The sequence below is a fragment of the Callithrix jacchus genome, chromosome 21 (assembly GCF_049354715.1).
Source record: "Callithrix jacchus isolate 240 chromosome 21, calJac240_pri, whole genome shotgun sequence".
Classification (NCBI taxonomy): domain Eukaryota; kingdom Metazoa; phylum Chordata; class Mammalia; order Primates; family Cebidae; genus Callithrix; species Callithrix jacchus.
The window spans coordinates 22,364,121-22,436,209 of NC_133522.1; the positions used below are offsets into that span (position 1 = coordinate 22,364,121).

General features: G+C 37.3%; 1 long non-coding RNA gene across 2 annotated transcripts; it reads left to right on the forward strand.

The window, feature by feature from the left end:
* Positions 1-4,813: 4,813 nt before the first annotated feature.
* Positions 4,814-32,093, forward strand: LOC144580645 (uncharacterized). 2 transcript variants are annotated; one of them, XR_013530579.1, is made up of 5 exons: positions 4,814-4,882; positions 18,999-19,091; positions 19,835-19,974; positions 24,916-25,193; positions 31,661-32,093. It is a non-coding gene; the product is annotated as an uncharacterized LOC144580645 (long non-coding RNA). The 2 variants fall into 2 exon arrangements; XR_013530580.1 differs by lacking the exon at positions 24,916-25,193.
* Positions 32,094-72,089: the final 39,996 nt, after the last annotated feature.

Below are 72,089 nucleotides of genomic sequence, written 5' to 3' on the forward strand. Positions count from 1 at the left end.
AAGGGCTGATATCCAGAATTTACAAAGAACTCAAACAGATTTACAGGAAAAAAACAAACAAGCCCATTCAAAAGTGGGCAAAGGATATGAACAGACACTTTACAAAAGAAGAAATATATGAGGCCAACAATCATATGAAAAAATGCTCATCGTCACTGGTCATCAGAGAGGTGCAAATCAAAACCACATTGAGATACCATCTCACGCCAGTTAGAATGGCGATCATTAAAAAATCTGCAGACAACAGATGCTGGAGAGGATGTGGAGAAAAAGGAACACTTTTACACTGTTGGTGGGAGTGTAAATTAGTCCAACCATTGTGGAAGACGGTGTGGCAATTCCTCAAGGCCTTAGAAATAGAAATCCCATTTGACCCAGCAATCCCATTACTGGGTATATATCCAAAGGACTATAAATCGTTCTACTACAAGGACACATGCACAAGAATGTTCATTGCAGCACTGTTTACAATAGCAAAGACCTGGAATCAACCCAAATGCCCATCGATGATAGACTGGACTGGGAAAATGTGGCACATATACACTATGGAATATTATGCAGCAATCAGAAATGATGAGTTCGTGTCATTTGTAGGGACATGGATGAATCTGGAGAACATCATTCTCAGCAAACTGACACAAGAACAGAAAATGAAACACCGCATATTCTCACTCATAGGCGGGTGATGAAAAATGAGAACACATGGACACAGAGAGGGGAGTACTAAACACTGGGGTCTATAGGGGGAAAAGGGGAGGGCCAGTGGGAGGGGGAGGTGGAGAGGGATTTCCAGGGGAGAAATACCAAATGTGGGTGAAGGGGAGAAAGCAAACAAAACTCACTGCCCTGTGTGTACCTATGCAACTGTATTGCATGCTCTGCACATGTACCCCAAAACCTAAAATGCAATAAAAAGAAAAAAAAAAAGAAGTAAAAGACCTGTACACTGAAAATTATAAAACATTGTTAATTTACATTAATAATAATTTTAAAAAGACATCCTGTGTCACAGGCTTGAAGACCCAATATTGTTAAGGTGATCACAATTCCAAAATTTTTCTGAAGATTCAATATAATCTCATCAATATTTCAACTGCTTCTTCTTCTTTTTTTTTTTTTCAAAAACAGACAAGATTATCCTAAAATTTATATGGAAATTCAAGGGACCCTGAATAGTCAAAACAATTTCAAAAACAAAAAAGAAAGTTGGGAGAATCACACATCTCACTTTTAAATCTTACTGCAAGGCTACAGTCATTAAGACAGTGAGGTAGTGGCATAATGGCACACATACAGACCCATGGGATAGAATTGAGAGTTCAAAAATAAATCCATATGTTCATAGTCAACTGATTTCCCACAAAGTACCAAGGCCATGAAATGGAAAAAAATAATATTTTCAAAACAGTGTGCTGGAACAAATAAATAGCCACCTGCAGAAGAAAGAAATTGGACCCCTGCTTCATACCATACACAAGAATTAACTCAAAATGGATCAAAGAGCTAAATATATAGTGCTCCTTAAGACTGTAAGGAGGAACCATAGGTGTAAATCTGCAAAATTGTGGACTAGAGAATAGTTTCTTAGATGTGGTCACCAAAGCATAATAATAAACAGTGCATAAATTTGACTGTAACAAAAAACTTTTGTGCTTTAAATGACACTATCAAGAAAATAAGAAGACGGCCCACAGATTGGGAGAAAATACTTGTAAATCGTATAACTGTTAAGAGGTCTAATATATAGAATACATAAAGAACACTTACAACTCAACAAGTTGTAAAAAGACAAGTAACCCAATCAAAAAATAAAGAATTAAAAGAGACATTTTTAAGAAAAGGTATAAAAATATTCATCATTAATTATTAGGGAGACACAAATCAAACATGTAGTAAGAACCACTTGCCAATTATGAAGATGACAATAATAATAATTTTGTAAAGGATGAGAGCAAGTGTTAGTGAGGATGTGGAGAAAGTAGAATGCTAATACATTGCTGGAAGGAATATAAAATATTGCAGTTACTATGGAAGACAGCTTTGTTTATCAAACATAGAATTACCATATACTCCAGCAATTCCACTCCTAATTATATACCCAGAAGAAGTACAAACATATATCTACATCAAATCTGGAACACAAGAGTTCATTGCAGGATTATTCACAACACCCAAAAGGTACAAATGGCCCAATGTTCATCAACTAATGAATAAACAAAATGTATTATGCTCATACAATGGAATATTATTTAACCAAAAAAGAAATGAAGTACTGTTACAGGCTGCAACACAGATGAACCTTGAAAACATTATGCTAAGTGAAATGAGCCAGACATAAAAGGTCACTTATTGTATGATACTATTTATATAGAATGTCCAGAACAGACAAGTCCATACAAATGTAAAATAGATTCATGTGTGCAGAACATTGTTGGCGGAGGTGATTGGGCCTAATGGCTATTATGCATTCGTTTATTTTTGAGGTGATGAAAACGTTCTGAAATTAAATAACAATGACAGTTGTACAACGTAGTGAATATATTGAAAACTCTCTGAATCATATACTATAAAATGGTAGATTTTGCCAGAAATAAATCCATATGTTTATGGCCAATTAATTTTTTTTTCTTTTTATTGCATTTTAGGTTTTGGGGTACATGTGCAGAACATGCAAGATAGTTGCACAGGTACACACATGGCAGTGTGTTTTGCTGCCTTCCTCCCCTTCACCCACATTTGGCATTTCTCCCCATGCTATCCCTCCCCAGCTCCCCCTCCCTGCTATCCCTCCCCTATTCCCCCCAATAGACCCCAGTGTGTAGTGCTCCCTTCCCTGTGTCCATGTGTTCTCATTGTTCATTACCTGCCTATGAGTGAGAATATACGGTATTTTATTTCCTGTTCTTGTGTCAGTTTGTTGAGAATGATCTCCAGATTCATCCATGTACCTCCAAAGGACATGAAATCATCATTTTTGATTGCTGCATAATATTCCATGTGTATATGTGCCACATTTTTTCAGTCAAGTCTATCATCGATGGGCATTTGGGTTGGTTCCAGGTCTTTGCTATTGTAAACAGTGCTGCAATGAACATTCGTGTACATGTGTCCTTACAGTAGAATGATTTATAGTCCTTTGGATAAATACCCAGTAATGGGATTGCTGGGTCAAATGGAATTTCTATTTCTAAGTCCTTGAAGATTCGCCACACTGTCTTCCACAATGGTTGAACTAATTTATGCTCCCACCAACAGTGTAAAAGTGTTCCTATTTCTCCACATCCTCTCCAGATTTTTTAATGATCGCCATTCTAACTGGCGTGAGATGGTATCTCAATGTGGTTTTGATTTGCATCTCTCTAATGGCCAGTGATGATGAGTATTTTTTCATATGTTTGTTGATGGCCAATTAATTTTTGACACAGGTGCCAAGAATACCCAATGGGGAAAGAACAGTTTCTTCAATAAGTAGTGTTGAGAAAATTGGACATCCACATGCAGAAGAATGAAATTAGACCAATATTACACACTACATACAAAAATCAACTCAAAATAGATTAAATAGTTGTAACATAAGACCTGAAACTGAGAACTACCAGAAGATAATATAGAGGAAATGTTCTAAGATGTTGGTTTCGGCAATTTTTTTTGTAAATGACACCAAAGGACAGGCAACAAAAAGCAAAAATAAACAGGTGGCACTAAATCAAACTAAAATGCTTCTATGCAGCAAAAGAAAGGACCAACAGAGTCAATCTATGGAATGGGAGAAGACTACTTGCAAACTACACAGCTGATAAGGATTAATATCCAAAATATATAAGAAATTCAAACAACTCAGCAGCAAGAAAACAAATAACTCTATTTCAAGTGGGCAAAGGACTTGAATAGACATTTCAATAGAAGACATACAGATAGTCAACAGTATATTTAAAAAATAGCATCACTAATCATCAGGGAAATGCAAATTAAAACAACAGAGAGGCTGGGCGAGGTGGCTCACGCCTGTATTCCCAGCACTTTGGGAGGCAGAGGCAGGTGGATCACGAGGTCAAGAGATCATGACCATCCTGGCCAACATGGTGGAACCCTGTCTCTACTAAAAGTACAAAAATTAGCTGGGCGTGGTGGCGTGAACCTGTAGTCCCAGCTACTCATCAGGCTGAGGCAGGAGAATTGCTTAAACCTGGGAGTCGGAGGTTGCAGTGAGCCGAGATTGCGCCACTGCACTCCAGTCTGGTGCCTGGCGATGGAGTGAGACTCTGTCTCAAAAAAAAAAAAAAAAAAGAGAGATATCACATCACATCTGTTAAAATCACTATCCTATTATGAGAAAAAAGAAAAATAACAAGTGTTGGCAAGGATGTGGAGAAAGGGAAACAGTTGCACATTATTGGTGGGAATAAAAATTAATACAGCCATCATGAAAACAATGGAGATCTCTCAAAAAGTTAAAAATAGAACTACTGTATGATCAAGCAGTTCCACTAGTGCATGTATATCCAAAGGAGAGGAAATCAGTATGTTAGACAAGTGCACACCCATGTTCATTGCAACGTTATTCAGAATAGCTGAGATATGGAATCAACCTACTTGAACAAAGGAATGGATAAAGAACATGTAGTACATATGGAACAGCATTCAGCCTTTAAAAAGAAGCAAATCCTGTAGTTTGAAACATGAGTGAATCTGGAGAACATTATGTTAAGTGAAATAAACCAGGCTCAGAAAGAAAAGTACCTTGTGATGTCACTTACATGTGGAATCTAAAAAAGATGAACTCACAGAAGCAGCGAATAGAATGATGGTTACCAGAGGTTGGAAAGAAGGCAGTTGGGAAGGTGTTGGTCAAAGGATATAACATTTCAATTAGATAGAAACAGTAAGTTCAAGATATCTCTTGTATAACATGCTAACAATAGTTAGTAACAATGTTTTATTTTCTTGAAAATTGCTGAAAGAGTAGATTGTAAGTGCTTTTATCATAAAAAATAAATATGTAAGATAATGCTTATGTTAATCAGCTTGATCTAACCATTATATACTGTATAAATATTTAAAAACATGTTGTACAAGATGTATATACATTTTCTCTTTCTCAGTTAAACATTATTTTTTAAATGGTGTGTTTCATGTTACACAAATTATAGCTGAGTTAAAAAAAACTTTAAAAATCATTTATTTTGAGTTATACACTAATACCAGTAATCTTTTCTACCACTCTGTATATTAATATTTTAAGCTAATTGGGAGCTAGAGCACCTTTTTAAGAATGGTCCTTCCTCAAAATATGCTATTTAAAACTGATTCCCATGGACTGTCATTCTTCACTTTCAGAGAATATCTTTCATAGTCTGAACTATGTGAATACAGACTCAAGTTCTTTTAACATGCAAAAGAAACATTTTAAGCTACTAATTAAAAATTCAGTGATACATAGAATTAATTTTCTGGATGATTTTGGTAGGTACCTGTAATAACCAGCAGTAAAATACTTCTCATCCATGTCTGCTACCTAAAGCACTAATAAAATAAAGTGTCCTACAGAATGATAGAATGAGGAGAACCATCTCACTATTTTTTTACATTTAAGAAACTGATTCATATGTTGAACTACTATGAATATTATGAAAAACATTTTATCTATGAAAAAGTGTTTTAAATGATTAAGCTGAAAAAGATAAATACTCCATTCATAATAATGACTCAACTTTGCTCATTTTAACTAACAGCAGACAGAGTTCCCTCCTTAGAGATATCAATATTTGAATGCTTTGGGGCAAAGGGAATAAGATAATAAAATTTAGATCCAAGTCTTACCCAAAGGCACCTACCTGTCAAAAAAAAAAAAAAAAAAAAACCCTCTTGATCCCGCCTTTTCATCAGAAAAAAATCCGTAAACCTAAATGAAACAGATCATTTTTTTCAGGGTTCTCATCTAAGGAAGTAGCAAGCCATAGTCATCTCTCCTGTCTTGTTCTCCGTTATCAGCCATATCCAATCCAACACTGTCTAGTGCACTCCTTGCAATTTTGTTGTTAGGCATACTGTGAATACACTTACAAATAGGGGATTCCCTGACTGCCTGGGTCGCTGTGGGAGACAGAGCCCATCATCCAAGGATAGAAACTGAACAGGAGCAAATATTTTCTCTCCTTAGTTCCAGAGCCATCAAGTCACTGGCTCATAAATTAGGCCATGGAAAGTGGATGGTCCAGCTAGTTCTTTGATTCTTGAGATGTAAAGATGCAAAGATGCAAGAACAGTTTGTGATCGTACACAGTTGTCATCTTGACATTGAGAGCCCAGTGTGGTGTTCTTACCAGCCTACTCTGGAATGATTTTGGCTGTCTTCAGTTGGCTACTTTTCTTTTGTTCTCACATGTTTTCCAATATCAGTTTCCAATTTCCCATCAATTCTGTTAGCTTTCTGATATCTTTCCAATAAATTTTTCATCTTCTTGGGTTGGCTTCTGTTATTCTCAACCAAGAAATTTGATCAGCACAATTGCTAAAGACTTTCAGTTTTCTTTCCTAATTGTCTTGGAAACTTTCCATGTGTCTCAATCTTCATTTCTACAACTATTAAAGACCAAGCTAAAGCACCTATTTTCATTCCAAGGCAATGGCTCTGCCCTCTTCTACTCATATCCATGCACATCCTTTCAGAATCCATCTTCTGCAGAGTAGCTAGAAGGAGCTCTTAAAAACATAAATTGGTCAAGTGCGGTGACTCACACCTGTAATCCCAGCACTTTGGGAGGCCAAGGTGGGCAAATCACAAGCTCAGGAGTTTGAGACTAGCCTGGCCAACGTGGCAAAATTCTGTCTTTACTAAAATTACAAAAAATTAGCTGGGTTCAGGGGCAGGTGCCTGTAATCCTGGCTATTTGGTAGGCTGAGGTAGGAGAATCACTTGAACTCAGGAGCTGGAGGTTATAGTGAGCTGAGATCATACCACTGCACTCCAGCCTGAGCAATGGAGTAAGACTCTGTCTAAAAAAAAAGACAAAAAAAAAATCATAAACTGATCATTTCACTTAGCTTAAATCCTTTATGGCTTTTTTGATATTGTTTGGCTCTGTGTCCCCACCCAAATCTTATCTTGAATTATAATTCCCATGTGTGGAGGGAGGAACCTGTAATCCCCATGTGGAGGGAGGGAGGTGATTGGATCATGAGGTGGTTTTCTCCATGCTGTTCTCATGATAATGAGTAAGGTCTCATAAGATCTGATGGTTTATGTGTTTGACGGTTCCTCCTTCACAGGTTCTCTCTCCTGCCACCTTGTGAAGAAGGTGCCTGCTTCCCATTCCACCATGATTGTAAATTTCCCGAGCCTTCCTCAGCCATGGAACTGAGAGTTAATTAATCTCTTTTGTTTATTAACTACCCAGTCTCTGGCATTTCTTTATAGCAGTGTGAAAATGGACTAGTACATTCTGATTCCTCAAAGACCAAATCTCTACATGTATTCGTCTCTACTTTTTTTTTTTTAAACCAATTTAACCGTGCTTTCTGTGCTCTAACCTCACTGAATTTTGTTCAATTTTTCAGGTGAATTTTGCTACCTATTGCCACAGAACAACTATCTGGAATTTATTTTTATTCATTCAACAAATACTACCTGAGAGTTCTCCTTTCCCCTAGTTAATTTTAACTCAAACTTAAAAACAAAGCTCAAACACTGTCAGAATCCTCAGTGAAAGCCAGATTTCTTTGTCAGAATCCCTTTTCTTTCTTTTGAGAGCCTATAGGCATCAGATGTAATCATATACTTGCTGGTGTGATTTTGTGAGTCCCTGTCACCCTCAGTGATCTGTAAGCTGTAGGTTGTCAGGAATCAAATCTATCTCTTAAATTCCTGTATTATGATGTTTTCCAGCACAGTGCCTGGAAATTAGTAAATAGTCTATTAATATTTCTTAAATAAAACAGTCATCAAATAATTCACAGAATATGACTTAGATTTAGAGGGTTATGATACATATATTTCTAAAGTTAAATATTTACAGTATGATTTCTGTTTGTTTTTCCACATTGTTCAACTTAGTAGTTTATCGGCAGCTTTCTAGAGGTAAAAGTTTCCCTCTCATTTGTGTTCTCATTCATGTTTCCTTTGCCACAACATTTCTCGCACTGTACTTCTTAGAAAAGCAATACTTGACATCATGTATCTCTATTTCATTTAAGTTACTCAATTTAAAGCCAATCATCTTAAATCCTTCTAACGACTTCTAAACTGACCCTTACTAAGGAAAAGAAAATGTTTATTTTTTTAAAAATAGCCTTCCTAGTCAAGGTTTTTCCCCAAGCTTAACATATAGAAATATTTTCTCTCCCCCTGCAATTTACTTAGTCATAAGTTTTTAGTTCAAGTTTCAATTTCAATAGCTGGAAAACATTTAATGCTAAAATAAAAATGAATGGTTCCCTCCAAATAACACAGTGTTCTTTGAGAAAGATCACTTAAAATATCAAATTCATCTCAGCTCCGTTATCAGTTGTTCTGAAATTTTCCTTTGGGTCATTTATCTTTGTAATCACTGTTTTGATCCACATTTTGGCATTTAGTAGGTAGTACATATAGTATGTAAAAGAATACACATGTATAAAAATTCACCCATTATACCCCTACTAAAATATTTATCATAAAGGAACCAAATTCAATGTGTTCATTTTTATAATAACTTTAAAGAATTCATGTTTAATTAAAAGTGATATATAAATCATGCTGTTTGCTAGCACTATTGACTGTGCCGTTCCCATTCTGCCAAACTTAATATAAAATTAATTGTTAATTTTCAGACCAGTAGTCTTCCCTTCACCAAGAAATATGCTGATTGTTTAGACATGAGTCAGTGAATTATTAAACTTTATAACTGAGGGCTTTCTTCTGTGATGTCTTAAAGTAATTCTCAAGATTCGACACTACTCTCAATGTCTACATTTTCCCCTTCTAAACACTGAAAAGAAATGTTTTGTGATACAACTTTCTAGATAAGTCTATGCATCAAGTGTATTTCACATTCAGTTGAATGGTTACTATTTCAGTAAAGTGCACTTAGCATTAACAGTAGTATGACCTTGTAGAGTGGCAAAGAAGGGTTTATCCCTTGTACAATCAAACACACAACAGTGGACTAATCTAAGTTTTTTCCCACTTTATAATACTTGAAGACCTCTAGGTTAGTCTGACCTTACATAAACAAATATAGCAATTCAACAGCCTTTCACATGCTTGTTCTAAACAAAACCTAAAGCCAAAATAGCCACCAAGTCCAAAGTAACTGATGAGTAACTTAGGGAGTACTTGGCTCTATCTTCAAGGTTAACATGACCTCAAATGACAAAATGATATTACTTACTTACCTTGTATGCATTTCATGCATTGTTAGGAAAATGGGTATTTCACTTTTTGAAGCCAGTCTGAGAAACCTGACCAATACATGTTTCTGTGGCATTGCCCTCTTTCAACCAGAATCTACAATTAGATTGCAGGGCTTTTTATTTCTATCATATATTTTGGTCTTGGTAATAAAGCACACTGACTCCCTCATTAAGTAGAGATCCAATTCTTTTTGTCCAGGTGAAGGGAAAACATATTTCCCAATACTTTACCTCATGCCTGACAGTAATGAGACCTTATTTGTTTCATATCTCTACAGCAGCTCTTCAGAGCATTCCATCCTGCTGAACAAGGCTAGCGTATGTCCTTGCTCATGCCAAGCTCCTTCCAGCCTCTGTGTTCCTAACATTCCCATGACCTGGAATACCTCCTTTCTTCTGACATTTTTCTTTCTCTCCCTTATCTCCAGTGACTCAACACTTTTTATGATTTTTCTATGTACCTCATTATTATGATGGATGAAGCCCATGCCTGGGAAACACCACCATAATTGCATGTAACCAGTATCTCTTATGCTTCTTAGAAATTCAGCTCTAAATCCCCCCATTTATCTCTCATTCAGGAAATAAAATTGGAATATAAGTGAGAATCATACACCATGAATCAAATCTATTGTTTTAAATGAAATAATTGGCAAGGCTTTGAAAATTATGTTAGCAGCAAATTATCTGTAGCTCATGCCACAAGTAGTGTATCATGGCATTGATTGAAAATCACTGATCAAGTCAAATTGAATCTTATTTATTTATTGAGACTCAACTCAAATCAACTATAATTCAGGCTATCTTCATTCATTCACTCAATAGTTATTCATTGTCTGGAACAGAAATTGCCCAGGGCATTGGGGCTATAAAGACAGATAAACCTGTTATTCTCAAAATGAACATGGGGCACTCCCCAGTTTTTTGTGACAGATATTTTTGCACTTTTGAGTTGAGCAGATATAAAATCTTTATGGATACAGCTCTCAAAGAAAGAACTCCATTTATTAGAAAAAGCACAAAGATAGATATCTCCACTAGAGCTAAACAGATAGTCATGTAAATTAATAGTCAATCAGTAAAAATATAATTTGTAGAATTAGGTAAATAAGGGCAAAACTTTAATGTCTATTCATTAATTTAAAATGTATAATTTCTGTAGAATACCATTGAATGCCATATGAGAGTCAAAGAAATAATCTCTGAATAGAAAGAACAAACAATTTAGAAGGGGAGATAAAATGTACACAGAAATAACAAAAATATTAAACCAATGTATTTGTAGATATAATGTCCATGCACTAATTCCATGTTATCTTTTATAAGTTATTATTTAACCTACTGTATTATAACTTCTGATCTATGCCTTAATCTTGGATCTTATTGGTACCAGCAATCATTCCTTAATTTCAGGAAAAAATAATTTTTTGCATCTTACTTGACCATTTCATATAATTTAAAATTGAGAATCAAGGCTCTTCTGTTTCCAAGCATAATACTTCTAATTTACATCTTTTCTTTCTGACAATTCTCATTCATATATTTTGATTCTTTTTTGTCTTCTATTCCAGACATTTGGTGTTCCTCGGTGACCTTAAGTCTCTTGTCCCTTCCCTTGAGATATTCTATCTGATTTATTTTTTCTAATCTCAGGATGCCTACATTGAACAAGTCCAGTAGCACCATTCACTTCATCATGTAAATGAATTGTCTTTTGAAAATGGTACAGAGAAAAATCTATATAGCCAAACGCATACATGATTGCTCTTCATCTATTTTGGGTCTAGAAACTCAGTTCCCTTTCCTCAACTTCCTCTCCATGGTTTATTTAATCCATTGCATGAATTAGCTTCATATATAAATTTACCTATACAAGCAATGTTATAGTGGTTTCTCTCCACATTGTGTTCCAAACTGCAGCCATCAACCAACTCTTGAAACCTGATATCCTTACTTTATTCAATATTTGGGTTACTATTCATGCATTTATTTTCTCAAACTAGACGTTTAGGAGCCAACTTTGACTTCTTCCATTCTCTCCACACAAATTCAGTCATTGTGTGTTGTCAAATCTGATTCTGAAATCTTTTTTAAATCTGTCAGGTTGTATTCATTCTTTATAATTTTATATATAGAAAACAAGTGATTCTCTTAACTTTTCATCCTATCCATAATGTGTCTCAATGTCATGAATTCTTCTCTGCCTATTCACTTTTTGGTCTTTTTTCACTATTTCCTGAAAACCCGTCTTTGCTTCAATGTTTTCTTTACACCTGTGATGCTTCTTACCAAATTATTTTTTATTTATTTGTTTATTGCATTTTAGGTTTTGGGGTACATGTGCAGAGCATGCAACATAGTTGCATAGGTACACACATGGCAGTGTGTTTTGCTGCCTTCTTCCCCTTCACCCACATTTGGCATTTCACCCCAGGCTATCCCTCCCCAAATTATTTTTTAAAAACTGATTTCCAGAGTTCAAGTCCAATGTGATTCCCTTTACAACTTTTATCAATTCCCTTTTAGTTTGATTATCCTCCATGAGATATTATCCTTTCCCTTCTTCAGATTCCCACAGTAATTTATGCCAACCCTAGCAAAACAGTTCTGATAATCATCACTTCTTGTAAAATACATGTTTCCTTTATTAGACTGTAAATTTCTTCAGGAAAAGAACCAGTTATTTCTTTATTTATATCTCTTTAGAATATGAATCAGTGTTCAATATATAGCAGATACTTGAAAATTTTGGGGGGAATTAAACTGCACTACTAACATTCATCTTAAAAACTAAACAGATTTTAAAAATATACAGCACTAGGTGATTCTCGTCCAAAGGCACACAGATTTAAATGGATGATTTTTCAGTGATTCTGCTTATACAATGAATGGGAAATTGAAAAAAGGTGAAACACGTTTACCAGTTCCTGAAACTCCAAGTTATTATTAAGCTACACAGTAATTTTAGATGGTACTACTCACTTAGTCTGTTTGCCACTTTTAATGATTAAAATGAGAGAAATGTAGCTTGACCTCCTGAAAATGTACTTGCTTCTGTAGTCTACTCTCTTCTGCTTTTATTCCATAATCTTGAAAATAAACTGTTCAATAAACAGTTTGTGGGTGATATTTGGACAGAATATGAAGGAGGAAATGAGCCATAGGACTATCAATGGGATGACTGAGGCTGACACGGGAAAGAATGAGCTCAAACACAGAACATACTCCAAGACCAATCACATGTTCGACCATAAAGTCAGTCTGAATAAAATTTAAAAATTGAATTAATGCCAACCATACGTTTGGACCACAGCAGAATAAAAATAGAAATGAATACCAAAATGATCCCTCAAAACAACACAATTGATGTATAAACAACTTGCTTTTGAATGACATTTAGGTAAGTAACAAAATTAAGGCAGAAATATGAAAATTTATAAAATAAATGAAAACAGACACACAATATACCAAAACCTCTGGGATACAGCAAAAAGTGTTAAGGGGAAAGTTGATAGCACTAAAGGCCTGTCTCAAAAAGTTAAAAAGCTTTCAAACTAATGATCTAACATCATGAGAAAAACAAAAACTAACTCCAAAACTAGCAGGAAAAAAGAAATAACTAAAATCAGAGCTAAACTGAATGAAATTGAAACACTTAAATCCATGCAAAGAATACACAAAATCAAAAGTTGGTTTTTTGAAAGGATAAACAAGATTGATAGACATCTAACTAGATTAATGAAGAAGAGAGAAGATTTAAATAAGCACAATCAGAAAAAGCAAAGGTGACATCACAACCAATGTCACAGAAATACAATAGTATCTGTGAGAATACTATTACCACCTTTATGAATGAGGAAATCTAGAGGAAATGGATAAATTTCTGGAAACACACAATCTCCCAAGATGGAATCTGGAAGAAATTGAAACCCTGAACAGACCAATATCAAGTTTCAAAATTGAATCAATAGTAAAGACCTAACCAACCAAAAAAAATTTTGGACAGCTGAATTCTGCCAGGGAGACAAAGAAGAGGGAGTACCAATCTTACTGACACTAACCCAAAAATTGAGGCAGAGAGACTCCTCTCTAACTCAATCTACAAAGTCAGCATTACCCTGACCTCAAAACCTGGAAATGACACAGCAAAAAAGAAACCTACAAGTCAATATTCCTGATGAACATAGATTCAAAACTCCTCAACAAAATACTAGCAAACCCAATCATCAAAAATTTAATTCACTGTGATCAAGTAGGCTTCACTCCTGGTATGCAAAATTGGTTCAACATATGCAAATAAATGAATGTGACTTACCACAGAAACAAAACTTAAAACAAAAACCATATGATTATCTCCATAGATGTGGAGAAAAATTCAAAATCCTTTCATGATAAAAACCCTTAACAAACTAGACATTAAAGAAATAAACCTCAAAATAATAGGAACCACCTATGACAAACTCACAGCTAATATACTGAACGGGCAAAACTGAAACCAACCCTCTTGAGAACAAGATAAGGATACCTACCCTCATTATTCCTTTTCAACACAGCACTAGAAATCCTACCAATTCAATTAGACAAAAGAAATAAAAGGCATCCAAATTGGAAAGGAAGAAAAGCTATCTCTCTTCACTGACTATATGATAGAAAACTCTAAAGGCTTCACCTTCTATACCTAGAAAACCCTAAAGACTCCACCAAAAGGCTTCTGGAACTGATAAAGTACTTTATTAAAGTTTTGGGACACAAAATTAATGTACAAAAATTAGTAGCATTTCTATATATCAATAACATTCAACCTGAGCACAAAATCAAGAATGTAATTCCATTTACAATAGCTGCAAAAAAATAAAAATAAAATATCTGGAATACATCTAACCAAGGAGGTGAAAGATCTCTACAAAAAAAAAAAAAAAACAACACAAAATGCTGCTAAAATAAATTACAGATAACACAAACAAATGGTAAAACATTCCATGCTCATGGATTGGAAGAATCGATGTCATTAAAATGGCCATACTGCCCAAAACAATCTACAGATTCAATGCTATTTATATAAAACTATCAATATCGTTTTTTACAAAACTAGAAAACATTATACCAAAATTCACATGGAACCATGAAAGAGCCTGAATAGTCAAAGCAATCCTAAGCAAAAAGAACACAGCTGGATGCATCACATTACCCAACTTCGAACCATACTATAAGGCTACAGTAACCAAAAAAGCTTAGTATTAGTACAAAAACAGACCCATAGACATAGGAAACAGTCTAGAGAACCCAGACGTAAAGCCACACACCTACAGTCATATGATCTTTGACAGACAAAGTTAACAAAAATAAACAAAGGGGAAAAGACTCCTTATTCAATAAATAGTACAGGGGTAGCTTTCTAGATACATGCAAAAGAATGAAACGACGCCCTACCTTTCAGAATGCATAAAAATTCACTCAAGATGGATTAGAGATTTAAATGTTAGACCTCAAACTATAAAAATTCTACAAGAACGTTAGAAAAGAATGTATGACTAAGTCCTAAAAAGCAATCACAACAACAACAACAACAACAACAAATGAAAAGTGGTACCTAATTAAACGAAAGTGATTCTGCACAGCAAAAGAAATTATCAATAAAGTAAAAGACAGCCTACGGAATGGGAGAGAATATTTGCAACTACACATCTGAAAAAGGTCTAATATCCAGAATCTATAAAGAACGTAAACAGGCCAGGTGTGCTGGCTCAAGCCTGTAATCCCAGCACTTTGGGAGGCTGAGGCGCGTGGATCACGAGCACAAGAGATCGAGACCATCCTGGTCAACATGGTGAAACCCCGTCTCTACTAAAAATACAAAAAATTAGCTGGGCGTGGTGGCGCGTTCCTGTAATCCCAGCTACTCGGGAGGCCGAGGCAGGAGAATTGCCTGAACCCAGGAGGCGGAGGTTGCCGTGAGCCAAGATCTCGCCATTGCACTCCAGCCTGGGTAACAAGAGCGAAACTCCGTCTCAAAAAAATAAAAATAAAAAAAAGAACGTAAACAACTCAACAAGCAAGCAACAAATAACCCCATTAAAATATAGGCAAAAGACATGAACAAACACTTCTCAAAAGAAGACATATAAGTGACCAAAAAACACATAAACAAATGCTCAACACCACCAATCATCAGAGAAATGTGAATCAAAATATGATGGAACAGCATCTTACATCAGTCAGAGTGGCTCTTATCAAAAAGTCCAAAAACAGCAGGTGCTGGCAGGGCTGCTGAGAAAAGAAAACTCTCATATACCATTGGAGGGAATGTAAATTAGTTTAGCCACTGTGGAAAGCTGTTTGGAGACTTCTAAAAAAAAACTTAAAACAGGTCGGGCATGGTGGCTCACACCTGTAAACCCAGCGCTGTGGGAGGCTGAGGTGGGTAGATCACTTGAGGTCATGAGTTCAAGACCAGCCGACCAACATGGCAAAACCCCACCTCTACTAAAAATACAATACAAATAAACAGGCATTGTGGTGTGTGTGCCTGTAATCCCAACTACTCAGGAGTCTGAGGTGGGAGAATTGCTTGAGTCTCGGAGGTAGAGGTTGCAGTGAGCCAAGACTGTGTCACTGCACTCCAGCCTGGGCAACCTGGCCAATATGGTGAAACCCCATCTCTACTAACAATAGAGTAGAGTCAGCCATGGTGGTTGGTAGACCAGCCAGGCATGGTGGTTGGAAGACAGTAGACCAGCCTGACCAATATGGTGAAACCCCATCTCTACTAACAATAGCCAGGCATGGTGGTGTGTGCCTGTAGTCCCAGCTACTCAGGAGGCTGAGACAGGAGAATCACTTGAACCTGGCAGTGAGCCAAGATCACACTACTGCGCTCCAGCCTGGGTAACAGAGTGAGACTCCTTCTCAAAATAAAAAAAAATACAAGATGGGAGCAATGGACACTGATAATTACTAGAGGTGGGAAAGTAGGAGGGAAGAAAGAGTTGAAAAACTATTGGGTACTATGCTCAGTACCTGGGTGATGGGATCAATCATGCCTCAAACCTCAGCATTTTGCAATATACCCATGTAAGATATCTGCACAGATACCCAATGAATCTATATAAAATAAAGTTCCAACTTTTTAAAAACAGAAAAGAATGACTACAAATACCTGAGGTCTTGAAGCAGGAGTGTGCTTGGCATTAATATCAGTTTGGCTCCCAGAAAAATAATTTGAGTAGAGTCTAATCAATACTCTATACAAAGAACAAGAGAGTATAAGAAAGTCATTGGGAAAAATACAGTACCGTGGACTAATAACAGTTCTCCATTACTGCTATTAGGCCCAACAGGGCAAGGGGTGAGAGTAATTGTAGGAATTAGAGCCAGGGAGAAATGTGGTAAGAGGGTTACCTTGTAGGAGTAAACCCTTTCAACAAAGGCTGCATGCGTCCTGCCAGCAAAGAGCCTATACGGAGGGAGTCAGTGGATACACACGCTAATCTTACTCTTGTCCACCCTCTGATTTCTTGACAGTGCCTGCTACTGGCTGAAAACAGAAGGCCAAGGCACCCACTGATAAAATTTGTACTGTTCTCCCTCTCAGCACAGAAAAGAGAAAAGAAGCATGGAGAGTGGATCTTCAGGGGCAAATGGAAGGTCTTTATCATAGCAAGTCTGAAGGACCCAAAGAGGCCAGAGTACTGGGAGCCCAGTAGACACACGAGTAAACAGCAGAAGAGGAGAGCAGTGAGGCAAGGGCTGGATCATGTGGGGCTTTGTTTCCATAATGTGGACTTTGTGGTTTATTCGGAGTGACATGGGAAGTCACAGGGTGTTTTTGAACAAAGGAGAAGGCAAGGATAGAAGCAAGAAGGGCATTTAGGGCCTATTGCCGTAATCCAGGTGAGAGATGATGGCGTCAGGGGCTGGAAAAATAGTGAGCCTGCTAGTGTGAAAAGGAATCATATTCTGAATGCATTTGGAAAGAAGAGAGCTGTCATAGTTTATACATGTTGCCTGTGAGAGACAGAAGATGATCAAGGAACCCTGGAGGTTCTGGGCCACAGAAACAATAGAGTTGCCATTTTGCCATTTACTGAGATGGGTAAGGCCTCTGAAAGTGTAGGTTTCACATGGCTATTAGGCATCTACGTAGACATGTCATATGTGATTCTGGCAGAGGTTGAGCCTGGAAATATAACTTTGGCATTTGTTAGAATACAGATGTTAGATAAAGCTGTGGGACCTCATGTGATTAGGCAAGGATTTAGTGTAACTAAATAACATTACCCTAAAATGGACTCCTGGGAATTCTAGCATTTAAACTTTCATAATGCAGGAAGGAAGCATTCAGCTAAAAAGATTGAAAAGGACTAGAATGTGCTCTGGCAGGATTCTGGTGGGTGTTGAGTGTAATTGAACAGTGTAAACTGAAAACAATTTGGGTCAAAGAAAGCTGTAGCTATAATGAGAAAAATGATCAGAATATGAGAGTCATTGATATTTTTGATGACCTTGGGAATATTTAAAAGGAACAGAAATATTGATGTCTACATTTTAATGGTGATTAAGATATAATATTGATCTTACTATTTTTGAAATATACAGTTTCTGCAACTTAGTTGTTATATTATTCAACACTTTGGCCTAATTTTTCTGTAACAAATTGACATTTTAAAACAGGTTGGTCCACCAGCCTATTTTAGGTTGAGAAACCCCATCTCTACTAAAAATACAAAATTAGCTGGATGTAGTGGCAGCTGCCTGTAATCTCAGCTACTTGGGAGGCTGAGTCAGGAGAATCACTTAAACCCAGGAGGCAGAGGTTGCAATGAGCCAAGATTGTGCCATTGCACTCCAGTCTGGGCAACAAGAGTGAAACTCCGTCTCAAAAAAAAAAAAAAGAAGTTGGTAAAAAATACATTTTGAAGATATTCCGACCCAAAAACTAGATGCATCTAAATCTCATTTCCTATTTAATTTACTTTGATATTATTACCTTTGACACTAGGAAAGAATTTGGAGGACAGTGGAAAGTTCTAGAATTGCCCATATGTAGCCTAAAAACAGGGTTAAGACTGCAAAGATCTAATAAATAATGAGCATTTATAAGATTCAGCTGCTTTCCAGAGTAGGATAGGCAGAACAGTGGCCACCAAGATTTCCGAATTCTGTTCCCAGGAACCCCTGAATATGTTACCTTACCGGGCACAAGAGACTGCCCATGTGATGTGATTAAGTAATGATCTTTGAGATAAGGAGAATATTCTGGATTACCCAGGTGAGCTCCATGAGATCACACAGGTCCTTAAAATCAGAGAACTGTCTTGGCAATGGTCAGGAAGGTACAACTTTGCTGGTTTTAAAGACAAAGGAAGAGGGCCATGAGCCATGGCTTGTGGGTGGTCCCTAAAAGCTGGAAAAGGGAGGGAAACAATTCTCCAGGAAGAGACGCAGCCCCTGCCAACACTATGATTTTACCCCCTTTTGGTCTATGTCACACATCTCACCTACAGATATGTGAGAAAATTAATTTGTGTTGTTTTTATCCACAACATCTGTGGCACGTTTTTACAACTGCAATGGAAAATTAATACACAGTGTCATGATTTTTTTTTTAGATGATCATCTCAGTTGAATAAAGAAACAACCAAAATGCTGAATTTGAAGATTTCAAATGAGAAGCAGTTTCTTTCCCTCACATTCAAGTGCAGGTACTGGTCTAGAGCAGCCTGGACCCTTCCCCACTAAACCTGAATGTCCTGAGAAGGTGATGTTTATGCCCTCATTGTAGATGAAGGAACAGAGAGGTAAAATATATTTATAAGATGCCCCCAAATAATAAGAATGGATCCAGCACTAAAACCCATTTTCCACCCTGCCCCCAGCACATTGCCTCAAAGGCTTTCAAACATTCTCTGCCCATATATGCTTATGAAATCCAAATAAATTTGGAAGAAGGATGATTACACGCAATTTCCTTTTGGCTGCCTGATTTCCTTTTGGCCTTCTGCAGTTAAGAAGTCTCTGTATTTGCGTGGTCATCTTAACACACAAAAGGAACAAACCAATATACTCTAATCATAGTAGCCTGCTGAGGTCACCACAAAATTGACCTCTGAGAGGCTCTGTGTTTCACCTAAGAAAACAGCAATACCAGTAATTTAAGAAAAAAAGAGAAAGACGTATTTATCAGCCACATTGAAAGATAATAGTCGGTGCCCTCTTTGTCTTTCCTGTCCCTTTATTTTTTTGCTAATGAGGGAGAGAAATAATCAAGGGCATCAGGTGTAGGGTGCCCCTTAAACTAATTAACAGTCCTTTGGGGAGTTTCACTAGCCTCCCTCTTTTGTCCAGTTACTTGGCAGGAACCTGGGTGACCAGGTGGTTTTCTGGTGCTGTAATGTTGCTGAGGGCTGTTGGAGGTTGTAAAAGGGCTTTAACTTATCTCTTCTAGATCCTTGGGTTCAGCCAGTTCAATCTCTCAGACCAGGTTTTCTTCATTTCCCCCGCTTCACACGGCTATCTTTGATAAAGGAGAACCTGGTGAAAGTCAGCATGTAAATACCACCTCCTGAGTTCTACAGCTCAAATTTAGTAAGTTATAGAAAAATCTGGTATTGTTGCTTTCGTAGTATGAGGCCAAGTACATTTTAATTAAAATATAATTGCCTCACCTAGGAGGTGTTTGAGGAATTGCAAAGAAAACCCAGAGTCTGTCTCTCTTTGTTGTGTTGCTTACTGAGTGTTATCCTTGGTGGAAGTGGCTTGTATTTCATTACAGGCAGAGCACTGCAGGGCTGTTTATTTCCTGCATCTACAGAGTATAAAAACAGTTCAATGAAAGGAATAGTTGGGATTGAGGTATTTGATAGAAAGGAAATGGGAATATTTGTCCATTTGGGCGAGGAGACAAGTTCAAAGAGGGAGACTTTTGTTTTCTAAAACTATGGTGAGCAGCTCAGGTTTCATGTCAAACATCAGGGTTTCATGCAGGATGTAAACATTTCCTGCTGGCCAAGTCTGTTTCTATAATGGTAACCCCATAGATACTGTGCTACTTGCCCTGTAATTGTGCCAAGAGTTCCTGTATTCAACAGGGGAGGTTAAAAGTCAGTCTGGTTTCACAGCTGTTTTGGGTAAGAATTGGCTTTCCAGCAGCTCTAGAAACTTACAGTTATGCTCCTCAGATAAACATTAATCAGTGGCTATAATTTCACAAGAGGATTGTAGAGTTGTTTGTAATGAAACTGGAAATATGTCTGTGTGGGTGTGTATTTCATGTTGCCACGTAGGGCACTCAGGGACATTAGTTTTAAGAAGGCCATTAATGAATGTAGATAACTGTAGAATTTTATTTCATAATTTCTTCAGGCACACATTAAGGTGAAAATGAACATCATTGAAAGTTTAAATGGTAGACCTTATTTTCCCCTTGACTTTCAGTAAATTTAAAGATAGTTTATCTTCATTTTTTATTAATCTCAATTTGGCACTGATTCCCAATCAGTGCCAAATGAAAAGTGCCAAATGAAAAGTGCCAATGAAAGCTTCAGCTTTCATTTTCTCTTTTCTTTAGCCTTTCAAGTACTTATTGATTTATAAACAAATACTTAAATATAAGGAAGATGAAGATATTTTGATTTAAAGCAATCCTAATGATGAAAAGAAAAATTATTTTTAGCTATAGAGGAAACTCCCTCCACGGCATCTCTTTAATGGGTTTGGGTTTTCATATTTCAGGTCTCCTTAAACTTGGGGCCATTTCTATTCCTTTATAGGTTTCCTAATTCATGCCCAAAAGATAGTATGAGCTGTCTTTGACAAACCCATTTTAGAGCTTGCTCTGTGATCTGGATCACAAAGTTGACATTGAGAATTATGTTATTCTTCTTGATAAAGGTTGCTAGAAATGGCAGAACCAACGTAAAAGACGTTTTAAAGCACTTGAAAGACAGGACATCCCGTGGGCTTTTCTGGCTAATGAGACATGCTGTACACATTTCTACTCAGGAGGCAGAGGAAAGCTTTGGAAAGAGAATGGGGTATAGTCATCACAAATATTTTAAACAGACTATAACATGCTAAGGACAGCCAAAGCTGTAATAAAAGAAAAAATAGAAAGCATCAACATAAATGGTGAAAGCTGCATTTTATCAATGTAATTATCCAAGTCCTTTGATTTTTCTGGGAGACTATAAATGAAAAGAGGTGTGTGCAAGAACCTTTCCAGAGAAAGAAGTCTATGTCCTCTTCCATGCTACCTTCAACTAAAAATGAATGAGGAAAAATAATATATAGTTGTGTCTGTGTTAAGGTTTTAGATTTTTAACAAGAGAGAATAACATTGATACACATATTAAAGCAATATTTTTAAAATTGATAGTTGTTCAACAAATACTCTAAAGTCCTATGTATGTTATTGTCCTTGATGAAGAAGGGACTTTCCTTGGTCTAATAAGGAAATTATACTCCCCTGTGTATAAATGGCATTTTGCATTCATGGAAAAAAATTCAGTCCTTTGTGATATAAGGTTTATCATCTGATGATATGGTAGCCTCTAGCCACATGTGGCTATTAGACATTTAAAATGTGGCTAGTCTGAATTGAGATGTGCTACGAAGTGTGAAATATATGCACAATTTTAAATCCCACACAAAAATGTTAACTATCTCAATCATATTCTTATTTTGATTACACATTGAAATGATAATAATTTGGACACATTTGGTTAAATACACACATTATTAAAATTAATTTGTTTTACTTTTTAACATTCCTATTGGAAATTTTATATTACAATTTAAAGTTGCATAGGTTGCTCACATTATGTTTCTGACCTAGAAGCCAGTCTTAGATAGTTGCATCTCTATAACTTTAGGCACTGAAGTTACTTTAAAAAATAAAAGAAACAAGAGATTTCAACTCTAAGAAATGAAATAAGGAAGAAACTCAAAAAATGAAATGACTTTGGCTTGGATATGTGGAGAAGAAAGTTCGAGAAAGAGGAAAAAGGGGAACAATAGAATTAGGGAGTCAAATGACTGCAGAAAGCAAGGCAAATGAGTCAGATGATGAAATATCAATGCAAAATAACAAGAGTACTACAGTGAACACACACACACACACACACACACACACACACACACACACACAAAAAAAAAAAACGGAGCTCCTATCCTCTTGATCAGTGGCCCTATCCTGCAGATCTCATATATTTGGTTTCCAAGTAAATACAGGAAGATTGATGGTTTTGCACCATTCTTGCTCATGAATTTTCTTCCTGCAAGTTTAGGTGGACTCACTTTAATGGTACAAGTTATTATTATTAAGTATACCTCCATCATTTTATCTCTACTGAAGTTATCATTGCTCATATTGTAATTCTTCTCTGATGGCATCTTCCATGCACTGTGTATCAGCCAAATAGTCTAGGTCTGAAACATCAAAATGATTTGACAGATCTACAGGCTCACATCTTGTCCCATTCTAAACCTTCAAAGTTATATGGAGGAAATGTAATAAAAATTGATTCCACAAAGATACTCAAGCCCTCAACCTTCCTTACATGGTCAGGATAATAAAAAGATATATACCATACCAAAATTAATTTCCACTGCTCCCTTGGCCTTGGATAAATGAAAAACTATAGTTTTTAGTTTTATGGATCTCCTAGCCTTCACCAGCACCAATGTTGAGGAAATTAAACAATTAATCTTTCTTTTAATTGTATAGGAATATCAGTCAGTGAAGTAAACACAACTCATTCCACTCTTGCTCAATGAAAGTTATCTACTGTGAAGGATTAGCTGCCATGTTCAACAATAACCAAGCTCTTGTTTTCCAATAAAGAGGTTAATTGGCTTCAGAGAAAATACATGTACAGAACACATAGGCCTAATATTGGTTTTGCAAAGTCCCGGTGTGAGGGAAGTTAATGTTTCCTGTTTATTAGCTGTTTTACAACAATCTGCCCTTGACCAATAATTATGCTTACATAGCTGATGCTAATATGTGTCAGCGCAATAGCTACTTAATGTGTCCTCTGCACCTGTGTGCAGTTGAGTTTGCCATCATCCCACAGCCTCCTTCGTCCCCACTCTTTGGGGGTTGTTTCCTGTCTCCAAATGGACTAAACACCCAGTTGGTGGAAATTCCAGTGTCAAAAATCAGTCTGCCGTTCCTGGACCTGTTTCCTTAAATTCTAAATGTAACCATCTGTTTTGCAGATCTATGTGGTTAAAAATGAGAATAAGAAAAGTAGAGGATACTTTCTAAACTGAAAGACTTTTTCAAGGAAATTCACACAGGTATCCCATACATATTCATTGGGGAGATGCCTCTGGGGTTTTGAGAGCATATGGAATTACTGTAGATCTTGCCAAATTGCAGATTTAAGCAGGGCCTGATAATCTGCATCTGCAACAGGCTCCCAGGTAATCCTGACAATGCTGATTTGTGAGCAAATATTGAGTAGCAAGGCACTGGGGCTCCTTAGGATCACAGGCATCATGATAACTACTTACTGAGGTACAAGCAAGTTATTACTTTCTGAGTAGCAACCACACTTTCTATTTCCTTTGAAAAGGCTCATAAAACTTGCCTGCATTGTACCTCTGGACACAGAAAACCCCCGATAATTTTGTGAAAAGATGGATCATTACATGACAGACCACTGAAACTGATTTTGTCCATGAAGATGATCTAAGTCACATGCAGCAATAGGCTTTGGAGAGAAATGTAGGAAACATGACTTAAAGAAATATGGCAGTGAGTGTTACTGGGACAGTTAGACTCATGAACTCCTTGATGTCCTACCTTTTTCCTTATTTACCTTCATGTTTCTCCCTCTCCTATAGATTATTTATTCCAGTTTGCTCATCTCACTTCATTCTGAGAGCAAGCTAACTAGGTTACAAGTGGCTCTTTAAAAACCATCCCATGTAATAAATAGGGCACATAAAGTTCACTGATGTCCAGAAACAAGAATCAGGACTAGTAATAATGGTCTCTGAGACTTTGATCATTTTAAAATAGAGTATCTCTCTGTTACATCTTTTTTATGACTTTGGGAAATTTTCATATTAAATTTTTAAAAAATGATGACCAGGATGAAGAGACTATATAAAAATAGACTGAAGGACAATCACCATGCTGATATTCTTTCACGATACAAGTTTTCAACAATAGCTGTAAACTAGCAACTTTTCAATTAAGTCCAATCTGTCACGGTGGTGGAGGAAACAGTGTGGTCGACAGGCCTTGCAAAGAGATTTGGCAGTGAATGGCCAAGTTAGCATTTCTTACTGAAAATATGCTGTATTTGTTTAAACCATTGCTTAAATAGCACTGTGTATTTTTATTCCTTTGTAGGCATTTGTGCCATTAATTTAGATGGTATGTAATTAGGCACTGCAAGCTCAGTATTGAAGTCTCTGTTTTTTAGTCTTTCCCCTGTCTCTAAGCTTGCCTTGATGACAGTAAAGCAGAATGATAAAATAATGTTTTCTTCCCATCTTGTTCCCTCTGCCACATAGGAAGAAATTTTTGTTGTTGAGAATGTTAAGTGTCCAAATCATCTCTGAGCCCAGTTCATGGTCAGCACTTGAAGGAAACAGTTTGAGACAGCAGGAGTCTCTTAAACCATCCCACCACAAATCTATTACAATATAAAAGGACAGGAAGTAATGCATCCCTCCCTCCTTCAAACTGTAGTGACATGACGCCATCATTGTAGCATAAAGTACCTTCTTTTTCAAGGTTGTTCTTAAGAGCTGTGGAATTGTACATTTCAAGAGACCGCATTATTAACAAGGTTTGTATTATTAAAATCATACAGGTCATAAATTAACGGCATCAATATCCCCTGGAACTAGACCTTAGCCATGTTTAGTTAGAGACATTCTTATTTTTATATTGGTCTAATAACCAGGACCTTTCTCTGCTCACTACATTTCAGCAATTTCTATTTATTTATTTATTTATTTATTCAGCAATTTCTATTGGCTGTATCATCAGTTCAGTAGCGCAAGTACCAGAACCCCTCACAAGGGGCACGTCAATCACCCCATGTTCTCCTTCACCTCTCCCTCTTTTCTGTCTCTTCCCCATTCCCTCTCCCTTTCTCTCTTGAGTTGTGATTTATTTGGGATCTCTTGAACCTTTTTGATAAATAAGGTTATACACAAACCTAAGTTTGCAGGTGGAATCTCACTCCCTTGCACTCTCCACTACTCAATGTAATGTGATCAGACTTAGGAGGAGAGAAAGCCTACACATACGGATATTTCACTGAGGGCAGCTGCCCTGTATTCTTTCAACTGTTGACTGTTCTTGTGTAATTCAGAAGTTAATCCAATGCATGTTTTCTTTCCATTTATAAATTTCCCCTTTCAGGAAGAGTTTTTTAAAAGTCAACAAACTCTTCCTATTGTTCATGTGCTGATTATAGAGAATGGGTCCCTATTCATGGTTTAAATTTCCTTTTTGAGATTCTCACTGTGACCGTCAATTATTTCTGTTGGGTCAATGACTAGAAATTTTATAAAATAAAATAGTAACCGGTTGGGTCATGTGGATGTACACTGCTCTGTAGGACATGGAGTGATTTATAAGTTAAGGATATGAGTAACACAAAAGATAACTCTGTGTTGGTGGTGCTGAATTTTGTTAGAGAACAAACCTCACTGAGACTGACTTCAGCTCTACTATAAACACTCAAAGCAAGGGAGCTGCATGCGTTTTGGACATACTTTGTAAGGCACCATAAGGTCTATTTCAAGAAACTAACATAACAGTGGGTGATGCTAAATGCTGCTGAGGAACTGGCAATATTTTGCACATATGGACTGACTATGTGGCAGCATATATAAATATTTCATTTGCTAATTGTAGTTAGTTATCAGATTGCACATGAACAGACAGAATGACATATGAGAAGTTCCAAGAACACTGTGTAACAGGACATACAGCTGAAATATAGTTTTCTCACACTTGGTGAGATTTGAGCTCAGCAAACACAACTTATTCTGTATTCATTCATTAAGATTAAAATATTTTAAAAATCACCAAATTGAGAACATCGTTATGTTGTCGTATTCAAGGACCAATGCCAAAAGGAATGTGAGAAACTAGAGCTTAAGAGCTACAAGCTCACAAGTTGCTTGGCTTAATTTGGAACGAGTTGATAGTTCAAAATCTGATTCCCCCCCCCCAGATTAGGTACCCAATACCTCTTTTTTATCATTTTGGAGCTTAACCGATGAGCTAATTAGAAAAGAGAGAAAGCAGAAAACAATTTTTAAAATTGCAAAATCTCTGAAATCTGAAATTTCAAGTCAGTTTAAAATTTACAAGGCAAAAATGACAGAATTAGAAATGTTTACAGTTGGAAGAGAAGCAATTATAAAAAATAACTTAATGCACTTCCTGTTTTATAAAGAATTTATACATCCATCTCCTATAGATAAGGTATTTCTCCACTTTATCTATTTCTCCACTAGATCCCAAGTCTAGTTTGTCAAGGCTAGGATTGGAATTCTTACCTCCTAGACTTGTGCTTTTTCCAGCTTTGCATACTATCTTGATTACTATTAATCCTTTTGGGTTTATCTCTAGAATGTGACTTGGAAGGCAGGGTGGTTTAGTGAAATGGGTTTGAATTTTCCAATTGGTAATATTCAAGTTCAAACCCTAGTTTAGTTTCATTTATCTAGGAAATTGCCTTTATCTAGGAAAATGGATAATTAGACCTTGCTTTCAAAAATAAGGTTAACATTAGAAACACAGTACCCACAATGCCACAAACCTAAGAAGTTCCGAAAATGGTAGCTGTTATTATCCTTGCATCTTGGTGGCCTGGGTACTCAGTATGGACTCAATGAACAAATGACAAAATAAATGAAAAAATAACAGATCACATAAGAATGAATAAGTGAATGAATGACAATAGTAAGAAATGCCACTAAAAGATAAATGAAGAAGAGGCCTGTGAATATTTTCTTTGGGTTCTCTCCACATATTAGAAATGCTTTGTTTCCTTTTTGATTTCACTCATTCATCAAGTATGTTCTTTTAGCCTCTATAGTACCGGAAAACATGACCCAGAAAATTAGAAAATCAAAATGCACTGAATGGCTCAAAAATGTGTATCAGCTCAGCACAGCCTAAATTGGAAAATCTAATTGAACACCTATCCAAACAGAGTTTTGTAAACCTTACCTGCACTAACTATTCAAACTCAAGCAGAAAACCTCTCCTAGGAATAGGCCAATTTAATTAATTTTACTAAGTAGTAGAGGGCGACATGGCTTCGTGCCAGGGTACTTTTTTTTACTTTTTAAATGAATGTACACAAAATTACCCCTTATACCATTTCAACAACCTGCGTAATCAGACTGCCTGTAGAAACTGGGAGTCTCCAATGTTAACTTTGCTAAGGAGTCTTTAAGACCAGAGAACAAGGAGGGGTCTGCGGTTCCCTGGAAATGCAAAATGAAACACTCTTCTTTATGTTCCACAGAAGCCGAACTTTTACTACATAAAGGTCGAGATAAGGCAGCGGAGTGATCATAAACAATAGCTCTGCTGAGCAGTTCAGCCCACATAATTTTCTAGCTATAAAACATGTAGAAGACCTTGCGTGTGAGGGATATTTTACTTTAAAAGGATGTGGCCTAAAATTGGAGAATAAGTTAGGTATCATTTTTAACACTCCCTTAGTGCTCCGATTTTTCTAAAAAGCAAGGCAGGATGAAATACAAGAGAGCAAACCTACATGGATATTTGGATGAGATTTTAAGAACATTGATGTTTTTTTCTACTATAGTAGAAATACTTGCACATTTTTAAAAATTAGGAATGAGAAAAAAAATGTAAAACAAGGATAAAACCTAATTCTTTAGTTCAATATAAAGCTGAACTTGGTGAGGTTTTTTTGTCAGCTTTGAAAAAAAATCAGCTTAATTGACGCATACTTTTCATATAAAAGCAGGCTTTTAAGTATATAGTTTAATGGTTTTTGGTAAATGTGTACAGCAAGTGACCACTGCCAAAGCAAAAAGTTACTTCGTTTTCTTAGGAACTGCACTTTACACCCTCAATCATGGTCCTCGGCCATCACCAATACGCTTTCTTTTTTCTTTTCTTTCTTTTTTTTTTTTTTTGAGAGACCAAGTCTCGCTCTGTCACCCAGGCTGAAGTGCAGTGGCATCATCCCAGATCACTACAATCTCCACCTCCCAGGTTAGAGCGATTCTCTTGCCTTAGCCTCTGGGAAGCTGGGAATGCAGGCACCCACCACCATGACCAAAGAATTTTTGTATTTTTAGTAGAGTTTTACCATGTTGACCAGGCTGGTCTTGAAATCCTGACTTCAAGTGATCCTTCCACCTTGGCCTCCCAAAGTGCTGGGATTACAGGCAATAAGCCACTGTACCTGGCCCGTTATACTCTATCATTATAAATTGTTTTCCCTTTGGTAGACTTGTATATAAATGAAATCATACAGTACCTATTCCTTTAGGTCTGCTTCTTTTTACACAGCATATTTTTTATATTCACGTATGTTCTTGCATATATTACAGATTTGTGTTTTTTTGTTTCTAAGAAGTATTTCATTGTATGGACATACCACAATTTGTTTACATATTTATCTCTTGATAGACTGTTGGTTTCTAGTTTTTTGCTATTACTACCACAGTTGCTATGAACATTCATGCTAAGTCTCCATATGAATATATGCTCTCATTTCTTTTTGGTAAATACCTAAGAGTAGAATTGCTGAGTCGAATGATAAGTGAATGTTTAAGCTCATAAAAAGAACCTGCCAAAATTTTTTCCAAAGCGATTGCACAATTTTACTTTCTCCAATAGTAGCAAGAATATTTTCAAGTTGCTTTGTATCTTCAGCAACACTCCTCACTACCTATTATTTTAATTATTTGTCTTTCCCGATGACTAATGATATTAAGCATCTTATGTTATTGTTCATTTTCATATTTTCTTTTCTGAGCTTTCTGTTCAAATCTTCTGTTTTAAAAGTCGTCTTATTGAGTTGTAGCAGTTCTTAATGTATTCGGGTTATAAATTATTTGTCAGAAATAAGTATTGTCAATATTTTCTCCCAATCTGTGACTTGCCTTTTAATTTCTAAATGGTGTTTTTTAAAGACTAAAAGTTTGTAATTTGAATGAAATCTAATTCATCATTTTTTTCTTTTAAGACTCATGTTTTTTGTGTCCTAAAAATTTTTGCCTATCCAATCATATAAATGTTTTGCTGCGTATTTCTTCTAGAAGTTATGGGAAAAACCCCAAGCAATACTTTAACTCTATGCATTAAATTTTGATATGTGTCATTTTCATTTATATTCAATTTATTCTTTGTAGTTAATTTTTGATTTCTCCTTTGATCCATGGCCTACCTGGTGGTGTGTTTTTAGGGCTCCAAATGTTTGGGAATGTTTGAAATGTTTTCTCATTTAGATTTCTATATTGATTTTATTATAGTTTTAGAAATCGTACCCATATGGTTTCAATGATTTGAAATATTAAGACTGTTTATGGCTCTATATATGATCTGTCTTGGTGAATGTTATCTTAGAAGAAAGAGACAAAAAAAAAAAAACAAGAAATCTCAATCTTTCTTTAGGTTTCCAATAGATATACTTGTTTCAATCTGAAATATCAATTAAAGATTGAGTATGCTTTATCTACCATGCTTAACACCAGAAGTGTTTCGGATTTCAGATATTCTCAGATTAAGAAATATTTGCATATGAATAATGAGGTATCTTGGAGATGGAACCTAAGTCTAAACAAAAAATTCATTTATGTTTCATATACCCCTTACACATATAGTCTAATTAGGGATGCCCCTTACACATATAGTCTAATTAGGGATGCCTAACCCTGTATAAAATGTCACAGCATGAAATTAAAATTACTCTAAATACTTGCAAATAGCATAAGATATGTAAATATTTGAAGATTTGTCTCATCATAAGAAATCAACAAAATGGACTTTGCCAAGTCTAATCTCACATTAAAATTTAAGTATTTTTTGTAGAATAAATAATTTTATTCTCACATCTTTTAGTGGTATTACTTTGCCAAATAACCTATCTTCCACAAAACTCCTTTAAAAAGAAGTATTCTGTACATTTGGCAAAAGTTTTAAACAATATGAGCTCAAAAGAAAGCTTATCTGGCCAGAGTAGTTGGGAGCTGGTCAAATATGTTTATTTCATATAATCTTTAATACAATTCTTTCCATGCCAAGAAAAAAATTCAGGAAAACCAGCTATTATATAACTGAAAAGTTTTAGCTCACCAAAATAGCTGGAAAGTAACAACAATTTGGGTTAAGAGCGTCCTCTACTAAATTCCCAAAGCTTCAATGATAAAATAAGATGATAAGAAATAATGAGTGGTAGAAAGAAGGATGAGTTTTCTACAGCAGATTTTAGGGTCTTGCAGGGAATTAAACCATGTCTTCTCCATTACTTGCTAGCCAAGTATATACTCCCAAGTAGCACGATTTCAGTGAACTCTGGAGGACTATTGGACAAAACAATGAAATTATGTGCTAACCAGAAATCACAAGGGACTATATGGGAAGAGGTTGGATGAGGCAGCAGAGCAGGGAAGGATCTGGGTGCCACGTATGGAGAAGAACAACCTTTGTCTGGGCCTGGCAGCCACCATACATAATTCACTTTTCCAATAAATTTATTAGGGTTTCTTCTCCAAACAATTGGTAGATTTTCCACCATTTGAATATTCCTTTTGAGTTCTCTTTTGATGTCATAAAATGGTATCTGTTAGGAGTCTACAATATTCAAAATCTTGAGCAAGAAGAGGGAAATTTAAAAAAGGATTTTGTTTTCTTTTAAATTCAAATTAGTTTCCTCAAGCCACAGCTGGAATAGATTATTTTTGACCTTTCCTTAAGTTATAATTTATTTCTTTACAAGTCTCCACCATCAAAGTTTTCAGGACAGTAAGAAAAATGTCTGCTTCACAGAGTTGAGGGCATGATTTGCAACCAACCATAGTGATGATTTGAAATAAATTTGGGATTCTTTCTCCAGAGATTTTCAAAATCCTCAGGCTAATCACAATCATGTTCAGCTGGTAAATTTTTTTTGGTTTAACCCTCTTACTCTTTCTTCTCCTGATTTTCTATAAGTTCTGACTTTTTCTGTGACCAGCCTGATTATTACACAAAATAATGCCTGTAAGCTAATAGTCTACATGTTTTCAATGCTACCTATTTTTTCAGGAACCGTATGCTGTTTTGAAAGGAAAATATGTTGGGACCCCCCAAATCACTAAGAAAAACTCAAGCTGGAAACTACTTGGGGCAAACCTGCCTCCCATTCTCTTCAAAGTTATCCCTCTGCTCACTGAGATGGATGCATATCTGGTGGCCTCCTTTGGAAAGGTTCATCAGGAACTCAAAAGAATGCAACCTATTCTTTTGTGTCTCTCACCTATCTGTGACCTGGAGGCTCCATCTCCACAAGTCCTCCTGCCTTTGCTTCAAGATGTCCTGCCTTTCCAGATGGAACCAATGTACATCTTACATGTATTGATAGATGTCTCACGTCTACCTAAAATGTATAAAAACAAGCTGTGCCCCGACCACCTTGGGCACATGTCATTGAGATTTCCCGAGGCTGTGTCATAGACATGTCATCAACGTGGGCAAAATAAACTTTCTAAATTAATTGTGACCTGTCTCAGATTTTCTGGGTTCACACCATTATTTATGCTCACAACTCATCAGGAACCCCATGTAGCTGATGAGAAAACTAAGTCTAACCGATATCAAATTACATGCACGTACAAAAACACTAATTGAAAATATCATGTCTTGGGTTCAGGACACTTTGATTCCAGTCTGTTAAAAACAGATGTGACTAATTCAGACTTTCATTGACTCATTTGTTTATTCATTCATTCACATTAAGCACCCATTATATGGTAGGAATTATTCTAGATGCTCAAGAAATTTAAGGGCATAAAAGTGAATTAAAAAACACATCTTTCCATGAGAGTTCACAATTTTAAATAATTAAATGAGAAAAAAGTTTCAGCCATGTGTATGTGATGAAATCACCCCTTTTTATTGTTTGATATGCCTGCTTAGACTTGACTAATATATTTTTTAAAAATACGTGTGCTCTGTTTTAGGTTAACTTTGCACTTGAAAAGTGAATAGTTACCTTTTAAAACTAGAGAACTATTGTATCTAATTGTGTGGATAGTTACTATGGGAATGATTTTATGTAAATTTTATTTTATTATATCAAATTAAGCCAGTGAGTAGGTAGGTGGTTTGCAGAGATACTTAGAGCCATTTGTCTAAAAACCAGAAAAAGAAAATATGGGAAGCCAAGTAAATAATAGTGGTTACTGTGTTTATTTTTAAATTTATCTCTACTTATTCATTTTTTTTAATTTTATTTTTTGTTTAGAAGCAGCATTTTGCTGTGTGCCCAGGCTGGGGTGCTGTGGTTTAATCAGGGTTCATGCAGCCTCAACTTCCTGAGCTTAAGCAATCCTCCTACCTCAGCCTCTCTAGTAGCTGGGACTAAGGCATGTGGTCACTGCAAAGTCCTTTGAACTGACTGCTCCACAGACTACATCATAATCAAGCCATAGTGACCCCTGTGACCCGCACATACACCTCCAGATGGCTTCCCAGAGCCAGAAAGTCTGAGGAAACAGGAAAGTCTAGCTAGCTCCTCCAGTGCCTGATTTACTAACTTTGCGACATTCTGCCTTGTTCCTGCCTCAACTGATAAGCCAACCTTGTGACACTGGACCCTGTGACACTCCCCCACCAGTTTGCAAAAACCTCCTGAACTGTAACTTTCCACTGCCTACCCAAAACCTATAAAACCAACTCCTATCCCACCACCCTCTGCTGACTTTCAGACTCAGCCTGCTAGCACCCAAGTGAATAAATAGCCTTGTTGATTACATTACACAAAGCCTGTTTAGGTAGTCTCTTAATTCAGAGAAAGCTTAACAGTCACATGCCTGGCTAAGTTTTTCACTTTTTTGTAGAGACAGGATCTCACTATATGGCCCAGGCTGGTCTTGAACTCCTGACCAGATGCCTGGCTAAGTTTTTCATTTTTTTGTAGAGACAGGATCTCACTATATTGCCCAGGCTGGTCTTGAACTCCTGACCACAAGCCATCCTCCCACCTCAGCCTCCCAAAATGCTGGGATAACAGACAGGAGGCATCATTCCTGGCTACAGTGTTTTTTAAACTCACCAATGTAATGGCCTGGAGTTGAAGTCATGAATTGCTATGTGGAAGTGTGGATGATGTAGCACAAGAATCCAGGTAAGAGAAAGAAACAAAAATAGATACAAGATTAAAGAACACTCAGTCAACCAGACGAAGTGGCTCATGCCTGTAATCCCAGTACTTTAGGAGGCCAAGGCAGGAGGCTCATGAGGTCATGAATTTGAGACCAGCTTGACCAACATGGTGAAATCCCGTCTCTACTAAAAATACAAAAATTGGCAGGGTGGTATGTGCCTATAATCCCAGCTACTCGGGAGGCTGAAGCAGGAGAAGCACTTGAACCTGGGAGGTGGAGTTTGCAGTGAGCCAGGATCATGCCATCACACTCCAGCCTGGGCAACAGAGTGAGAGTCTGTCTCAAAAAAAAAAAGAATACTCAGTGTCTTTTGTACAGAAGGACTGTGTCTTCCCAGGTGGTCTTTCTGTCAATAAGATGTTGAAAACTCAGAGTGCCCATCAAAGTACTACATCTGAGTTTAGATCTCAGGCAAATCAAAGGGGATCAAACTCCTTCATACTTTGCGAATTACTTACCACAAGAACTTGAATTCTGGATCCTAAAAACTGAGAAGACTAATAGAAGAAGATGTAACGGAAGTAAAGAAAGAGAGTTTCTTTTATCTCTTTTGGATTCAGAGATTATCTTAGACACCATTTGAAACAGAGTATGCTTGTGTGTTTTTTAACAGCTTTATTTATTTATTTTGTTTTTATTTATTTATTTTTTTTGAGATGGAGTTTCGCTCTCGTTACCCAGGCTGGAGTGCAATGGCGCGATCTCGGCTCACTGCAACCTCCGCCTCCTGGGTTCAGGCAATTCTTCTGCCTCAGCCTCCTGAATAGCTGGGACTACAGGCACGTGCCACCGTGCCCAGCTAATTTTTTGTATTTTTAGTAGAGACGGGGTTTCACCATGTTGACCAGGATGGTCTTGATCTCTTGACCTCGTGATCCACCCTAATTTTCCATAATTTACCTACCATGCAAGTCACCCACTGAAAATGTATCATTCAATAACTTCTAGCATATTCACAGCATTGTGCAAACAGCACAACAATCAATTTTAAAACTTCCTTTAAAAATCACCACAGAAAGAAACACTGTATTTTTTAGCCAACAGCCTCCAATCCCTGCATACAGACTCCAGTTGTAGGCAACCACTAGCCTACTTTCTATCTCTACAGATTTGCCTGTTCTAGACACGTCATATCAAAAATATGTGGATCTTTGTAACTGCCTTCTTTCACTTCCCATAAGGTTTTCAAGGTCAGGACATGCTAGAAAAAAGAAAAAAGAAGAAAACACTTGATTTCCTTTTATGGCCAAGTAATAAAAAAAGCAACTTCATTTCTTTTTCTGGCCAAATAATATTTCATTGTTATGTATAGAACATGTTTTACTTATACATAAATCATTGACATACATTTCGGGAGGGGGTTATTTTCACTTTTATCTATTTTAAATAAAGCTGCTACAAATATTTAACTGTAAGTTTTTACATAGGCATATATTTTCAGTTCTCCTGGGTACATGGCTAGGAGTGGAATTGCTGGGTCATATAGTAATTCTTTGTTAATTTTTAAAGAAACTGTTACTCTTTTGCAAAAAGTTTGCACAATTTAGCATTTAGCAAAGTGTTTCACATGCATTATCACTAATGATTTCTAAATTACTTCTTGAGAAAAATAAATATGGAAGGCAGATTAGCACATACAGTTTAACTTCTGCTTTCTATGTCCTGACACTATCTTTGGAGAAGAGGTGGGATTTAGAAGACATGCTTTCTAGTTTCAGTTCCATTTCCAGTAAGCTGAATGACTTAATAGACACTTAACTTTTCCTTGACTCAGTGTATGTATCTGTGAAATTGGAATATTGATGTACTCTCCCTGTTTGATATGGTTGTTTTAATAATGAAAAAATGACAGACTTGAAAAGGTAAATATGCTGTGAAATTATGGGGCTCCAAAATTATTATTGTATCTATGGTCTCTTGCAAATTTTTTTACTTATACTTAAATTTCCTTGCACTTATTCCCTATGTTTTAAAGGTAGCTGTTATTTATTGTCTTAATTTTTTATGGGTTTTGCTCATCGATTCTTAAAGAACCCCATGTATGGTGTTTGTGATTAACTAAGCACGATGGCGGAATAAAGTATTTAGGAGATCAGAGCACCTTCATTTAATAACTGACCTTGATTTACAAAATGTCATGCATTTTCAGGTAGAAGTTTGACTTAGCACAATGCCTTCCCTTCAAATTTTATGTCTCATAGTATATGCATTAATAATATGAAAGGTGTCAGTCAGACTGTCCTGATTGAAAATATCCTCCCAATTGATTCCCTGTCAACATTTCAGTCCCCTGAATCAACTCTTTTTTATACTTAAAATCTAGAACGGGTTGCTTTTTGTGTTTTTTCAAAAGGCTTTTTTTTTCTAGTTTAAACTTTTAATGGATTGAGCAGCCCTCACCTAACAATCCCAATGTGCCCTTCGGGGAAAGATTTCCATTTGCCTACTGCTGTACACAAATGATCCTGAGCCCGCTCTGGCTTGTTCCCCTTGGAGTCCATATTCCACAGTTGAGAAACCCTGTGATAGAATAATCTGATGACTATGGTGTGGCCAAGGCCTGACATGTAGAAGTCATTGTACCAGTTGAAGGTTCGGTTGCTCTTTTACATTTTCTGGAGGAACTAGGTTGGAAAGAAAAACATGGAGGCAGAAAGCATGAATAATTTTTGTAGGTTTGTTCTTTTTAAAACTGGCTTTGTATCTGCTGGAGATGACAGAGAGGAGAGGGCTAATCCAGGAAGAACTGTTATTTCTGTAATTAAAAAGAAGCAGAATCAGAAGAGAAGAGCCATTATTCAGGCTGGGTTTGAGTTACAGTATGTCTTTAATTACCAGCCTTTTTTTCCTAGTTATTTTAATATTTTATTAATCCTGTTCCTCAAAATATCTTCTTTCATTTACAACCACTGACAGAAAAAAAAATGTGACAATTTGTTTTCCTTTGTGCTTAGTAGATGGCATTCTCTAACACTATGGGTCAACGTGACCTTAACTTGAGTTTTATTATATGATACTTACAATGGTATCTTATCCACACCCCTCACTCTTTTGTGTTTTTATAATTTTTTTAAATTACTGTGGATCAGTGGACCTTAACCCTTCATAGTCAAAAATCAAATTTTGAATGATTGGCAGTTATTTGCTTACATTTCTTCTGAACTAAAATTACAGAAAATTAATTACTATTTTGGGGGAGGAGGGATAAAATGTGAAGGAATTAATTGGTGACTAGTAGTATTCATATGGATTCACTGGCCATCTCAACTTCAAATAACTAAGACCTTGTTAAGGAAATAAAGTGGATTGTATTAAAGTGAGACTGGAGTATTGAAAGATATCTACAAAGGAGACTAATCTGCTTTGGAGATTTTTTTTTGAGACAGAGTCTAGCTGTGTCGCCCAGCCTATAGTGCAGTGGTGTGATCTCAGCTCACTGCAACCTCTGCCTCCTGGGTTCAAGCAATTCTCAGCCTCAGCCTCCTGAGTAGCTGGGATTACAGGCGCCCACCACCACAACCAACTAATTTTTGTCTTTCTGGTAGAGATGGGGTTTCACTATATTGGCCAGGCTGGTCTTGAACTCCTGACCTTGTGATTCACCTGCCTTGGCCTCCCAAAGTGCTGGGATTACAGTCATAAGCCACCGCACGTGGCCAACATATTTTTAATATAGATGAGTTTTACTTTGGTGGTTCTCCAAATGGAGTACCCATACTGGCAACAGCAACCAAAACTGGGAACTTGTTAAATATATAAATTCTCTGGTTCCACCCATACCTACTGAAGCAGAGTCTGTGGAAATGGGATCCAGTAATCTTTTGTGTTAACAACCTCATCAGGTGATTTTGATGTTTAGGAGTTACTCCACAGCTCATTTATTCTCAAACTGGCTTTACAGAAGAATCACATGTAGTACTTTCCAAGAGATAAATGCTCAGATTTTGCCCAAGGCCACTTACATGAGAATCTTTTGGGAGTTGAACCTGGGCATATTTTTTTAAAAGACTCCCCATCTGATCCTAATGAGCAGCCAGGCCAGGGTACAGAAAAATATGTCTCAACCCTAGTTGCACTTTCCAGTTTCCTAGGGAAATTTCAAAATGCGCTGATCTCAAGGTATCCCTCTATACATCATTAAACAGAATCTGTGAGGATGATGTCCTGAGATTGATATCTATCAGAAGTTCCTGTAAAATTCTCCTATGTAGTTAGGGTTGATAACTTTGCTGAAGTTATTTGCATGAACTAAATAATCTCTCTGGATCTGTTCTCTTGATGCAATTTTTTAACTGTTGGGCTAAAAGATATAAATTTATGTACACATTTTGTTCCCACTTAGCACATTTTTTATTTAGTTCATTTTTCCCCCTGACTTTGTGGCATTTTAATTTCCCATTGGGGTGAATTACCTAAATGAGAGTTTGTTGTTAACAAAGGAGGAGTTGATGCATAAACCATCATTGATAAAAGGAAAAGAGTAGGGTCAGACACGCACAAGGGTTGAAAGTCAACCACACGAGGAATTTTCAGGTTATATGATTATCAATGTGATGGAACAAGCCCTTTCTGGTGACAGAAGCCACCTCCACATTTGGAGTAGAGCAGGAACTTGTCTATGTTGTCTTCTGAGTCTCTAGCTCTGTGATGCAAAAATGGATAAACACATAAAATCCAAGAGATCCACATCTTTCCATTTTGAGTCCATAGGTGTATCAGGTACCAGGCAAAGCAGACTGGCATTGATACTTTGTCTCTCGCAATAAACCAGTCAACACAAAGGCCACCTTAAGATATAATAACATACAATTTTCTTGTAATTCATCACGCAAATTTCAATGAATGCTTTACAATAGAAGTTTTCAAAGATTTCCTTGGTGAGTGGTACGGACTTTCTGAGTTTGATGCACACTCATCTAGATCATTCATAACTATTACCTCATCTTAATTTCCTGTTAGGAATCTACTGCCAAACCCTAAAAGTGTTTCCTGAGAATGGCTGTGGAGGTCACCATTTATCCTCTATTCACATTTGCCACTACTCCGAGTCGCCATCTCCCAAATCAGTATTACTCTCATCATCTCTCTAACAAGCTGTTCTGCCTCAATGTGTCCTACATCTGATATCATCTTGCAAACACAGCAGCCAGAGAGAATCATACTAAAGCACTGCTTTGTCATGTTACTACTTGAAAATGGCTCCAAATTTCCTTTAAGGTAAAGTGAAAGTAACTGTGTATCTCAAATTCTCCCTAAATGAATGCAATCCTTTTCTCCACTTTTTATGCTGGTTCCTAAAGCAAACAAACTCATAGCTCCAGTCTGTTGATCATCTTATTCTTTTCCATAAATGAAAAAAATTCTATTGTCGTAGCATAGCAGCTCAGCTGTGCTTTCTACCACCCACCTAATGTCTCCATCTATCCAAGTTGCATCTATACTTCAGAGTTCAGATAAAATCTCAAATCCTGCATCATATCATTGGTTTCTCTTTAAGGTTCTCTGAGCACTAAAATTCTCAACTTGTGCACTCACTGCCCTTCTCCTCCTGTGCCCTGCTGATGCACCTAAAATTCTTATCACAGGAATCAGACTTTAATTGCCCTTTCTGTGGATGAAGAAATTTATTCAAGATGAGTTTTACAGAACTCCTTCTTCAATTTTAAACGTTTCAACTTATCTCCTAAGTAAACTGTAACTTCCGTGATGGGACCCACATTTTCATCCAGTGCTAACATTATGTAGGCACTTCTATGGGTTTTATATGGACTTTTTATATTATTTCATCTAATCTTACTAATCTGAGATGTAAATGTTACTATTATCTGAACTTCACATGACAGTGAGGTTATAAAAAGCCAGATTTACTCTAAATAAAGAACTATCAGGTGGGGAAGCTAAAATTCAGATTCTCCTATCATTCCAAAGCCCATGATCTTTCTCTGACATCAAACATCTTACAAACTATCCTTTAAATCTTTATGACTGAGTTTAAATTATTTAGACATTTAGAACAAAATACCATTTTGTAACAAGGGGTTTTTTTTAACCTCATATCTTTCTTAGGCAAACAGAGTAATAGCAGTAAAAAACATGAATGTTATGAAGTAGAATAATTAATTTTCTATTAAATAAAAATGGCTAGTGTTGATGATCATGGCATGTTGCCAGCGTGTAATGAGTCTGAGAAATCAAAACCTTAGAAGTTGAATGAAGCCAAACCCCTGAACTGGCAAAATGATATATTAGGAAGGATACAAGAGGAGGAAAAATGAACGGTGGGAGTTTTCCAAGGTTAATTACAGAACAGTCGTCTAGGAACAAGGCAGTAAGAACAAGGAGGTCTGGTATGCAATGTATGCTGAAGGGCTGGAACCAACACATTGAAGATATTATTCAAGTACAGTTCATTACTTAAGAACACATTGCCCTTTGAATTCTCTAAAGGTCAGGGTCAACTTTATACCAGACTTCATTTGCATTCTTTGCTAATTTAGAAATGGTCTCTTGAGTACTTCTGCAAGCCTCTCATTGTATAGTCTATAGGTATTCTATTACAAATATTCAGATTATCAGCCAACTTCATCCAGGCCATAATATTTTCTTGACATTGAGCTAGATGACTCAGAGAGTGCATAAACATAAGAAATATATGATATAATATTAGATATAGATTGATAGATACTATTTATTAAGCATCTATATATGATCAATACTTATGATATTCTCTATAAGCTGTTAAATGCGGAAGGTAGAGGAAGTAGTAGCTTCCATTTTACAAACAAAGAAACTGAGGTATAAGATTTTTCTGAATTTCTCAATAGTCACATTATTGTGAAGTGGAAAATCTAGGATTAGAATTCAAATCAATCTCTCTCTCTCTCTCTCTCTCTCTCTTTCTCTCGATAAATTTGGTTATGCTAGGGAACAAACAGCTCCAAAATTTCAGTGACATCACCCAGCAACTCTCCAAGGCAACTGTCCTCATGTGGAGGCTCAGCATTGCAGGCTGCCAGGTTTGTAAAGCATCTCCACATCTACAGGGGCTTCCACAGCAAGGGAAGAGAGTGTGGGGAGACATACACCACTCTTACATGCTTCAGCTCACAAGTGACACCCTCCATTTCTGATCTCATTTTGTTGCACAATGCAAGTCACATGGGAACACCTAATTTCAAGGAGATGTTTGCTTGTGATATGGAGAGGAGACATAGAAATACTGGGTAGAAGAGGACAGTTCCATGGCAAAAACCCCACTTTCAAGCCTGGAATCCCATGGTCCAAAATGGAAACAGGCACTCATGTTTTCATGCCCTAAAGTTGACTTTTGGCTTGCAACATTCCCCTATTCTATATCGATATAAACCCCAAACTCCAGGCTCCGTGAGCAAAAGAGCAGCAGGGCAGCAGAGTGGTGTGGCAAAGAAGGAGAGAAGAAAAGGGGTATCTGAACACTGAGAGGAGTTCATCTGGGGACATTCAGAGAGATCATCCCCAGGATGGCTGAACCCCTGGGGAAGAACATCTTCCCATTGTATCCCATTTCCAGCTCCCCATCCCTCCCACTGACAGCCACCTATATTTAGCAATAAAATCCCCCACGTTTACCATCCTTCAATTTGTCCATGTGACTTGATTCTTCCTGGATGTTAGACAAGAACTTAGGTAGCAAGAGGGCACTGAACTGGTTAACACTTAAGCCATCTGTGTATGGCAGAGCTAAAAGAGCACTCACTGGGGCTTTGAGAGTCACAGGAACACATCTCTAGATGCTACCATGGTGCCACAGCCCAAAAAAGCTCACCCTGGCTCCTGCACCTGCCCATCTGCATGTTCCTCCTCCCATAAGGTGTTTGAGTATGTGGCAGCTGAACACACAAAACACCTCTCTGTTGCATGTCCTGTCGGTGGGCGGGAGGGGGGAGGCGGGTCAGGGAACTCTCCTATTTCACTTGGAAGGAGAGAATGACAAATCTTAATAATATACATTATGCCTCTAAGAAATGCATTGTTTTTCAACAATATACCTCAACAATATATATTCTATTTCAATTCAATAGGTAGTTAAGTCTTTACTTAAAATGTTTTGCTAAGAGCAAAGGTGATGAGACTTGGTTCCTGATAAGAAAAGATTAACAGTTTGATAAGGATAGTAAATCTTATGAAAAGAAAACATATGAACCCAGAAGGACAAGGAATATTTGAGCTCAGAAGAAAAAAGGCAATTTTGATCTGGAGATATTAGGAAAGTTTAAGGCATTTAAATTTTTTTTTTGGTAAATTAGTAGAATTTTATTTGGAAATACAAGGAAGAAAGTCCTTCTAGATGAAGAAAGAAAAGGTGTAAAGATATAATAGGACATTTTGCTGTGGCACAGCTAACCAGGGCAAGTATGTTAAGACATCCTCTTCCTCCACTTCTGGGACAAAGCAAGGCTCCCTCAGTGGTGACAGGAAGGGACAGGAAATCTGTAAGAACTGCCTGCCCTATGACTACCTGGTTTGCCTGGTTTTTGCTTTCATGCTGCTTTCATTAACATATTTGTATCATAGCCAGAACAAGGCATATTCTAGTGTATTACAATGTATTTTATTTAACGGGTGCTACTTTTGGAAAATATTTATAAGGAGAGATGAGTCTCCTGACTCCATAAACAGCTACTCATGTGCCCCTTCCCCAACATATTTATTCACTTTTGGGTTTGGAGGCCACTGAAAAGTGGCCTGAACTTATTTCTAATTAACCAACCCAGGAAAATGAGGAGTCACACACAGGTAAAGGATTGGGTCTCTGACCAACTTGGAGATTCACGGAGAACATGTCAGTGGAATGGAATAGCTTTTGTCCTAAATCCAGAAATTATAATGGAAATTCCAATGGAAAACTTACTATATGTGAACAGAGATTTTGAACTGAAAGACTGGACTCGATGTCCAAGACTTACTAATGCGTGCACCAGGTATATGCTCAACTGCTATGAAATTTCTCCTAACTAGGACCTGGAGATGGGTTATAGAATCTGGAATAAATGTTCAGTTGTCTGATTTGAAAGTGCAAAGCCCAGTACTTACTCAGAAACACTGCTAAGTGTCCTACAAAACTGGTGAAACTATTTAGAAGAGGAGACCTTCAGGGAAAATTCTGTGTGGCAGCCACAACTGCCCTCCATTTAGCTCAAGTGGCCAGTCATGCTTCCATTACATCAGGTTCACATAACCTTCTTATGAAGTCAATTTTCTGGTGATGGAGAGACAGATAATATAGAAATACATGTGTATAATAGTTATTAAGTCAAATGATGGAATTTGCTATAGAGAAGACTATGACAAGGAAAGGAGGTGGGCACATCTGTGACAGTTTACCATTTCTAATAGAATGATCAGAAAAAGTTTTTTATCAGAAACTTTTTGATAAAAGTTTACAAGGAGTGAGGGTGCAAGCCCTGTGGCTCCTTAGGGCAAGAGCATTTTAATTAGGGAGAGAAGCAAATGCAATTTCTGCAATGGAAGCATGCATGTTTGTGTTCAAGGAACGCTGGAATCTAGTGAGGCTGTGGTAGAGTGAGCAAGGAGAGAATTAACCAAAAGAAGTCAGACAGACAGCAGATTGTGTAGTGCATTATAAAGACTGACATTTACTCTGGAGCTGTAGAAACTTTTAAAAACATTTTGAGTCAAGATGTGATATAAAATGACTGACATATTTCAAAGTCTCTCCCAAGCTGCCATGTTGAGATTAGACAGTAACAGAGCAATAGTACAAAGGTGGGGGAAACGAGGGGGATTAGGAAATTTTAGTAATTCAGGTGAGAGATAATGGCATCTTGAGCCATCATAATTGTAAAGCTAATGAGAGGTGTTCACGTTTTAGACATGTTTTGAAGGCGAAGTTGTCAAGCTTTGCTGAGAGATTGAATGTGAGATGAGAGAAAGACAAGTGCCAAGAATTACACCAAAGTTTTTAGTCTCAGCAATGGAAAGGATTAAGTTGTCATTAACTGGAGTAGGGAAGACTATGAGACGAGCAAGATGTGGGGAGTAATTCGGACTATGCTTTTGGAACATCCAAGTGGAGATACCAACTTGATGTGTGAATCTGAAGGTCCAAAAAGAGGTCCAAGCTAAAAATGTAAACTTAGGAATCATCAGGATGTGGGTGGTATTTAAAAAAAAAATAAGCATGGACTATATCACCAAGGAGTCAATGTAATGGAAGAGATTGAAAGACTGACCACTGCAATATTTAGAGGTCAACCTAGTTCCTGAAAGTCAGCCTGGAGTCAGATTTTGCAAGGTAGACTGGGCTTTCTTCCACATAGTAAGATATCAGTTTAGGTCTTAGTCATATGACTATGTCTGTGTGCTTGTACAACCCTAGATTAAATGCTTGATACAAGCCACAGCCTCAAACAATGATAATGAGTAACATCTTTGAAGACCACCTCAGCCTACTAAACCCTTAGATCGTTTTATATAAACACTTAGACTTTAGCCCAGCCGCCTACTCATAGCTTTAGTCCCACTCATCACTTTGTGTTGGCTTCTCTTTATGTACATAGAAATATTTGTTTACCTTGTTTCTGAGCATGATTGTGTAATTGATTTCCATTTTGTATTTTGTCTGTGCATGTGCTTGAATTAGAGGTACATGAGACTAAATTTACTAGTCCATCTTGACCTCATCTCTTCATGAGCACTCAGTACAGTTGGCTTCTTCTTTCTTGCTAAACACTTTTCTGACAATGGCTTCTATTCCACCACATGATCTCCATTTTCTCCTGCTTTTCTGGCTATTTCTCTGGTCCTTTGCTATTTCACTTCTCCTCTCCTAGAAATCTAAATGTGGGAGTTTCATAGGGCTTACTCCTCAAGCCCTCATCTTTACAATCTATATTCTCTCCTTCATCAATCTCATCTGTATTTCTAGTTTGAAATATCATTTATATGCTAATTATTTACATATTCATATCTCCCTGCCTGACCTCCCTTTTAAGCTCTCAACTTGAATATTTACTTGCATATACATTTGAGTCTTAGAAGCATCCCAGATTTGAGTTGTCCAAAACTAATTTTTTTGCCTTTCCTTCCATCTACTTTACTTTCAGTATTTCTGATTTTAGCAACCACTCAATAGTTTATGCCAGGAACAAGCATTTCATCTTTAACACTTTTTTCTCCTTTACTTCCATATTTGTATTACCATAGAATCTTGTCAACTCAACCTCCAAAGTATATGTTAAACTTATAATTGTGTAAAACAACCAAGTAAGGCAAAGTCTGAAGTTCTATGAAACTAATGGAGCCTTAGAAGTTGCACTGTAAGTGGGTATCATTGATCTTGGACGAAACAAAATAAAAATATTATACCTAATTCCCTTCTTTTGGGATTGAAACAGTAAATTTTTAAATTTTAAAAATTAAAAAAAAAATGGACTTTAGGAGCATCTTGCCCTATTCACTGTCTTTGTAATAAAAATTAAAACCCAGGGAGACAAGTGACTATCTGAAGTTCCTGCAATTAGTATGAAAGAGGATTAGCACCTATAACTCCCAAGTCAGTACAGTGCTTTCACAGCACCAAACTGGCAGACATTCATGGCTAAGCTCTAATAAGTATGAGGCTCATGCCATACAAATAATCTTTTTTATGTCTATTATTTCCTGAAAAGGTGATACAAGGTGGCTTTCTAGATATTTGCAGCCCTGTATTAGTAGTGTGGATTTAGTTTTTGCCTTAGCATAAGCATGATTTTATTTATTAAATACTGTTCTTAAAACAAATAAGCAAACTAACAAATGACCTAGCTTAAATATAGCTCAGTCTAAAGTAATGTAATTACTTATGGTTAATGGTATTTGTGCAAGGTCCTAATTTTGGAAGGAAACTTCTGGGAAAACAATGGTCTTTGGCCATCTCTACCTCTTATCTTTCTGGACTCCATTACTACTTTCTGGACTATTCTGCTATAAGCTTTAAAAACAGATTATCATCCTTTATTTGATACAGAAAATAATCCTCTTGATGTTTCTGAAACCAAGTTGTCTGCAAACCTGATCCACTTAAATAAAATATGACATCAAAACTGTCAGTCTCTGAAGAAACTAAGAGTAGAATTAACAAAATGTAATTAAAGTAATCCAAGAAAAGATTAAGACAGTTGATGACAAAATTACTTTCTTACAGAATAGAGTTGTATTTTTGAGTGGAAGCTCAGATTCTCCTCTTTACCTTCGTTGAATCCTATTATTGCTTTGATTAAAGTATATGTTTGTAATTAAACTCCTACTATTGATATGGAAAGGAGACAGGAAAATACTGGATAGAAGACAGCAGTTCCCCAGCAAAGGCCCCACCCTCAAGCCTGGAAACCCATGGCACTGAATGGGAACAGGCATTCCTGTGCACCCAAAAGTTGCCTTTGGCCCACCATGCACCCCCTATCTTGTACCCATACAAACCCCAAACCCCAGGCTCCAGAAGCATACAAGGCAGAGACAAACAGAAGAGCAGAAGGATAGCAGAATGATGGCAGAAAAGTGTGTCAGAGAGAAGAGAAGGAACATCTGAATGCCAAGAAGAGTTTGGCTGGGGGTGGTCAAAGAGGAGATCGACTGCTGGATAGCCAGACTCCAGGAAAGATCATTTTCCCACTCCATCTTCTTTCCAGCTCCCCATCAATCCCACTGAGAGCCACCTCCACCACTCAGTAAAACCCCTGCATTCATCCTTCAAGTCCTTGTGTGACCTGATTCTTCCAGAATACCAGGCAAGGACCTGGACAACAAAAGGGCACTGATTTGATTAACATTTAAGCCAACTGCAGATGGCAAAGCTAAAGGAGTGGACTGTAACATGCGCCATGCCACTTTGGGAGTTGGAGGCACCCATCCCTAGATGCTACTGTAGGGTTGGACCCCCAAAGCATTGGCCCAAGTTCCTACCCCTGCCCATCTGCATGCTCCACCTTCAGTAAGGAGTTTGAGTGCATAGCAGCTGAACACATGAGCCACACCCCTGTTGCAAATCCTGTGAGGGGGGTCAGGGAACTCTCTTGTTTCACTAATAGTAAACTATTAGAATAAAATCCTATATTATTTTTAAATTCTAGGTTTGGTGTTTTAGATAAATAATATTTATCATAGGAATGAGACTGTGCAACTTAGTCCCATTAATAAAAATAGTGAAATGAAGACTATTTGTCTTATCCAACTTGAGAATGTTTAAGAATATGTCTTTAATTGACATCTAACTCTGGACTTCAGTAAAAGAAGAATCATTAAAACAAATACTGTTCACATTGTCATATACCTAATTTTGGTTGCATAGTTTAAAATCACATGGTTGTGGATCATCAGGGTTAAGGATAGACTTTAGGCTCAGTAAAATCTGGTTTAAATCTTGCCTCAGACCCTTTCTCATGATTTTGAACAAATGACTTAAAACTTATAAATCTCTTTCAAGTCATCTGCAAAGCTGTAATAATTATTTATCCCTAAGAGTGTTACTGTGAATATTCAGGTACACAATATATTCAAGGTCTTAAGCATAGTACTTAGCACATAGAAAAGGACCAAACCATAAATACTTGTACATAAATAAATTAATGAATTAATGATATAGGTGAATGTTGTTATTTATATTTACAGCACAAAAGGAGTCTGAAATGTAATGTATAAATTTTATACACTGACGGATTTGTATTCTATTAATGCTAATAATAGTGATAGTCACCACTTTTTGGTGTCTCTATTAGTTTCCTGTAACATCTGTAACAAATTACCACAAACTGCGTGACTTGAAATGACAGAAATTTGGCTGAGCATGGTACTCACACCTGTAATCCCAGCACTTTGGATTTTTCACCAACATAGTGAAACCCTGTGTCTACTAAAAATACAAAAATTAGCTGGGCATGGTGGCACACACCTGTAATCCCAGCTACTCAGGAGGCTGAGGCAGGAGAATCACTTGAACCAAGTAGGCAGAGTTTGCAGTGAGCTGAGATTGCATCACTGCACTCCAGCCTGGGCGACAGAGTGAGATTCCATCTAAAAAAAAAAAAAAAAGCAGACAGTTATTATTTTACAGTTCTCGTGGTAAGAAATCTCAAATCGAGGTGTTACCAGGGCCACACTTCCCCTGGAGGCTCTAGTGCAAAATCTGTTTTTTTGCCTCTTCTGGATTCTGGTAGCTGCTGGCATTCCTTGACAGGAACCACATTCTAATTTCTGACTCCAGAGTCCCATTGCCTGGTCCTGTTCTGTGTCAAATATCTCACACTCTCACTTGTATAAAAACACTTGTCATTGGATTTAGGGCCTTCACAGATAATCCAGAATGATCTTCTTATGAAAAAATGTTCAATTTAATTACATCTACAAAGACCCCTTTCTCCAAATATGGTAACATTCACAGGTTCCCAAGATCATTACATGGACATATCTTTTTGGGGGTCATCATTCAACTCACTACAATCTCTGGCATTTAGCACCAACAGTCACAAAATGGATATGCTTAGACCTCACAATCTATTTATAGATATGAAAACATAATTGCCACATAATATAAGATGTTTAATAGAATTATTTACAATGTGCTAAGAGAAAAGAAACGATAGACTAATTTTATCAGTAAAGCCATAAGAGATTTATAGCAAAATTGCATTTAAGTTGGATCCTTATGGATGATGAGTAGGTATTTGTCTAAAAAGAGAAGAAAAAATGTGTGTTCAAATCTCAAGAAAGACCTCAAAGTAGAATTCTAAAAATATGTAGTGGGTTACAGAATAACCTGTATGATATGGGAGTGGCTAGAATGTAGCTTGGTAAGGTGAGCTGGGCTCAGTTAGATCAAGACTCATATGACAAGATAAAGGGTATTGAATCTTCCTGTAGTCAATACAAAATTCCTGGTACTTATTTTTTTTTATACAGCCAGAAAATGATATTATCTGTTCTTCCCATGGAGGTGGGAATGGAGAGAAGACAGCATGAAGGCTTGACTTCCAGGTTCTTACAATAGTTCAGGGGTTACCTAAGGCAGTGATAGTGAGGATAGAGAGAAGAAATATTCAAAGCCATGACTGAGGCTGTAATACTAAGGCATATGCAAAGAGGTGTCCCTCACTTGGGCAACTGATTAATACTAATAGTAGAAATAGGTGCTAGCATACAAATGCCTGATGTCCCCACCACACTAAACCAATTATCATTACCTGGGGCCATCATGCTCCTTCAGACTTCCTCACTATGGTACCTGAAACCTCTTTTCTCTCTCATTCTGAAGACTTTCATCTCTTCTATACCTGCATTGTCTATCTAACCTCGTATCTGTTAAGTTTAGTTCATGTGTTACCTCTTCCAGGAAATTCTCTCTGACCCACTAAAATTTAGGTATGGACTTGGCCAATCATGGTTGTAAGCCTTATCAAACTGCTTTTGAATTGCCTATTTTATAGTCTTATCTGTGAATTCCTTTTAAGGCAGTGAATCTGACATTTATTTTCGCATTTCTAGCACCTAGTTTTGGGCTTCGCTCACAGTAGGACTGCAGTGTAGTCTGGTGAATATAAAAAAAGAGAATGTTGGCAGTGGAGCGAGGCAAGAGAAATTAATGAAAATTAGCTAAACTTAGAGAGCTCTTGACCCCTATTTGGTGGTAACAAATGCCTATGGGTCCCCAGTCACCTATTATCAGAAATAAGGTGAAGACTAATGATAGAAGTTGTGTTAGAAATAAGGTGAAGACTAATTGTCAGGCCTCCGAGTCCACGCCTGGCCATTATAGCCTTGGTGACCCACGTGTACACCTCTGGCTGGTCTCCAGGAGCCAGGAAGTCTGAAGTAACCAGTTGGCCATAAAGAAAAGTGAAACAACTAGTTCCTGCCTCAACTGATTGCTCTCCCCTTGCAACCTTCAACCTTTGTTCCTGCTCAGCCTTGCAAAAATATCCCCCCTAGATATTAGGTTTCCCATGACCCCTACCCCTGTAACTATGTAATTTACATCACTGTCCCCTCTGCTTGAAACTGATTCCCCCCACCCTTATGATCATGCCTATTTGTAATAGATGACCCTGCCCTTGTGACCATGCATCCTGTGATGGTCTTCCTCTCCCTAAAATAGATTTCCACCTTTAACTGACCATTTGCCCCGACCTGTATAACCAGTCCCCTTTCCTAAATCCTTTTTCAGACTTGGCCTGCTTGCACCCAAGTGCAAAATAAGAACAGCTTCATTGCCCCGTCAAGGCCTGCCTGGTAGTCTCTTTACCTGAGCAGCACGCTTAACACTAATGATAGAAGTTGCAGGTTACTCCTTGCTGTTCATATCCTAGTCCATCAACTAACAAAGCCTGCAGTGCAGAATCGGTCCAACTCCTCTTTTTGAAACCAACTTACAGGCTTATTTCCTGGTCAGTTCCTTGTCTTTTTCCCGCCATGTCTTGAAGTGACAAGGAAAAGTAACAGATTGCAAAACATTAGACACTTCAAATCTATTATTCCCTTCCATTTTTTATCACATGCTACTGAAAAACACTTCCTCTCTGCAGATAGTAAAGGTGAACAGCTAAATATCTGACTCCAGCATCAGATCTAACCCTAGACCCTCATCGTTATATTAAAATGAGAGAGTTTATGAGACAAGTTTAATTGGGCAAATAAAAAGCCTGTTAAGTGAAAGCAAGTATTAATCATCAACCATTTTGTCTTAGGCAACAAAAAACTGTTTATAGCTACTCCTCAGCTGCAGATCCCATCACACCATATGAGACATTACATGCTAATAAGGAGACACTTTGGTGGAACTGTTATCTCTCTATGTGATTAAAAAATGCTTGAGGTAAAGTTACTTACCAACGTTTTCTTACACTATGGCCCTTGGGAAATCATTTTTTAAAAGTTAAATAAGAAAAAGTAGATTGAAAGAAATCACTGTTTCAAAATGTAAATGCGTGATATTTAGCATCTGCATTTTTTTAATGAGTGAGAATTATGTTTCACAATGTTCTGTTAATGCTGCTATGCAGATTAGTACAGACCTGGAGACTGAGAGAAATAAGGCATAGCCTAAAGAAATGAATCAGAAACCAATTAAAACAAACTGTCAGGTTTAGTCTATGATGCTCGATGCCCTAAACATGTTCTTATTAAGAATGAAAAGGTGCAGGTGAACATGTTTTTCAGGACTTTTATTTAACTTCACTATAAGACATTTATTAAGTAAGATTACTCCTGACTTTGGAGTAAAAACAAAGAACTGAAAGCTCCATTTTAGGATAAAAAGTTGGCCGGGCAAGGTGGTTCACACCTGTAATCCCGGTACTTTGTGAGACCAAGGCAGGTGGATCTCCAGAGGTCAGGGGTTCAAGACAAGCCTGGCCAACATAGCAAAACCCTGTCTCTACTAAAAATAAAATTGGCCAGGCATGGTGATGTGTGCCTATAACCCCAGCTAATCAGAAGGCTAAGGCAGAAGAATCATTTGAACCTAAGGGGTGGAGGTTGCAGTGAGCTGAGATCATGCCACTTCACTCCAGCCTGGGCAAAAGAGCAAAACTCAGTCTCAAAAAAAAAAAAAAAAAAAAAAAAGAATGTTGAGCAACAAATAATATTAGGACCATAACGTACTCCTAATCTTCAGATGTGTTAACTGACAATATGGGGCCTGAAATGTTATGTCCAATCTTATTCTTAAAGTTAACAATTAGGAAATAGAAACATGAACTTCAATAGAATTATACTTTCCTCTCTTCTAGTTCCCAATTCCCCATAAATGAAGCAATTATCTACTAGTTCTGTAGTTCCATTTGAAGGCAGGCATGGTATGGACTGGCGTTTTCTGTGTCATAAATCTAGGAAGAGGCTCTTTTGTTATAGTCCTAGGAGATGCCGAAGATGCTAACTACACAGACTTTTTGCAACAGCTGAGTGATCCTTTGATCAAATGATCAAATTAAGCATGTCTGATTCATGCCTAGAGTACATGAGGGCTTCAAAAGGGATTTTCTCCTGAGATACCAGACATCTTAGGGCATATACTTAAGGACAGGGAGGAGAATAAAGCAGTTGTCTTTTTACCTTACTTGTTCACTCTTGTGGAATAAGTTGAAAAACTGGGCATGCTTATTCTGAAGAAGAGCTGGCTCTGTGGGAACATGATGCTACTGTCCATTATTTGTAGGACTATTTAGAGGAAGAGTGACTAGACTCTTCCATACACAGAATCAAGAGATAAGACAAGGATGAGTTACAGAGAGATGGACTTCTGAACATGACAAGGAAGACTATCCTGCCAGCCTGAAATGTATGCCTACCTTGGAAATAGTGATCTCATCATCACTAGAGGTGATCAAGTATAGCCTGAATAGCCATTTATTGAATAGTTAGAAAATGAAATTCAAGTCCTATGAGGTTGGGGTGGATTGATCTACTGATAACCCTTGAGACTTTTTTTCTAGCTGTAATAATCTTGATGTCTTTGAAGAGTAAAGTGCCATGCAGAGAACTCCCGCTTCTAGCCATGTTGGAGTAGCTAGTACTGGACTAGTGCTACTGATGTAAACAATATTAAAAATGAAAAAAATTATGGGAAAAAACTATTTCTAGACTTTGGAAAAAATTGCAAGACTTTGATTTCTGAAAGAAAGGAAACAAATGAGATGAGCCTTATCATTGCCTCAGGTTTCTGTTTGGAGGCGTGTTCCAGACTGGTATATGGGAGAGGAAAGCATTGAAGAACAGTCATCTCCTTGAGCTGAAGAAACATTGATCAGAACTTGGGGAGGATTAGCTGACTAGAGTGTGTGGGGCTAAATGAAAAGAAGAGAATTATTCACAGAAAGATGCCCAGAAATCTTAGCATTTGCTAGAGACTCAAAGTTGCACTTTACAAAGCAGAACAAATAACTCCTAGAGAAAGACCAAGCATTGAGTAATAATAAACTGGACAACTACTGAAGCCCATAGACCAGAAGACTGGAAGACATTCAAATTCCAATCATCCAGAGTTAAGTGAGTTCACTCAATATACTGGGCATCCAGTAGCAATCCCAAGAAGCTCAAGTATTAAGCTCATTAAACTTGCCTTTTAGTAAAATCTAAAAGAGAGAAGAGTCTGAACATTGAGAAGAGAAGAAGCAACTGGACACTGGAGACTATGGTCGGAAAGGAGTTCTGCTAGGGATGGCCAAACTCCAGGGAAAGACCAGCTGGCCACTCCATCCCCTTTCCAGCTCCTCATCCCACTGAGAGCACTTCCACTGCTCAGTAAAATTATCTGCATTCACCACCCTCCAATCTGTTTGAACAATCTCAATCCTCCTGGACACTGGACAAGAACCTGGGTGCAGGTGAAGGAGGCTGTCACACTGACCCTCCACTGAGCTGTTTAACACTTAAGTCATCCATGGACAACAAACTAAAGGAATGCACTGTAACACTCTTCCTCTGAGGCTCCAGGGGTCATGGAGCACCCCTAGATACTGCCACAGGCTGGTGTGGGGTTCATTCCTGCCAGCACCCAAAAGCACTCTCCCCAACTCCTGTACCTGCTCACCTGTGTGTTCCCCCTCCCACAAGGAGTTTGAGTGCTGTGGACTGAGTAAGCGAGCCACCCCTTCACAAGCCCTGCATAGGGGTCAAGGGAACTATTCTGCTTCAGTATAATCCAGCAATCCCACTTCTGGGTACACATCCACAGGATTTGAAATCACTATGTCAGAGATATTTCTGCACTTCCATGTTTATTGCAGCACTACTCACAATAGTCAACTTATAGAATCAACCTAGGCATCAATCAACTGATGAATTGATTTTAAAATGTGGTATATATACACAATGGAATACTAGTCAGCATTTAAAAAAAGAGGAAGATTATGTCATTATAACAAAATAGATGAACCTAGAAGACATTATGCTAAGTGAAATAAGCCCGACACAGAAAGATAAACACTGCATACTCTCACTTATATGTGAAAGCTTTAAAAAAAAGAAAGAACACATAAAAGCAAAGAGCAGAATGATGGCTACCAGCAGCTAGGATTTGTGGGGTGGGGGTTAGATGGGGAAGGGAAATTATATTATTAAGAAATAGAACATCAAAAGCTGAAAGATGGAATAGAGGAAGAAAAATATTCCTAGTCTAAAAAACAGAATATATATGGCAAGAGAAAAGATCAGAGAATTTGATAATATGCCAATAGATACTAATCCAGACAAATAGAAAAAGGTAGGATAAGTGGTGGTTCACACCTGTAGTTCCAGCTACATGGGAGGCTAAGGTGGGAGCATTGTCTGAGCCCAGGATTTCAAGGCTGCAATGAGATTTGATTGCACCAGTGCACCCCAGCGTGGGTGACAGAGTTACATGCCACCCCCAATTCTAAAAAATAAAAAGTAGGATAAAGCAAACAATCAAAGCAGAGCTTAACGGCCCTGTAAGATAATATGAAACAGTTTAACAGTCATGCCATTGGCTCCTGTGAAGAACACAGAAGTCAGAAAACGTATTTAAAGAAATAGTAAGTCAGATGATATTCTTTGTATTTAATGAAAGCTATACACATACAGATCCAAGGTCAATACACTTCAAGAAAAGAAACACAAGAAAAACCACAAAACATATTGCAGTCAAATTTATAAAAAATAGTTATGAAGAGAAAAATCTTAAAAGCAGCCAGAGAAAAAGAGACAGGTTACAAGAGGGAGGAAAAAAAAAACATTGTTTCTCACAGAAACAATGCAGAATAAACACAATGAATTGACATTTTTAAACTGCTGAAAGGAAAAAAAAATTACTATTGAATACTATATCCAGTAAAAATAGTCTCCAAAAATGGGAGCAAATAAAGGCATTTTCCAAAAATACAAGCAAAAGGAATTCTAAATAAATTATGGATCAGAAGAAAAATCCTAGGTGAAATTAGAAATGATTCTGAACTGGATGATAATGAAGACACAACATAAAAACTTTGTGAAATGAAACCAACAATACTTAGAGGTAAATTTATGATTTTAATGCCTATACATGAGTAAAGAAGGAAGGTATAAGTTATATAAGCTTCCATCTTAAGGTAAAAAAAAAAGCAGAGCAAAGAAAACAGATAAGAATAATGAAGGAAGTAATAAAACAACAGAAGTCAAAGATACAGAAAGGGAATGTAACAGAGTGAGTCATTAAAAGCAAAATTTTGTTCTTTGCAAAAATCAATCGAGTTATCAAACTTGTAGCTAAACTAATCACGAAAATTAAGAGAAAACACAAGTTGTCAATATCAGCAATACAAGAAAGGAAATAACAAAAAATAGTATGCACGTGCTAAGTATAATATGGTAATATTATGAACAACTTTCTTTATTGCCAACCAACATCCATTACAAGAAATGTTAAAATTCTTCAGGCTGAAGGAAAGTGGTAACAGATGGAAAACCAAATCTACCCAAAGAGGAGAAGAGCACACCAGAAATGTTAAATATGCCTGTAGATATAAAATACATTTTTCACCGGGCGCGGTGGCTCATGCCTGTAATCCCAGCACTTTGGGAGGCCGAGGCTGATGGATCATGAGGTGAAGAGATCGAGACCATCCTGGTCAACATGGTGAAACCCCATCTCTACTAAAAATACAAAAAATTAGCTGGGCACGGTGGCGCGTGCCTGTAATTTCAGCTACTCGGGAGGCTGAGGCAGGAGAATTGCCTGAACCCAGGAGGCGAAGGTTGGGGTGCGAGATCGCGCCATTGCACTCCAGCCTGGGTAACAAGAGCGAAACTCCGTCTAAAAAAAAAAAAATTCATGCTCTTAAAATTTATCTGAAAGATAATTGGCTATAGCAAGAACAAAGCACAAATAAGAGCACATATCCAAGCTATGGGGAAATAACACTAAAGACAAGTGAAATAAATGCATTGGTGGGCTGTATTCATGGATAGTGTGACTCAATATTAATTCTATAAGAAATTAGTGCATAAACAGGAAGCGTTTTAAATACAGTTGACCCTCTGTGATCCATCGGTTCTGCATCCATGCATTCAACCAACTGCGGATGTAAAATATTTGGAAAACAATGGATGGCTGCATGTGTACTAAACATGCACAAATTTTTTTCTCATCATTATTCTCTAAACATACAGTAAAATAACTATTTACATGGTATTTACATTGCATTAGGCGCTATCGATAATCTAGAGATATTTGAAAGCTTATGGAAGGATGTATGTAGGTTATATATGCAGACTACTATACCTTTTTATATAAGGGACTTGAGCATTCATGAATGTTGGTACCTTCAGGGATTCCTGGAACCAATCTCTGCCAATACCAAAGGATGACTGTAAAAATCCTAACAAGGATTTTCATGTCCTGACAAGCTGATTATAAAATTTACACCAAAGGGAAAGAACAGCCAGAAAACTGACAAAAATTTTCCACCAGATATCTTTATTATAAAGCAATAAAATGTACGGCCCCATAATTTTAAGTTGGGTAAAGACAAAGAGGCCAATACAACAGGATAGAAAGTTCATAAATAAAACCATAAGTAAAGGAAATTTGAAATAAAACAGAATGTCATTTTAGAACAGTATGGGAAGCATGGACTATTAAATATATATTAGAAAAATTGGTTATTCATATAGAAAAGCATTAAATTCTATGGCTACCTTACACCATGCCAAAAAGTCAATTCCATATGTATCCAAAACTTAAAAGTGGAAAGAAACACTGTAAAATCTCAGTAGACAATCATGGAGATTATGTTTAAAATTTCAAAGGGAACCAAAAAAGGAAAAGAAACAAGGAAAAAACACATCAAAGAAGTGTTTTAAGTTTCTATTTTCTACGAATATTTTATATTATTTATACATTTTTTGTTTGTTTGTTTGTTTGTTTTTTGAGGCTGAGTTTAGCTCTTGTTACCCAGGCTGGATTGCAATGGTTCAAGCTCGGCTCACCGCAACCTCCACCTCCTGGGTTCAGGCAATTCTCCTGCCTCAGCCTCCTGAGTAGCTGGGATTATAGGCACGCACCACCATGCCAAGCTAATTTTTTGTATTTTTAGTAGAGGCGGGGTTTAACCATGTTGACCAGGATGGTCTCGATCTCTTGACCTCATGATCCACCCGCCTTAGCCTCCCAAAGTGCTGGGATTACAAGCTTGAGCCACTGCACCCGGCCTATATTATTTATAAGTTTTAAAAATGATCTCAACTTTTAGATTTGGGGGTGCATGTGCAGGTCTGCCACATGGGTATATTGTATGATGCTGAGGTTAGAATATGAATGATCCCATCACCAGGTAGTGAGCATAGTACCCAATAGATTTTCAAATCTTGCTTCACTTCCTCCTTTCCCTCTCCAGTATTACCCAGTGTGTACTGTTGCCATCTTTATGTCCATGAGTACCCAATATTTAGCTTCCACTTATAAGTGAGAACATGCAGTATTTGGTTTTCTGTTCCTACATTAATTCACTTAGGAAAATGGCCTCCAGCTGCACCCATGTTGCTTCATGATTTCTTTCTTTTTTATGGCTATATAGTATTCCATGATGTATGTATATCACATTTTCCATATTCAATCCACCTGTTAAATCGAGTTTAGCCCAAAACTGCCTCCATACATATTTTAAGTTCAGCCTAAATGTTTCTCTGTTCATCATGAACTGTAACCTAAATGGAATTATAAATAGACTGTAACCTACTCTTGTGCCAATCAGCAAGTTTTGGCCAAAGTTGGCTAAGAATTCAAACTGTGTTCAAATAAGGCAAATGCCGAGCTGTAATCAATCTGTCTGTTTCTGTATTTCACTTCCATGTTCTGTACATCACTTTTCTTTTCCTTTCCATAAATCTTCCACCATGTGGCTGCACTGGAATCTCTGAGCCTACTGTGGCTTAGGAAGCTGCTTGATTCAAGAATCATTCTTTGCTCAATGAAACTATTTTAAATTTAATTTGGCTAAAGTTTTTCTTTTAGCATACCAGTGATGGGCACCTGGATTCAGGCCATGTCTTTGCTATTGTGAATAGTGCGGTGATGAACATACGAGTACATGTGTCTTTGGTAGAACAATTATTTTATTTTGAATATATACCATTAATGAGATTGTTGGGTCAAATGGTTGTTCTAAGTTCTTTGAGAAATCCCCAAACTGCCTTTCACAGTGGTTGCATTGACATTTCCATCAATGGCGTGTAAGTGTTCCCTTTTCTCCACAGCCTCGACATGTTTTTTGACAATTTAATAAGAGCCATTCTGACTAGTGAGATATGGTATCTCATTGCCATTTTTGATTTGCATTTCTTTGATGATTAGACAATGTTTCATATCTCTATTGGCTGCATTCATGTCTTTTAAGAAGTATCTACTCATGTCTTTTGCCCATTTTTTACTGGAATTATTTTTTATTTTGCTTGTTGAATTAAGTGTCTTATAGATTCTGGATATTAGATCTTTGTTGGATGTGTAGTTTGTGAATATGTTCTCCTGTTCTGTAGATTGTCTGTTTACTCTGTTGATACTTTCTTTTGCTATGCAGAAGTTCTTTAGTTTAACTAGGTCACAATTTTCAATTGCATTTTTTTTTCCTTTCAGAAAGAGGGTTTCACTCTGTAGCCCATTCTAGAGTGCAATGGTGCAAACATGACTCACCACAGCCTCAACTTCCTGGGCTCAAGTTATCCTCCCACCTCAGCCTCCCAAGTAGCTGGGAACACAGGCATGCACTACCATGCCTAGCTAATTGTTTTCACTTTTTGTAGAGATGGGGGTCTCATAATTACTTTTGGGGACCTAATTGTAAATTATTTCCCAAAGCCAATGTCCAGATGGTTTTTCCCAGATTATCTTCCAGGATTCTTATAGTTTGAGGTCTTAACATTTGAATCTTTAATCCATCTTGAGTGACTTTTAGTATATGGTAAAAGGTAGAATTCCAGTCTCATTCTCCTGCATATGACTAGCCAGCTATTCCTGTACAATTTATTGAATAGGAAGTCCTTTCCCCATTGGTTATTTTTGTTGATTTTGTTGAAGATCAGATGGCTGTACATGTGTGGCTTTATTTCTGGATTCTTTTTTCTGTTTCATTTGTGTATGTTTCCAACTTTGTTCTTTTTGCTTAGGATTGCTTTGGATTTTCAGACTCTTTTTTGGTTACATATAAATTTTCTTATAGTTTTTTTCCATTTCCGTGAAAAATGACATTGGTAGCTTGATAGGAATAACATTGAATCTATAGATTGCTTTAGGCAGTATGGCTATTTTAACAATATTGATTCTTCCAATCCATGAGCATGGAATGTTTTTCCATTTTTTATGTTATCTATGATATTTTAGCAGTACTTTGTAGTTTTTTTTGTTAAGATCTTTCACCTCCTTGGTTAGATGTATTTCTAGGTATTACATTTTTGTGCATGGCTATATGGTAAATGAAGTTGTGTTCCTGATTTGGCTCTCAGCTTGAATGTTATCGGTGTACAGAAATGCCAGTGACTTTTGTACATTAATTTTGTGTTCTAAAATTTCATTGAAGTCGTTTATTCTAAGAGCCTTTTGCTGGAGTCTATGTTTTCTAGGTATAGAATTATATAGTCAGCAAAGAGAGATATTTTGATTCATTTTCCTATTTGAATGACTTTTATTTCTTTCTCTTGCCTGATTGCTCTGGTTAAGACTCACAGAAGGATTTTTTTAATTAGACACAAAAAAAAGCACACGTCATTGAAACAAAGATTAATAACCTATTTGCATTAAACTATAATTTTATTCATTATAGGATACCATTTATAAACTAAAATAGAAACAAAAACCTGGTAAAAAGTAAATAAATAAATAACAAAAATCCCCAATGAATATAACCAACAAATGACTAGCATCCAGAATATTTGGAGAACTACAAGTTAATAAGGGAAATACAAGTAAGTATCTAAATAGCAATTTGCAAAAGTGGAAAACAAAATAGAAACTAAACATTGGGTACTCATGGACATAAAGATGAGAGCAAACACACAGTGTGGACTACTAGAGTGGAGAAGGAAGGAAGAAGGTGTGGGTTGAAAAACAACTTCATGGGTACTAAACTCACTAGCTGCATAATAGGATCCATACCCCATTCTCAGCATCATGCAGTGTAATCACATAAACCTGCACATGTACTCCCCGAATCTGAGAAAAGAAAATTTTTAAAAAGCCCCAATGCAAATCCATTTAATAGCCATCATTTGGGCAAAAAAATATGGACTTCTGAAAATATCGGGCAATCTGACCTCTCCTTGGATGCTGATGGGGTACACATCACTAGATACATTTTGAGAGGAAGGTTTTGTGGTCTCTACGACATTTGAAAACATATAGTAAAATTACATGACAGCCACAAAAATAAGAGTCTCCATAGAAGAAATATATGTAAAACAAAAAAGGAAACTTAAACTAAAAAGAGCAAAAATGTGTTTGTAGAAACAGAAAAAATAAAGCAAAACGACAACCTTAATTTGCGGAAAATATGAACGACATAATTATACTAATGATTACAATACACAAGAAGATATAGTACAGACAAATTATCACTTGCCAAATAACATAGATTCAAAGTAGTAAAGCAAAAGGTATTAGAAAACAAGGGGAAATTTTTAAAAATATAACTTTTACGGTTAGAAAGCATTAACAAATATCAACAGATGTTGTGATTAAATATAACTAACATAGAAAATGTGACTAGCAGAATTTTTGAGCACCAGTTCATGGATATATTGAACTTTCTACTTTAAAAACTGAACATGCCTTTTTTCCAACATCCATACAAATTTTATGAAATTTGATAATATATTATGTGTCAGAGAGAACCTTAAGTTCAGAATATAAACAAGGAAGATCTAAAGTAAAACTAACACAAACAACATTTAAGTATGGCAACAAGATATGACATTTACATAAAAATCAATAACTTCTATATATAGAGAGCATAAATCGCTGAAAAATATTGGGAAAAATCTCTTATAATTCTTCCCTTCCCTTCCAATACTTAGAAATAAACTTAACAAGAAATGGGCAAAACATATATGATGAAAACTTGAAAGCACTTCTGATAAAGACTTACCAAATGGAAGGAGATGTCTGTCCTTGGATAGGATTATGCAACTTCATAAAGATGACAATTTTCTTCAGTTTCATGTATAAATTTAGTGCAATTCCAATACAAATAACATGTTTGTTTGTTCGCTTATTTTTCTGTAATAAGGTAAGTTGTTTGGAAAACTGAATGAAAAAAATAAACATGCAAGAATAGCATGAAATCCCTTAAGAAGAGGAATAAAGGGAAATTAGTCTTACTAGACGTTAAAATACACTATTAAGTTCTATTTTTAAAATGTGATACTGGCATGTAATAGACAGATATACCAATGAAACACAATAGAGAGCCTGGGAACAAGCTGAAGTGCATATGGAAACTTAGCATAGCTAAGACCTCAAATCATTGAGGCAGATGTGGACATTTAATGAATGAATTTGGCAGAGCTGGATAATCCTTTGGGGAAAAAAAGATAAAATTGTATTTGTACTTCACATCAGGCATCAGAAAAAACTCCAGATGGATCCGAAATGTAAGTATAAACAATGAGAGAGAGATGTACAAGAGGAAATCCTGGGCACGTTTTTGATAAGCGTGAAGTGGTGAAAGCCTTTGTAATGAGTCTCAAAATCTAGTAATTTTAATGAATAGAAACAAATTGCATGACAAATAAAGCATAGTGAAATATAAAGAAAATAACACTGCGACAAAATAGTTGAGGTGTCATGGATTGAGGGCTGATTTCCTAAATGCATAAAGAATTATTTGCTACCAAAGGGGGAAATATCAAAATCTGACAGAAAAATGGCATTTAAAAGACATAGGAAAAGTACTCAACTTGATTCATATTCAGAGAAATGCTAATTAAAGCTACCGTGTGATACAATTTCTTACCTATTAGCTTGGTTGGCACCAATTAAAAAGCTTAAGAATCCACACTGTCCGTGAGGCTCTGGAGAAAAAGGCACTTAAAAATTGCTGGTGGGCGTGCAAAATCACACAATTCCTATGGAAGGGAGTTGGCTGTGTCCAGCAAAACTCCACACCCATTTATCCTTTGATGCAACAAGCTACTTGTAGGAATATGTCTGAAGATACACTCCCACAAATAACAAAACCTAAGCTACACATGCATCATTGTTTATAATAGCAATACATCGAAAACGGCCCAAATAACCATTTATGGGAGACTGAGTACACTGTAGAGCCGTAAAGCAAGGTACTGTGAAATCACAAAGAAAGAGAGAAAGAAATCAACTGATGCAAAGTTTTTTTTACAAAGATATGTGGAACAAAACAGGATACTATACTTCCAATTTTTTTTAAGAAAGACAAGGTAATAAGGATATCTATGTATTTGCTTATTTTTGCTAAAAGAAACAGAAAGAATAAGCAACAAATTAATGAAAATGAGTGGAAATGTGGGGAAGGGAGAATTCAGATATGGATAGAGCTATAGAGGGGGGAGGTGAGACAGAGAGAGAGAGAGAGAGAGAGAGAGAGAGAGACTAGATATTTATCAAGGATCGAGCCAGCCTTAGTTTGTCATGGTGTTGTTTTTGCCCCATAATACTTTTTGATTAATTTGCTATTTTCTCACCATGATTCCCAAATTGCTAACTATCTAGGCTTCTCATTTCTGGCCTGTCTTCCCAAACAGTATAGGATATATTTCTTTTTATTTGGACTTTAAATATGAGATTGTAGCATTTATTCTTTTCAAATTGAATAAAGCTGCAAAATGACCAAAGCAATTTTCCCTTTTATTTCTAGCCCTTTTTCCTGCAGCTTTATAAGTGTTGAGAAACACAGACTTTCTCCTGTTGTGAAGTAAAGAGGCCTAAAATAGATCTTTTTCAAACCTAGCTATGTTGTGATGGGGGAGAGGTAGGGAGCACCTGTATTTCTTCATTGAGTAGTGATAAAAATCTATACTAAATTGTTGGCTAGGAAACAACATAACTTATTTCCTTTTGTTCCTATGAATATTCCTTGGATATTTTCACATACCCATGGCAAAACGCACTTGGAAATGATCAGCAAATCTAGATATTTGTATGTAACCTCAAATAATTTTTGCTAACTGCTGAAATTCTGCAGGCACACTGGCTGTGACAAATTGATGGTCTGGTAGGAAGTATTCTGGGGGAACTTTAAGACTGCTGTCAGGGACAAGGCCTGAATAGAGGATTCTTGGTAAATATTCCTTAGCCAGAAGACGGTGATCAACAGTTTATGTGGTGAGTAGATTCTTAATATTATTAAATTTTCATCTACCAAGGAACATCTCATGGGGGAAAAATAATGGGCTCTCTGATACAGTTTGGGTATTTGTCCCCTGCAATCTCACAGTGAAATGTAATCCCCAATGTTGGAGGTAGATTCTGGTTGGAGGTGTTTGGATCATGGGGGCTAATCCCTTATGAATGGCTTGGTGCCATCCTCTTCGTAATATGTGAGCTCTCACTGACGCAGATCTCATTGTTTAAAAGAATGCGGGACCTCTCCCTTCTGCCTCTTGTTCCTGCTTTTGCAATGACATCTGCTTCTGTTTCACTTTCTACCAAGAGGAAAAGCTCCGCGAGGTCTCCCAAGAAGCCAGGCAGATGCAGGCACCATGCATGTACAGCCTGCAGAATTGTAAGCCAATTAAAACTGTTTCTTTCTTTCTTTCTTTCTTTCTTTCTTTCTTTCTTTCTTTCTTTCTTTCTTTCTTTCTTTCTTTCTTTCTTTCTTTTTTCTCTTTTTCTTTCTTTCTTTCCTTTCTTTGTTCCTTCCTTCCTTCCTTTCCCTCCCTCCCTCCCTCCCTCCCTCCCTCCCTCCCTTCCTTCCTTCCTTCCTTCCTTCCTTCCTTCCTTCCTTCCTTCCTTCCTTTTTCTTTCTTTCTTTTTGTTAAGAAATTACCCAGTCTTAGGTATTTCTCTACAGTAATGCAAGAATGGGCTAACATACTCTCCAAACCCTTTAACAGCATCCTACATGGTACGCCTCTGCCTACATCTCTGACACTATCTTGTGCCATGCTTTCCCTTGGTCAGGGTGCTCGGGCATGACCTTTTTCTCAAATACATCAGGCTAATTCCTGGTCAGGCATGGTGGCTCTTACCTATAATCCCAGAACTTTGGGAGGCTGAGGCGGGTGGCTCTCTTGGGGCTAGTAGTTTGAGACCAGCCTGGCCCACATGGCGAAACTCCACCTCTACTAAAAATACAAAAGTTAGTCAAGCATGGTGGTGCATGTCTGTAATCCCGGCTACTCTGGATGCTGAGCCATGAGAACTGCTTGAACCTGGGAGGTGGACGTTGCAGACATCGGAGATCACAACACTGCACCCTAGCCTGTGTGACAGAGTAGGACTCTATCTCAAAAAAACAAAACAAAACAAGAAAAAACAAAACCAGCATCCTAATCCCGACCTCAGGCCTGAGCAACAGCTATTTCCTCTGCCTGAAATGCTCCTCTCACAGATCCTGATGTGGCTGGAGACTTCTAATTCAAGTGGTAGCCTGAAAGCCTTCACCTCAGAAGCTACCTCATCCTGCATCCAGTTACTCTATCACATTTTGTTTTTCAACTTTCTTGTCACTATTTGAAATTATCTTATTTATGCATTTATTTCCTGTTTAAATCCACTTGGGCTGCTGTAGCAAAAACACCATAAATTGGGTAGCTTATGCAAATCAGAAATTTGTTTCATATAGTCCTCAAGGCTGAGAAGTCCAAGATCAGAGAACTAGCATGGTGGGTGTTGGTGAGGGCCCACCTTCCTCATAGATGGATGTCTTCTCACAGTCACTTCATATGTGGGAAGGGATTATGCTGCCAGCTTTCCCAGGCCTCTCTTATAAGGACACAAATTTCATTCATAAGGGCTCTTCCCTGCAAAATCCTCATCTCCCAATACTATCATCTTGGGAGTTAAAGTTTCAACATATGAATTTTGGAGGGACACAAACATTCAGACCATAGGATCTTCTTATCTATTTTGTGACTGGTCCTGTTAGATGTAAGCTCCATGGGCATAAGAATCAGACCCATCTTCTTTGCTGTTGGCTAAAATGTCAACCTCTACAGTAGCAAAAAGAAGTCTCAGCTCATTCTATACAGTAAGTACTTAGTAAGCACTTGTTGAATGTATGACTGAATGCATCACAAAATACCAGTCTTTATAAATGTCTACAGTAGGCAGAATAATATACCCCCTCAGGATGTCCACGTCTTAATCCATAGGACCTGTGAATATGTCATTTTACATGGCAAAAGGTACTTTGCAGACATAATTATATTTTGAGAAAGATTATCCTGGATTATCCAAGTACATCTCCTCTAATCACAAGGGTCCTTATTAGAGAGAAGCATGAGAGTCAGAGTTGGAGAGAGACTGTAAAATGCTATGCTGTTGGCTCCAATGTTGGAAGAAGTGGTTACATGAGCCAAGGAATGCAAGGAGGTGGTAAAGGCAACTGGACAAGATGAATTCTCCCCTAAAGGTTCCAGAGGAATGCAGCCTTGCTAACACCTTGATTTTAGCCAAGACCTGTGTCAGACTTTCACCTCCAAAACTATAATGTAAAAATGTGTGCTATTTTGAGCCACTACATTTATGGTAATTTATTACAGCAGCATTAGGAAACTAAAACAAGAGCTAAGTTGGCTCTTCCCAGTCTATTGCACCACATCCATATTAGTGTATGTGCTAGAGTTCTCCAGAGAAACAGAATTATGAGGGCTTCTTCCTCTCTCTCTCTCTCTCTCTCTCTCTCTCTCTCTCTCTCTCTCTCTCTCTCTCTGTGTGTGTGTGTGTGTGTGTGTGTGTATTACTTCTTTATATGTAGAGAGGGACAGAGAGAGAGACAGAGGGAGAGGAGAGAAAGAGAGAGGGAGACACACCCACAGAGAGGAAGAGAGAGAGAGACTGAAAGAGTGATTATTTCTTTATTTTTACTTTTATTTTTTAAAACGGAGTCTTACTCTTTCCCCAGGCTGGAGTGCAGTGGTGCAATCTCAGCTCACTGTAACCTCTGCCTCCCAAGTTCAAGGGATTCCCCGGCCTCAGTCTTCCAAGTAGCTGGGACTACAGGTGCGCACCACCATGCCCAGCTAATTTTTTTTTGTATTTTATTAGAGATAGAGTTTCACCATGTTGGCCAGGATGATCTTGATCTCCTGACCTCGTGATCCCCCACCTTGGCTGAGAGATTCTTTAAAATAAATATTTTAAAGAATTGGCTCACATGAGTCTGGCAAGTCCAAAAAAATCTGCAAGGGTTGACCAGCAGGCAGGAGACCTAGGGGAAAAACTGATGTTACAGTTCATGTTTAAATACAGTCTGGGGGAGGAATTCCCTCTTCCTAGAGGGACCTCACTCAGTATCTTCCTCTCAAGGCCTTCAGTGAATAGGACGAGGCCCATCCACATTACAGATGATCCTTTGCTTCACTGACCGTCTACTGACTCAAATGTTAATGTCGTCTAAAAATAATACCTTCAAACAACATCTGGACGAGTATTTGGCCAAATTTCTGGATATCATGGCCTAGCCACGTTGACATATCAAATTAACCATCAGAGCATGTCAGAGAGGTGCTACCCAGCTACTATCATTTCAGACACCATGTTATTTACTGCTCTGATGTACATTTTCTTTCTTCCAATTCTCAGGAACAAAAAGTATTCACAGGAACAAAGCCATAAATACAAGTTATTTAAGCAATATTTTTCCTGCACTGCACCCTCTGCTGAGCTGTTTAGAGCTAGACTAAACTATATGTTTTCTATCTCAGGGAATCTAGATTTATAGGTTTCATCACAAATGTGAAATGTGAGGAAATATGAGCAATCTCCACCATTCTGCCCACACATTAACTAGATTCGTATGATGGGTTGTTTTGTTTGTTTGCTTGTTTCATGCTATCTAGAATAGGTTTACTTTTCTGGTAGCAAAATTACCTTAATTTGATTCAGAGAAACAAAACCTACAAGTCTTTACTCTGGTATAAGCTGGAAGACACCAGTGACCACTGCAAGGAGTCTGAGAATGAAATAGACCTGGAGGAAGCAGATCAATAGGATGTGCGTGGTGCACAGCTGAAACCAAGTTCCACCTGAAGCCAGTGCTATCCCGGGACTTCTGGGTCACCTACAAAGAAAACATCCCCCTTTTGCTTAAGCCAGATTGATTTGAACTTTTTATTATTTTCAAGGAAAAGAGCACTAAATGTATTAAAATTAACTTCTGGAATGTGGTATTACAAAATCTTGAACCTAGAATGTGAAATTTCTGAGATGAGGAGATAAGTCACCAAAGGTTTCTGTTCAACATCTAAAATAATTCCCATGCTCCTGACATATACCAGAATGAAGTGGGCTTCAAAAGAGGGGCAGCTCCCCAAAGGACATCCTCACTACCCGTCTCTTAAGTAGGATAATACTCAAAGGGGATAATTCCACAGACCAAAAGCAGGAGATATGGGAAAAAAAAAATGGCAAAGGGCAATGATTTAGGAGGACAGAGCCAAGGTCAGACACACTGACTGACCAAAGGATTTTGTCTATCCAGGGTAGTGAGTCATTGCTTTTCCTGACCATGGGATATGTGTGTACTGTGACGTAGGATTCAGTGTGCATTGTTTTCCAGCCCCCGCCCTCATCCTTTCTATGTGTGTTTTGGTTATAAGTACTGAGTCCTTTCTTCCCATTGCACACTGGATATATAGGTACGGTTAAACTTCCTCATTAGCCATGGGTCAGTGAATCATGGGAACCTGCATCCTCATCTCACTGGATGCACATCACTCAGAGATTTTAGACTTGAATATGGATACGTTAATTAAATGAGACCTTGAACTGTCTCCCTTTGAGGTTTCACATTTTGAACAAAACAAAGGGAATATATGGAGGTTTCACCCATTATCTACTTTCTGTTTTTACAACACAGTGTCCTGAATTCCCCATATTCAGCGTATTCACTTAGCATGAAGCTAACTCTCTCTCAATCTACAAGGGTTTGGTGTGTGACCAAGGTTAAGTCAACCTGCTTGTTCCACTTCCTGGTCATCGTGTTTGGGTTTTAATGTCGGGGTTGTATGACAAGTCTGTGCAATTAGAACAATGAGGCATAAGTCTGGGACTCTGAATGGGGAAGCAAACTCTCTCTCTTTTGTGCTGCTTGGGGCCTAAATCTGGCTCACCTATAAATGGAGCCAACTCAGAAGCAAAACCAAGAAATGGATCTGTTGACATCATTTGAACCAGGAATCAAGCTCTTACCCAAAACACTTGCTCTCTCTCTTCAAGCAAATATAACTCTAGATATATGCCGTACTTTACTTGAGTCTTTTTGGCTTAAGTTGTCAGTCTCCTGCAAAGATAAAACCATTTCAACTATTATAAATCTTTTATCCTACAGGAGTAAATGTTTTCTGGGATAGGTAAGAGAATGACTTATTGCTGAACAAAGCAAACTCTCCAACCTGATTTTCTAACTGCTGCTATTCTTTGTTGCAGGAAATCTTAGTGGCTGCATCTATCAAGATTTTTCACAGGTGAGGGCTGCACCTGTTCCAGGTCCTGATATGATTGACTCCCAACCATTCTAAATTTCCCATCACTTTTACTAGATGACAGTTTTTGATGAGCCTTCTAGAAGTGGGTGCTCTGCCACATCAAAAGTCTCTTTGCAGAAAATAATCTCTTTGGGTTTGTTTTTTAACCTGAAAGTTGCTCACCAAGTATGGTAAGAAAGGAACTTTTAATTATTCTTAGAATTTTACAGCTGGAAGATTATTGAGCACTTATCTAATAATTCAATTAATGATTTACAGATGAGGTTCACTGAAGAAACAAAGGGGTATATCAATGAAGATTATGTTCAACTATAAATAATAAAGGCCCAACATGTAGTAAGCTAAACAAGAGAAAAGCAGATTTTTTTTTTTATCGGATGGATAAAATGTGAAGACCTACAGCTTTGGTCAAGAGTAAGCATTCTACCTTTCTATCTTCATAAAGTTCCTGGACATAGTAACTGATTGTCCAGTTGGACTATACTGCTTAGATTCCCTAGCATTCAAGCGTGACCAAGAAGACTATGAAGTCACCAAAATGATGTGAGCAGAAGTGAGGGATGCTTTCGTTCATTGAATATGTGCTTTGATGTTCTGTTTGCTTCCTACTGGCTTCAAATGATGAAAGCTAAAGCAATCTGGAAGTCGTGCATTGAGGATGGCAGTGGGCTCAGCAAGTCTGAATCCCCAGCTGATTTTGAGAAGCACAGCCTTCCTAACTTGTTTGAGCCATCATGCCAAGGGACTCTTTCTTTTCTACAGAAGCATGACCTTTGCTATAATTAATACTGTACTCCAAGATGGTCATAGTAGTTCTATAGCATCTGAAATCCCAAAACCTTTAATTCTGTTGCTCTTCTTTCCTTAGTTTCCACTTAGTTTCCATCAAAGACCCTTCGTGGTCCAAAACCCTTACAGAAGTGCCTGCCATTATATGCACATTTCAAGTAACAGGAAGACAAAGGGAAAAATACAAAAGAGATTATGCTTTTTAAAGAGACTTTCCAAAAGTACCATGCTACACTTCAGTTTACATTTTATTGGCAAGAGCATAGTCACTTGGCCTTATTTAGCTGCAATAAAAATGTATCTTTAACTGGGTGGCAAGATGCCCAGCTATAAAAATCAGAGTTGTTTTACTAAGAGAGAGGGTGTCTGCAAGGAATAAAGTGGCATTTTCCTTTGTAAAGAGGACATTAGTCTTTAATTTCTTATCAAAAGGAAAAATAAAAACAACAGCAATGTAGTTCAGTATAGACGTGTCAGGAATTGAACTTTTTTCGATCTGCACCATCACAGGGCCAAGATAAAGTTTTTAGAGTCTTCATTAAAATTCTTAGTTCTAGGAGTCATAAGCACCAGTTCCATTTCCAACATGTGCTATATTATAAAGTGGACTTGGACAGGCCGTTAAGTGGTTAGGAAGTCACTTAGGCAAAATGAAGGCTCTGAGCTTCTCCACATGGACAATAAAAATGAGAGGTGTTTACAAAGAGATTTTTGGGTTTTGTTTGACCTAAGTGAAGAGACTATGCAACCAAGACCATCACACAAAGCAGTCTACCCTGCTGCCCCTCATAGTATTTTGTCTTGTCCTATGAGGATATTTCCATGTAGAAATTTTGGCTTAGGTTATGTCCAGTATTCTTGTCCTCTTTCTTCCTCCTTAAGACCTTCTCTGGGGACTTTTCTTGACCTAACCAGAAAGGCTTCGCAAGGTCTTTTGAAAAACTAAGGCAATATTCAAGGTCTTCATTGAAAATTGTCAACTTTCCTTAAACATGATCACAAATTCTTAGGTGTGGCTTCCACACTCATCAGTTATTGTAGGTAAGGGAATATTTTTTATTTATTCTTCCACTAACATAACATTATTTCTCACTATAAAGGGCAGAAACATTGTAATTTTTTCATTTTAAATAGAGCATTTAAATTTAAATACAAAGTTTAAATAGAAAATTTCCTTTCCATGAGAATCATTTCTTTATCTTATGACTAATAAAAATATTTTCTGCAATAATTTCTTAACAGTCTCTAATGCATTCTTTATTTTCGTTTATCAGTAATAATAACAATTGTTCACTTATAGAGTTCCTGCAAGTGCTCCTCTAGCATTTTGCATTTTTCATCTCATTTAATCTTCACAAGAACTTCATAAGGCATCTATTATTGAATCTATTTCATGGATAAGAAAGTTGAGAATCAGAAAAAATGAATACTGGGATAAATCCTGTGTTACTGGTGTCTGATGTGCTCCTACAGATGTCTGTGTTCTTCGAGGCAGTAAGGTGGTTTGCACTGCTCTTCCTGCCAAGTCCCTCTGGAATCCCTCTAGCTGTCCAGCTGTCCCTCTCAGCCCATGGCAACTCAGAGTGCAAAGCCATTGTTAATACCTAGTCTTTAATTTCATGTTACTGCAAATTTTAAACTCAGTTCCACTCCACTCCAGCCCACACACTACAGTCATCCTTTTTCTGACAAAGAAGTAAGTAAAGAGCATTCTTACCTGATGGCACCGCCTCCCACCCCATGAGGTGCAAACCTCCTAGGCACAACAGAGACAAACTGTTCAGCTAAGTGAAGGGTAGCAGGCAACTACTCTATGCTCAGTTTCCCAGGGCTGCTTTCCATCCCATGCTGATGCCATATTCTAGAGCTGTCCTGGTAGAAGTATAGATTTTACTAACCTGCCCCCCTGGAGCTGCCATGAGAGCTTGTTCAACAAGACAGGAATTAACATTTTTATTCACTGTGTCCTCCCTTTGGAAATGCTTTATGACTGGCTTTTTTTTTAAGTTATATGTCATATATTAGAAAACTATAGTACATCAAATTAATGATTTCAGTTACTACAGTTCTTAGAGCAAGAAAAAAAGGAAATTATAATTTGTTTGAAAGCACATGTTAGTAATAGTACAGGTGGTACACAGATATGGCATAAATTACAAAGAGGGTGTGCAAATAACTAAAAGTTGAAATTATTTTAAAAAATTTGAGTCTTAGAAATACCAGACAGTGTTTTCCAATTGCATTATACTGAAGATTGGCAAATGACTTGAATTTATTACCATGGACTCAAAGAGTAAGAAAAGAGGGTAATTTTTCAATTGTCACAGAGGAGAAAGGAGGTTTGAGACTGTGAGCATCTGCCAAGGAAGCTGGGATCTATGGCATCTGAAGTCAAGCCTTGAGGTTGTTGCAGATGTGATTGGGCCACTCACCACCAACCGTCCAGCTCCTGAATTTGCTGGGTAGATGAATTGGGACAAAATGGCAATGATGATAGCCCAGGGACATCATGTAGAGTAAATAAAGTATGTTAATGTGGGCTGCAAACTGTGGAGCACCAGATACAAATGTTATTCTATTTTATTCTCTCTTCATTTCCCTTAGCTTTGTCTTCTCTTCCAGGACACCACCTGTATCCCATTTCAGTGGGGAGTAGATACTTCATTCAGAAATGCTAACCACGACTAAGCATTCAGCTTCCCCGTTTCCTGTGGTACATGCCCCAGAGTGTCTTCACTTGATCAAATACCCTTGGCAGGCCCAGGGTAAGCATTTTCCCCAGCGACCCATCCTCTGTTTTAGGGAAATGGAAATAAAATACTTGACATTTACTTCATAGAGCAATTTGGAATAATATTAAGAAAAATTTGGAGCCATTTCTC